General features: G+C 51.0%; 1 protein-coding gene and 1 pseudogene across 2 annotated transcripts; one reads left to right on the top strand and one right to left on the bottom strand.

Annotated features, from left to right (window-relative positions):
* Positions 1-4,769: 4,769 nt before the first annotated feature.
* Positions 4,770-31,295, bottom strand: LOC142915646 (uncharacterized). 2 transcript variants are annotated; one of them, XM_076061370.1, is made up of 8 exons: positions 31,101-31,295; positions 29,260-29,345; positions 28,203-28,410; positions 19,176-20,619; positions 16,015-16,142; positions 11,098-11,294; positions 8,734-9,246; positions 4,770-5,833 (listed from the first exon to the last, which is right to left on the bottom strand). In XM_076061370.1, exons 2-8 carry the CDS (start codon positions 29,335-29,337, stop codon positions 5,759-5,761), a joined length of 2,643 nt encoding a protein of 880 aa, XP_075917485.1. In that variant the 5' UTR covers positions 29,338-29,345; positions 31,101-31,295; the 3' UTR covers positions 4,770-5,758. The 2 variants fall into 2 exon arrangements, with proteins under 2 accessions (XP_075917485.1, XP_075917486.1); XM_076061371.1 differs by lacking the exon at positions 31,101-31,295 and adding an exon at positions 29,895-30,256.
* A 3,333-nt stretch (positions 31,296-34,628) lies between these two features.
* LOC142915629 (large ribosomal subunit protein eL43-like) lies at positions 34,629-44,449 on the top strand (annotated as a pseudogene).
* Positions 44,450-72,089: the final 27,640 nt, after the last annotated feature.

The following is a 72,089-nucleotide window of genomic DNA, read 5'->3' on the forward strand; positions in this document are numbered from 1 at the left end:
TCAATTTACCCTCAAACACAGCGCTGTGCTGTACTAGTAAGGAATTGTCCACGTTCTATTTACCCTCAAACACAACGGTGTGCTGTACTAGTAAGGAATTGTCCACGTTCTATTTACCCTCACACACACCGCTGTGCTGTACTAGTAAGGAATTGTCCACGTTCTATTTACACTCAAAAACAGCGGTGTGCTGTACTAGTAAGGAATTGTCCACGTTCTATTTACCCTCAAACACAGTGGTGTGCTGTACTAGTAAGGAATTGTCCACGTTCTATTTACACTCAAACACAACGGTGTGCCGTACTAGTAAGGAATTGTCCACGTTCTATTTACACTCAAACACAGCGGTGTACTGTACTAGTAAGGAATTGTCCACGTTCTATTTACCCTCAAACACAGCGGTGTGCTGTACTAGTAAGGAATTCTCCACGTTCTATCTACCCTCAAACACAGCGGTGTGCTGTACTAGTAAGGAATTGTCCACGTTCTATTTACCCTCAAACACAGCGGTGTGCTGTACTAGTAAGGAATTGTCCACGTTCTATTTACACTCAAACACAGTGGTGTACTGTACTAGTAAGGAATTGTCCACGTTCTATTTACCCTCACACACACTGCTGTGCTGTACTAGTAAGGAATTGTCCACGTTCTATTTACCCTAGAACACAGCGGTGTGCTGTACTAGTAAGGAATTGTCCACGTTCTATCTACCCTCAAACACAGCGGTGTGCTGTACTAGTAAGGAATTGTCCACGTTCTATTTACCCTCAAACACAGCGGTGTGCTGTACTAGTAAGGAATTGTCCACGTTCTATTTACCCTCAAACACAGCGGTGTGCTGTACTAGTAAGGAATTGTCCACGTTCTATTTACCCTCAAACACAGCGGTGTGCTGTACTAGTAAGGAATTGTCCACGTTCTATTTACCCTCAAACACAGTGGTGTGCTGTACTAGTAAGGAATTGTCCACGTTCTATTTACCCTCAAACACAGCGGTGTGCTGTACTAGTAAGGAAATGTCCACGTTCTATTTACACTCAAACACAGCGGTGTGTTGTACTAGTAAGGAATTGTCCACGTTATATTTACCCTCACACACACCACTGTGCTGTACTAGTAAGGAATAGTCCACGTTCTATTTACACTCAAACACAGCGGTGTGCTGTACTAGTAAGGAATTGTCCACATTCTATTTACACTCAAACACAGCGGTGTGCTGTACTAGTACGGAATTGTCCACGTTCTGTTTACCCTCAAACACAGCGGTGCGCTGTACTAGTAAGGAATTCTCCACGTTCTATTTACCCTCAAACACAGCGGTGTGCTGTACTAGTAAGGAATTGTCCACGTTCTATTTACCCTCAAACACAGCGGCGTGCTGTACTAGTAAAGAATTGTCCAGGTTCTATTTACCCTCAAACACAGCGGTGTGCTGTACTAGTAAGGAATTGTCCACGTTCTATTTACACTCAAACACAGCGGTGTGCTGTACTAGTAAGGAATTGTCCACATTCTATTTACACTCAAACACAGCGGTGTGCTGTACTAGTAAGGAATTGTCCACGTTCTATTTACCCTCAAACACAGCGGTGTGCTGTACTAGTAAGGAATTGTCCACGTTCTATTTACCCTCAAACACAGCGGTGTGCTGTACTAGTAAGGAATTGTCCACGTTCTATTTACACTGAAACATACTGCTGTGCTGTACTAGTAAGGAATTGTCCACGTTCTATTTACCCTCAAACACAGCGGTGTGCTGTACTAGTAAGGAATTGTCCACGTTCTATTTACACTGAAACATACCGCTGTGCTGTACTAGTAAGGAATTGTCCACGTTCTATTTACGTGACACCATACCAATTGGTTGGCGGGTTTAACGGCACATTTGTATTGAAGTGATCTCACCCAGAAAATAAAACCGTATGGATATATAACTGTCTTGGTACGAAGCGTACCAAATGCCACTAGGTTTTTATTTAAATTCTAGTATGCATTATCTCCACTAGGGTGCACACACACACACATATACATTGTACCCAGGTTTAATGATATCTTATCGCAAAGAGGAAACATGCTCTTTGGTTCTTTCGGTAAAGTCACGTAGGTAATCAAATAAAATAAATGACGTTTCGATTGTAACACAAGCGTCCATCATCATCATTGGGAAAACCACAGCAAGAATTGCGTGGACGCTCCCCTCCCCCTACCCCCCTCTCTTACCGACACTGTATAACCTACATTCTTAGTTTTTTCGGTAAAGTCACGTTGAAGAGAAACAACAAAATAATAAAATATATATAACAATAAAAAATTCTCACGACGTTTCGACCATAACTCAAACGGTCATCTTCAGGTGTTTATGCAAACCAACACACCTGAAGATGACCGTTTGAGTTATGGTCGAAACGTCGTGAGAATTTTTTATTGTTTTATATATATTTTATTATTTTGTTGTTTCTCTTCAACGTGACTTTACCGAAAAAACTAAGAATATGAATTACTGCAGTCATGAAAGCTTTAAATCAAAACTGTATAACCTCTTACCACAGCATCTCTCTCCCACTTCATCAAATAAATGTTCTTGCTGTGTCCTGACTGTAGTGAGTGTCAAGGCACGTGCATGCTGGGTGTGTGTTCACTGTCATCAGGAAACGTTTATTAAGAAGTCTGTTTACTCTTTAATTCAGCAGGACGTGTTTATTTAAAGTTGCGCATTTTGACGTGACGTCACATTTCTCAAACACCCCCCCCACCTCCTCACACATCGTCACAAATGTCTGACCTCTCCCCCACCCCCCCAGCTGGGTTACGTCATTTATGGACGGCCCCTTAACACATGTTTCAGCTATCATTTGTATTACCATACTCATTCTATCTACGAAATTCATTATATTACCTATCCAGACTAGGATTTAAAGTCTGAATCTTATCCTGGCTATCATTTGTATTGCCCGACTTATCACGTCTATGATAAGCACTAAACAGCCCCGCCGTGACTGAGAGGGACAATACGAATATCTTAGCACTGTGAGAATCACTGCAGAGCTTACGTTAACTAGAACCGATAACGCTCGCGATCATTCATCAATCAAGCGATACGTAAGGTCTAACTTACACACGTTACGACTAAGCAAAATGGGCCTCAATTCTGGCAGCCCAAACAAATGAACAATTTCAAACGCAGCAAAATCGTCAACAACTATTTAATACTTATTTAAAACAATTAACAAATAAGTGTACGCGCAGACACACACACAGACACACACACAGACACACACACAGACACACACACACACAGACACACACACAGACGCACACACACAGACACACACACACACAGACACACACAGACACACACACAGACACACACACACACACAGACACACACACAGACACACACAGACACACACACAGACACACACACAGACACACACAGCGATCAAACCCCTAACATCGATGCGCTAGCCATGCGGATCGTACGCCCAGAGAGAGACGAGACATCGCCCTGGAGAGAGACGCCGCCACCACCCATCATCGCGCTCCTCCGTGTTCGCGTGAATCACCTTCGCCACCTTCGCCAATTTCGCCACCTTCGCCACCTTCGCCACCGTCGTCGTCCACACCGCCGCCACGTCCGACTAAAGAGTTTCGTGGGGGGCTACGGCAACCGGGGGGGGGGGAGGATTGGGGGGGGAGGAGGAGGGGGGACAGCCCCCCAGGACCTGGGCAGCTCTCCCTCACGCCAAAAACAAAACCTTCACTCGCGACGTCGTCGCCATCGCCGCCAACGACCGGGACGTGACGAGAGTGGCACGCGGACGAGGGGGACCCACTACCAGGGTCCCTCTACTGGGGTCCCCCTACCAGGGTCCCTCTACCAGGGTCACTCTACCAGGGTCCCACTACCAGGGTCCCTCTACCGGGGACCCTCTACCAGGGTCCCTCTACCAGGGTCCCTCTACCAGGGTCCCTCTACCGGGGTCCCCCTACCAGGGTCCCTCTACCAGGGTCCCTCTACCAGGGTCCCTCTACCGGGGTCCCACTACCGGGGTCCCTCTACTGGGGTCCCACTACCAGGGTCCCTCTACCGGGGTCCCTCTACCGGGGTCCCTCTACTGGGGTCCCACTACCAGGGTCCCTCTAACAGGGTCCCTCTACTGGGGTCCCACTACCAGGGTCCCTCTACCAGGGTCCCTCTACCAGGGTCCCTCTACCGAGGTCTCTCTACCAGGGTCCCTCTACCAGGGTCCCTCTACCAGGGTCCCACTACCAGGGTCCCTCTACCAGGGTCCCTCTACCAGGGTCCCTCTACCAGGGTCCCACTACCAGGGTCCCTCTACCAGGGTCCCTCTACCAGGGTCCCTCTACCAGGGTCCCACTACCAGGGTCCCTCTACCAGGGTCCCTCTACCAGGGTCCCTCTACCAGGGTCCCTCTACCAGGGTCCCACTACCAGGGTCCCACTACCAGGCCTCTACCAGGATCCCTCTACCAGGGTCCCTCTACCGGGGTCCCTCTACCGGGGTCCTTCTACTGGGGTCCCTCTACCAGGGTCCCTCTACCAGGGTCCCTCTACCAGGGTCCCCCTACCAGGGTCCCACTACCAGGGTCCCTCTACCAGGGTCCCTCTACCGGGGTCCCTCTACCAGGGTCCCTCTACCAGGGTCCCACTACCAGGGTCCCTCTACCAGGGTCCCTCTACCAGGGTCCCTCTACCAGGGTCCCTCTACCGGGGTCCCTCTACCAGGGTCCCTCTACCAGGGTCCCTCTACCAGGGTCCCACTACCAAGGTCCCTCTACCAGGGTCCCTCTACCAGGGACCCTCTACCAGGGTCCCTCTACCAGGGTCCCTCTACCGGGGTCCCTCTACCGGGGTCCCTCTACCAGGGTCCTACTACCAGGGTCCCTCTACCAGGGTCCCTCTACCAGGGTCCCTCTACCATGGTCCCTCTACCAGGGTCCCTCTACCGGGGTCCCTCTACCGGGGTCCCACTACCAGGGTCCCTCTACCGGAGTCCCTCTACCAGGGTCCCTCTACCAGGGACCCTCTACCAGGGTCCCTCTACCAGGGTCCCTCTACCGGGGTCCCTCTACCGGGGTCCCTCTACCAGGGTCCCACTACCAGGGTCCCTCTACCAGGGTCCCTCTACCAGGGTCCCTCTACCATGGTCCCTCTACCAGGGTCCCTCTACCGGGGTCCCTCTACCGGGGTCCCACTACCAGGGTCCCTCTACCGGAGTCCCTCTACCAGGGTCCTACTACCAGGGTCCCACTACCAGGGTCCCACTACCAGGGTCCCACTACCAGGCCTCTACCAGGGTCCCCCTACCAGGGTCCCACTACCAGGGTCCCTCTACCAGGGTCCCTCTACCAGGGTCCCACTACTAGGGTCCCTCTACCAGGGTCCCTCTACCAGGGTCCCAGGGTCCATCTACCGGGGTCCCTCTACCAGGGTCCCCGCTAGTCTGAGGCGCTAGTCTGAGGCGCTAGTCTGAGGCGCAAGTCTGAGGCGCTAGTCTGAGGCGCTAGTCTGAGGTGCTAGTCTGAGGCACCAGTCTGAGGCGCTAGTCTGAGGCACTAGTCTGAGGCACTAGTCTGAGGCGCTAGTCCGAGGCGCTAGTCTGAGGCGCCAGTCTGAGGTGCTAGTCTGAGGCACCAGTCTGAGGCGCTAGTCTGAGGCGCTAGTCTGAGGCGCTAGTCTGAGGTGCTAGTCTGAGGCGCTAGTCTGAGGTACTAGTCTGCGGCGCTAGTCTGAGGTGCTAGTCTGAGGCGGTGCCCTCGTGAGGACCGCTCCTGCGGCTGCGCTTGCTGGGAATCTCCTCCTGGCTGCAGCCCTGGAAAGGGAGGGGGTGGGGAGTTACCCACACACAGAGACCCAAAGACTCACCACACATAGAGACCCATAGACTCACCACACACCGAGACCCATAGACTCACCACACACAGAGACCCATAGACTCACCACACACAGAGACCCATAGACTCACCACACACAGAGACCCATAGACTCATCACACAGAGACCCATAAACTCACCACACACAGAGACCCATAGACTCACCACACATAGAGACCCATATACTCACCACACACAGAGACCCATAGACTCACCACACACAGAGACCCATAGACTCACCACACACAGAGACCCATAAACTCACCACACACAGAGACCCACAGACTCACCACACACAGAGACCCATAGACTCACCACACACAGAGACCCATAGACTCACCACACATAGAGACCCATAGACTCACCACACAGAGACCCATAGACTCACCACACACAGAGACCCATAGACTCACCACACACAGAGACCCATAGACTCACCACATAGAGACCCATAGACTCACCACACACAGAGACCCATAGACTCACAACACACAGAGACCCATAGACTCACCACACACAAAGACCCATAGACTCACCATACACAGAGACCCACAGACTCACCACACACAGAGACCCATAGACTCACCACACACAGAGACCCATAGACTCACCACACACAGAGACCCATAGACTCACCACACACAGAGACCCACAGACTCACTACACAGAGACCCATAGACTCACCACACACAGAGACCCATAGACTCACCACACACAGAGACCCATAGACTCACCACACACAGAGACTCATAGACTCACCACACACAGAGACCCATAGACTCACCACACACAGAGACTCATAGACTCACCACACACAGAGACCCATAGACTCACCACACAGAGACCCACAGACTCACCACACACAGAGACCCATAGACTCACCACACACAGAGACCCACAGACTCACCACACAGAGACCCATAGACTCACCACACACAGAGACCCATAGACTCACCACACACAGAGACCCATAGACTCACCACACAGAGACCCATAGACTCACCACACACAGAGACCCATAGACTCACCACACACAGAGACCCATAGACTCACCACACACAGAGACCCACAGACTCATCACACACAGAGACCCATAGACTCACCACACACAGAGACCCATAGACTCACCACACACAGAGACCCATAGACTCACCACACACAGAGACTCATAGACTCACCACACACAGAGACCCATAGACTCACCACACACAGAGACCCATAGACTCACCACACACAGAGACCCATAGACTCACCACACACAGAGACCCACAGACTCATCACACACAGAGACCCATAGACTCACCACACACAGAGACCCATAGACTCACCACACACAGAGACCCATAGACTCACCACACACAGAGACTCATAGACTCACCACACACAGAGACCCATAGACTCACCACACACAGAGACCCATAGACTCACCACACACAGAGACTCATAGACTCACCACACACAGAGACCCATAGACTCACCACACACAGAGACCCATAGACTCACCACACACAGAGACTCATAGACTCACCACACACAGAGACCCATAGACTCACCACACACAGAGACCCATAGACTCACCACACACAGAGACCCATAGACTCACCACACACAGAGACCCACAGACTCACCACACACAGAGACCCATAGACTCACCACACACAGAGACCCATAGACTCATCACACAGAGACCCATAGACTCACCACACACAGAGACCCATAGACTCACCACACATAGAGACCCATATACTCACCACACACAGAGACCCATAGACTCATCACACACAGAGACCCATATACTCACCACACACAGAGACCCATAGACTCACCACACAGAGACCCACAGACTCACCACACACAGAGACCCATAGACTCACCACACACAGAGACCCATAGACTCACCACACACAGAGACCCATAGACTCACCACACACAGAGACCCATAGACTCACCACACACAGAGACCCATAGACTCACCACACACAGAGACCCATAGACTCACCACACACAGAGACCCATAGACTCACTCACACAGAGACCCATAGACTCACCACACACAGAGACCCATAGACTCACCACACACAGAGACCCATAGACTCATCACACACAGAGACCCATAGACTCACCACACACAGAGACCCAGAGACTCACCACACACAGAGACCCATAGACTCACAACACACAGAGACCCATAGACTCACCACACACAGAGACCCATAGACTCACCACACACAGAGACCCATAGACTCACTCACACAGAGACCCATAGACTCACCACACACAAAGACCCATAGACTCACCACACACAGAGTCACAGCATTACCGTCCGACACCAATGAGGTAGGGGATCGTTTCGCTGGACAGACAAACACACGCACACTTACACACAAACACACGTACACACACACGTACACATCCACACACACACACACGTACACACAAACACACACACATACACACAAACACACATACACACAAACACATACACACACAAACACATATACACACACACACACACACGTACACACACAAACACGCACACATACACACAAACACACATAAACACATATACACACACACGTACACACACAAACACGCACACATACACACAAACACACACACACGTACACACATACACACAAACACACGTACACACACGCACAAACACACGCACACACACGCACACGTACACACGTACACACACACAAACACGCACACATACACACAAACACACATACACACGCACACAAATACACATACACACAAACACACGTACACACGCACACACATACACACATACACATGTACACACACACACCACGCATCGTAACGGTGCCCTCACCAGGTCAGCCAGCAGTGGAGTGAACTTCCCACTGCTGCTGTTGCCGCTGCTGCTGTTGCTGTTGTTGTTGCTGCTGCTGCTGTTGTTGCTGGGTAGCTCCTCGGTGCCCGGCCCTCGTAGAACCTCGGTTCCACTCCTGGCCAGGGCTGACGCACGGACGGCGCCACCACCACTACCACCAGCGACCATTCCTCCTCCGCCGGCAACGAGCACGGCGCCGGCGGCGCCGTCGGCACCGAGCCGGGGCGCCGGCGACGCCGCCGACGGGCACAGCCGCGCCACCACGGCGCTCACGTTGTCGGCCTTGGTGCCGAGCCGGTGCCAGCGGGACAGCGCCTCCGCCACCAGCGCCTGCGCCAGCGTCAGGTCTACACCGCTGCTGCTGCTGCTGGCACCACCGGCACAACAACCGGCACCACCAGCAGCACAACCACCGGCACCACCACCAGCACAACCACCGGCACCACCACCGACATCACCACCACCACCACCGGCACCACCACCACCGCTGGCCTGCAGGATGAGACGTGTAAGTGCATGTAGACGTGTGTGTGTGTAGATGTGTGTGTGTGGATGTAGACGTGTGTGTGTGTATGTAGACGTGTGTGTGTGTATGTAGACGTGTGTGTGTGTATGTAGATGTGTGTGTGTATGTAGACGTATGTGCGTGTATGTAGACGTGTGTGTGTGTATGTATAGTGTGTGTGTGTAGACGTGTGTGTGTATGTAGACGTGTGTGTAGACATGTGTATGTAGACGTGTGTGTGTATGTATAGTGTGTGTGTGTAGACGTGTGTGTGTGTATGCAGACGTGTGTGTGTGTAGACGTGTGTATGTAGACGTGTGTGTGTATGTAGACGTGTGTGTGTGTGTATGTAGACGTGTGTGTGTGTAGATGTGTGTGTGTGGATGTAGACGTGTGTGTGTGTATGTAGACGTGTGTGTGTGTATGTAGACGTGTGTGTGTGTATGTAGATGTGTGTGTGTATGTAGACGTGTGTGCGTGTATGTAGACGTGTGTGTGTGTATGTATAGTGTGTGTGTGTAGACGTGTGTGTGTATGTAGACGTGTGTGTGTGTATGTAGACGTGTGTGTGTGTAGACGTGTGTGTGTATGTAGACGTGTGTGTGTGTAGACATGTGTATGTAGACGTGTGTGTGTATGTAGACGTGTGTGTGTATGTAGACGTGTGTGTATGTAGACGTGTGTGCGTATGTAGACGCGTGTGTGTGTATGTAGACGTGTGTGTGTGTAGACGTGTGTATGTAGACGTGTGTGTGTATGTAGACGTGTGTGTGTGTGTATATATAGTGTGTGTGTGTATGTAGACGTGTGTGTGTGTGTAAACGTGTGTGTGTGTATGTAGACGTGTGTAAGTGTATAGTGTGTGTGTATGTAGACGTGTGTGTGTGTGTATGTAGACGTGTGTGTGTGTATGTAGGCGTGTGTGTGTATGTAGGCGTGTGTGTGTGTGTAGACGTGTGTGTGTGTGTAGACGTGTGTGTGTGTGCATGTAGACGTGTGTGTATGTAGACGTGTGTGTGTATGTAGACGTGTGTGTGTGTATGTAGACGTGTGTGTGTGTATGTAGACGTGTGTGTGTGTATGTAGATGTGTGTGTGTGTATGTAGACGTGTGTGTGTGTATGTAGACGTTTGTGTGTATGTAGACGTGTGTGTGTGTATGTAGACGTGTGTGTGTGTATGTAGACGTGTGTGTGTGTGTATGTAGATGTGTGTGTGTATGTAGACGTGTGTGTATATGTAGACGTGTGTGCGTGTATGTAGACGTGTGTGTGTGTGTGTATGTATAGTGTGTGTGTGTAGACGTGTGTGTGTGTGTAGACGTGTGTGTATGTAGACGTGTGTGTGTGTAGACGTGTGTATGTAGACGTGTGTGTGTATGTAGACGTGTGTGTGTGTATGTAGACGTGTGTGTATGTAGACGTGTGTGTGTGTGTAAACGTGTGTGTGTGTATGTAGACGTGTGTAAGTGTATAGTGTGTGTGTATGTAGACGTGTGTGTATGTAGGCGTGTGTGTGTATGTAGACGTGTGTGTGTGTATGTAGACGTGTGTGTGTATGTAGACGTGTGTGTGTGTGCATGTAGACGTATGTGTGTATGTAGACGTGTGTGTGTATGTAGACGTGTGTGTGTGTATGTATACGTGTGTGTATATGTGTGTGTGTGTATGTAGACGTGTGTGTGTGTGTATGTAGACGTGTGTGTGTGTGTATATGTGTGTGCGTGTATGTAGACGTGTGTGAGTGTATGTAGACGTGTGTGTGTATGTATGTAGACGTGTGTGTGTGTATGTAGACGTTTGTGTCTATGTAGACGTGTGTGTGTGTATGTAGACGTGCCCGTGCTCGCTGCTGCTGCTGTGCGTCCGCACGATGACAGAGCGCCACGGCCTCTGTGGGCGTGAGGACATCCCAGACTCCGTCGGTGGCCAGCACCAGGTAGCGGTGGTGCCCTGGGTCCAGCCTGTAGGCGCTGACGTCCGGCTCGGGGGAGACCACAAACTGGGCGCTCGCAAAGTCGTAGCTCCAGAGGTCCCCTGTGGGATATCGCCAACACACACACACGTACACACACACACACGTACACACACACGTACACACACATACGTACACACACACACGTACCACACACACACACGTACACACACACGTACACACACCCACACGTACACACACACGTACACACGTACACACACACACTCACACACGTACACACTCACACACGTACACACTCACACACACGTACACACACACACACGTACACACACGCACACGTGCACACGTACACACACACACGTACACACACACACGTACACACTCACACACGTACACACACACACGTACACACACACACACGTACACACACACACGTACACACACGTACACACACACGTACACACACACATACACACACACACGTACACACACGTACACACACACTTACACACGTACACACACACGTACACACACGTACACACACACGTACACACGTACGCACACACATGGACACGTACACACACGGACACACGTACACACACACGTACACACGTACACACACACGCACACACGTACACACACACACACGTACACACACGTACACACACACGTACACACACGTACACACACACGTACACACACACACGTACACACAAACACGTACACACACGTACACACACTCGTAAACACACACGTAAACACACCTATGCGTACACACACATATACATGAACACACGTTTCACAACAACCGCCATTCGCCATTAGGTGGCGATGACATAACCAGGGCGCCTGTGCCAGGCTACGTGCACTTTTAACGCCAGATGAAGTGTCGAATGCCCGCTGGCAGGAGGTCGCCAGGAGGTGCCACGGGTGTGTATAGGTGTGTGTGTGTGTAGGTGTGTGTGTAGGTGTGTGTAGGTGTGTGTGTAGGTGTGTGTGTGTAAGTGTGTGTGTGTAGGTGTGTGTGTGTAGGTGTGTGTGTAGGTGTGTGTAGGTGTGTGTGTAGGGGTGTGTGTAGGTGTGTGTAGGTGTGTGTATAGGTGTGTGTGTAGGTGTGTGTAGGTGTGTGTGTAGGTGTGTGTGCCGGACGGGCAACTCTGTCGTGGACAGTGCTGTGGGGGGAGGTCCAATTTTGATTGGCTCCTCTACATACACACACAGGGGCTAAACGGGGGCTCTGGATGGATGCGAGGGGCTGGTAACCCCTCCACCTTCAATTAATTACCACTAAACCACGAATTAAGAATATATTACTAATAAGCTTGTGCCGGAGGCCCCGGGAGGCCAGGCGTCTATGACGTCTCCTGGCCAAACCCCAATTGGCGGAGCCAGGAGATTGAATATCTACCCTCGGGGCTCCTCCAGAAACAACGAAAAACCACTACGGGTGGCCACGTGGAATGTTCGAACACTCACTGCGGAGGAGAGGCTGCCACTCCTCTGTCGGGAGCTGGACCGGTACCGCCTGGATCTATGTGGCATTCAGGAGGTCCGGTGGACCGGCTCTGGCTCCTGCCACTATGAGGGGTGGACAGTCCTCTACTCGGGGCAGCAGACTGCCAAACAACAGGGTGTGGCTCTTCTTTTGAACAAAAGAATAAAGGGGCGTGGGAACATGGCGGTGAGGTGTGGGAAGCTGTAAGTCCCAGGCTACTTTGGGCTCGCCTTCCCATCAACTGGAGGCGAGGAATGGTGGTCGTGGTTACTTATGCCCCCACCGAAGATGAACATCCGTGGAGGGATGCAGGCAAAGCCGATGAGTCAGATGACTTCTATGACCTCCTGTCACAGGTGCTGGCTAAAGTGGCCCCTCGGGATAGAGTCATCATGTTGGGTGACTTCAATGCCCGAGTTGGTCATGATACTGGCACCTGGTCTGGAGTGATTGGAGGGCATGGGCCAGATCAGCTCAATAACAACGGTAGAAGGCTGCTAGATTTTTGTGCAGCCCATGGGCTAGTAATTACCAACACGCTGTTCCGGCATCGGCGCATCCACACAACATCATGGATGCATGCCGAGTCCAAGCAAGAACATCTGCTGGACTAGATAGTGACGGACCAGCGGATGCGAGCCCATGTCCTTGACACCAGGACCTACCGTGGAGCTGATCTGCCTTCTGACCATCCGACTAGTCATCTGTAAGATGTGCCTGCTATTCTTCAACTCCGGTGGTGGGTGTACACCCAGGACCCCATTCCAACCTAAAGTGGCCTGGTCTCAGTTATCTGATGAAAGTTGCAAGCGAGAATTTCATCATCGCTTGCGGCTGGGATTGGCATCGTCCCCGACTCCTCCTGATGTCGAGGGTAAATGGGCGAGGTTTAGGACTGTGACTCATGCAGCTGCAATGGCTGCTTTGGGTACGCGGTCCAGACCTCCCCAGAGACCCTGGCTGACAGAGGAGGTGTTCAGGATGGTTGAGAAAAAACGACAGGCCCACTGTCATCAGTTACAGAATCCCATGTCAGAGAATGAGGAGGCTTACCGCAGCCTTCGCTCGGAGGTTCGGAGAGCCATGAGGTGCTGCAAGGATGGGTGGTGGTCGCGGGTTGCTGAGGAGATGGAGTCTGCCTCAGTGGCCCGTGATCACAAATCTCTATTTAACTCCATCAAAAAAGTAATCTGCAGCGCCACACCTATTACCATCATTAGGAAAAAAAACGGTGACCCAATCTTCGACCCCCAGGAACAGGTTTGCAGATTTGCTGAGCATTTCTGTGAGGTCCTGGGGGAGGGAAAATCCCTCAATCGGGAAAACATCGTGGCACAAAGTGAGGATGACCCTGCTGAGGCTACGGTGCCTCAAATATTGGAAGAAGTCACCCCCTGTGAGTGGCTGGCTAAGGTGCCATCTGTTGAGGAAGTACTGAAGGCGATCTGGAGTCTGAGACCAGGAAAGGCAGCGGGCAGAGATGATCTCCCAAGCGAAATGCTGAGGGAGGGCGGCGTTTGTGCACAGACTGCCCTATATGACATCATAACAACAGTCTGGACCACTGGACGGGGTCCGCAGGATTGGAAGGATGCCCTGGTGGTCCCCCTTTTTAAGAAGTGGGACCGCACAGACTGTAACAACTACAGTGTGCCGGGAAAGGTCCTGGCAAGGATTATTCAACATCGCCTTGCCAGGCACGCTGAGGAGAGGCTTGCGGAGCCCCAATGCGGTTTCAGGAAAGGGCGGTCCTGCAAAGATGCCATATTTTCTGTCCGTCTGCTACAGCAGAGGTGTAGGGAATTCCAAAAAGACCTACATATCTGCTTTCTTGACCTGGTCAAGGCCTATGATACCATCAGTAGACCTGGGCTCTGGGTTGTTCTTCATGCTTTTGGAGTACCTGACCCTCTGCTCACGATCATTAAGGACCTTCATGATGGTGAGCGGGCCCGGGTAAAACTACGTGGCCGGGAGTCAGAGCCATTCCCTGTACACCTTGGGGTGCGACAGGGATGTCCTCTGGCTCCCACATTATTTAACATCTATTTTGACCATGTAGTTCGTGAAGCCTTCAATAGCTGTACCGGGGGAATCTCCATATGGTACATATATAATGGTAGGCTGATCGATGCCCGGGTGCGGTCAAGGGATGGCTCCTTATTGCTCAACCACGTCATGTATGCTGATGATTTGGTAATAGCTGCTCATTCAGAGGAGGAGTTGGAGACGCTGCTGCTGAGACTGGAGCGTGCCACTAAGAGGTGAGGCTTTACCATCAGCCCCACCAAAACTAAGCACCTGCCTGGGTATTTTGTACCAGCGGACACTCCACCCCCACAACTCCCAATCGGTGATGGGGCAGTTGTGGAGAGAGTGGAGAGTTTCCCATACCTGGGCAGTGTGCTTATGACCGGCTCCAGTTTAACAGCAGAGGTCTCACTCCGAATCAGTCGAGCGGCAATATCTTTTCATCGGTTGCGTAACGCTGTGTGGAAGCTACCTAGTCTGTCGCTCCGCACTAAGCGTCAAGTCTTCTCGGCCACAGTCATTCCCTCCCTTCTCTACGCTTGCGAAACGTGGACCCCCCTAATGGAACATCTTCGCCGGTTAGAAACATTTAGGCTGGCCTGCCTACGATCCATCCTGGGTTTAACCAGACTGGATTGTGTGAGGAGCTCACAAATCCTTGAAAGATCTGGGCAAGGCACCATCGGTGAGCTCCTCCGGCGGGCAAGGCTGCGATGGCTGGGTCATGTAGCCCGCATGCCCAGCCACCGCATGCCGAAACAGCTTTTGTTTGGCCGGATTGAGGGGGCTAAACGAGCGCGGCACGGGCTAGAGAAGAGATGGAGTGATGTGGTACAGGAGGAGGTGGAGCTGAGTGGACTTGCCGATGACTGGTACCAGCGGTGTCAAGATCGGCCTCTGTGGAGGAGGCTCGTGAAGGATGCTACTGGGCAGTTGGAGGTAGTCGCTCTCCAACAACAATGGAGGGCGGAGGAGCGACGCTCACAACAGCGAGCGGAGCGCCGGGTGGCTAAAGCACAGCAGGTTGGCACAGTAGGGGGCACAGGTGGTGCATCAGCCAGTCATCTCAGTCAGTCGACCCGTGGCACCTGGGTCTGCCCCGTGACCTCCTGCCAGCGGGCGTTCGACACTTCACGTGGCCTCAGGGTGCACATAGCCTGGCACAAGCATCGTGGTGACGTCACCGCCACTTAGTGGCGAATGGCGGTTGTTGTTGTTGTTGTGTAGGTGTGTGTATAGGTGTGTGTGTAGCTGTGTGTGTGTGTAGGTGTGTGTGTAGGTGTGTGTGTGTGTACCGAGGGAGCGTGACACGGCCAGGAAGGGGATGTCCTCCGTGGCTGAGCTTTGCTGCCCAGGGCCGCAGTGAGCCACAAGGGGCCTCCTCCAGGCCACACGGCAAGGCCCCCCTGGCTTCCTCATCACCCTGGTGGGCAGACACACAAAGACAAAGATCCCCCGTGTAGCCTTAACAGACTGTACGGGCAAGTGCTGTTAGCGAGCACACACAAAGACAAAGATCCCCCGTGTAGCCTGTAACAGACTGTAGGGGCAAGTGCTGTTAGCGAGCACACACAAAGATCCCCCGTGTAGCCTGTAACAGACTGTAGGGGCAAGTGCTGTTAGCGAGCAGCACCTACGGAGGCCGGAACGGTACACGAGGGGGTGGGTGCCCAGCACCACGCCCGGCCGCCTTTGTCTCCCTAGTGGCGATGTTTACACACCGTACCAGGTATTCATTTGAGGCTTAGTCGACCTAGGGGAGGCCCTGGACCGGTTCAGATAATCGTGACTGGTGTTGGCTGTGAGCGGGAATCGAACCCGGGTCATCAGGTTCGTAGCACAGCGCGCTAACCACTACACTACTCCTCCCCATACACCCATACACACATACACACACACATACACACACACATACACACACATATATACACACACACAACAACAACCGCCATTCGCCACTAAGTGGCGATGACGTCACCACAACGCTTGTGCCAGGCTATGTGCACCCTGAGGCCACGTGAAGTGTCGAACGCCCGCGGGCAGGAGGTCACGGGGCAGACCCAGGTGCCACGGGTCGACTGATTGAGACGACTGGCTGATGCACCACCTGTGCCCCCTACTGTGGCAACCTGCTGTGCTTTAGCCACCCGGCGTTCCGCTCGTTGTTGTGAGCGTCGCTCCTCCGCCCTCCGTTGTTGTTGGAGGGCGACTGCCTCCAACTGCCCAGAAGCGTCCTTCACAAGCCTCCTCCACAGAGGCCGATCTTGACACCGCTGGCACCAGTCATCGGCAAGTCCACTCAGCTCCACGTCCTCCTGTACCACATCACTCCATCTCTTCTCTAGCCCGTGCCGAGCTCGTTTAGCCCCCTCAATCCGGCCGAACAAAAGCTGTTTCGGCATGCGGTGGCTGGTCATGCGGGCTACATGACCCAGCCATCGCAGCCTTGCCTGCCGGAGGAGCTCACCGATGGTGCCTTGCCCAGATCTTTCAAGGATTTGTGAGCTCCTCACTACAATCCAGCCTGGTTAAACCCAGGATGGATCGTAGGCAGGCCAGCCTAAATGTTTCACACCGGCGAAGATGTTCCATTAGGGGGGTCCACGTTTCGCAAGCGTAGAGAAGGGAGGGAATGACCGTGGCCGAGAAGACCTGAAGCTTACTGTGGAGCGACAGACCAGGTAGCTTCCACACAGCGTTACACAACCGATGAAAATATATTGTCGCTGGACTGATTCGGAGTGAGACCTCTGCTGTTAAACTAGAGCCGGTCATAAGCACACTGCCCAGGTATGGGAAACTCTCCACTCTCTCCACAACTGCCCCATCACCGATTGGGAGTTGTGGGGGTGGAGTGTCCGATGGTACAAAATACCCAGGCAGGTGCCTGGGTATTATACACATACACACACACAGACACACATACACACACACATACACACACACACACACAGACACACACATACACACACAGACACACACACATACACACACATACACACACACATACACACACACACATACACAAGAACAACAACCGCCATTTGCCACTAAGTGGCGGTGACGTCACCACGACGCTTGTGCCAGGCTATGTGCACCCTGAGGCCACGTGAAGTGTCGAACGCCCGCTGGCAGGAGGTCACGGGGCAGACCCAGGTGCCACGGGTCGACTGACTGAGATGACTGGCTGATGCAGCACCTGTGCCCCCTACTGTGCCAACCTGCTGTGCTTTAGCCACCCGGCGCTCCGCTCGTTGTTGTGAGCGTCGCTCCTCTGCCCTCCGTTGTTGTTGGTGGGCGACTGCCTCCAACTGCCCAGTAGCGTCCTTCACGAGCCTCCTCCACAGAGGCCGATCTTGACACCGCTGGTACCAGTCATCGGCAAGTCCACTCAGCTCCACGTCCTCTTGTACCACATCACTCCATCTCTTCTCTAGCCCGTGCCGCGCCCGCTTAGCCCCCTCAATCTGGCCGAACAAAAGCTGTTTCGGTATGAGGTGGCTGGGCATGCGGGCTACATGACCCAGCCATCGCAGCCTTGCCCGCCGGAGGAGCTCACCGATGGGACCTTGTCCAGATCTTTCAAGGATTTGTGAGCTCCTCACACAATCCAGTCTGGTTAAACCCAGGATGGATCGTAGGCAGGCCAGCCTAAATGTTTCACACCGGCGAAGATGTTCCATTAGGGGGGTCCATGTTTCGCAAGCGTATAGAAGGGAGGGAATGACCGTGGCCGAGAAGACCTGAAGCTTAGTGCGGAGCGACAAACCAGGTAGCTTCCACACAGCGTTACGCAACCGATGAAAAGATATTGCTGCTCGACTGATTCGGAGTGAGACCTCTGCTGTTAAACTGGAGCCAGTCATAAGCACACTGCCCAGGTATGGGAAACTCTCCACACTCTCCACAACTGCCCCATCCCTGATAGGGAGTTGTGGGGGTGGAGTGTCCGATGGTACAAAATACCCAGGCAGGTGCTTAGTTTTGGTGGGGCTGATGGTAAGGCCCCACCTCTTAGTGGCACGCTCCAGTCTCAGCAGCAGCGTCTCCAACTCCTCCTCTGAATGAGCAGCTATTACCAAATCAGCAGACATAACGTGGTTGAGCAATAGGGAGCCATCCCTTGACCGCACCCGGGCATCGATCAGCCTCCCATTATATCTGTACCATATGGAGATTCCCCCGGTACAGCTATTGAAGGCTTCACGAACTACGCGGTCAAAATAGATGTTAAATAATGTGGGAGCCAGAGGACATCCCTGTCGCACCCCAAGGTGTACAGGGAATGGCTCTGACTCCCGGCCACGTAGTTTTACCCGGGCCCGCTCACCATCATGAAGGTCCTTAATGATCGTGAGCAGAGGGTCAGGTACTCCAAAAGCACGAAGAACGACCCAGAGCCCAGGCCTACTGATGGTATCATAGGCACACACACACATACACACGAATGTCTTACCGCCCGCCCAGCCTCTCGATGCGTTCCCTCTCCACTGGATCCTCCGGCTTGTGGTCGCGCGTCAACGCCACGGCAAGTAGCGGCACCACCTCGTCCACCACCTCCTCCACCTCGTCCACCTCCTCATCCACCACCTCGTCCACCTCCTCCACCACCTCGTCCACCTCCACCACCTTATCCACCTCCTTGTCCACCACCACCTCCTTGTCCACCTCCTCCTCTTCCACCTCGTCCACCACCTCCTCCTTGTCCACCTCCTGCCGGGGCGGTGGTGGTGGTGGTTGTGACAGTGGTGGCCGTGGTGGTGGCGGTGGTTGTGACAGTGGTGGTGGTGGTTGTGACAGTGGTGGTGGTGGTTGTGACAGTGGTGGTGGTGGTTGTGACAGTGGTGGCCGTGGTGGTGGCGGTGGTTGTAGTGGTGGTGGTTGTGACAGTGGTGGTGGTGGCGGTGGTGATGGTGGTTGTGACAGTGGTGGTGGTTGTGACAGTGGTGGTGGTGGTTGTGACAGAGGTGGTGGCCGTGGTGGTGGTGATGGTGGTTGTGACAGTGGTGGTGGCCGTGGTGGTGGTGGTGATTGTGACAGTGGTGGTGGTTGTGACAGTGGTGGCCGTGGTGGTGGTGGTGGTGGTTGTGACAGTGGTGGTGGTTGTGACAGTGGTGGTGGCCGTGGTGGTGGTGGTTGTGACAGTGGTGGTGGTGGTGGTTGTGACAGTGGTGGCCGTGGTGGTGGTGGTGGTTGTGACAGTGGTGGTGGTGGTGGTTGTGACAGTGGTGGTGGTGGTTGTGACAGTGGTGGTGGTGGCGGTGGTGGTGGTTGTGGTGGTTGTGACAGTGGTGGTTGTGGTTGTGGTTGTAGTTGTGGTGGTTGTGACAGTGGCGGTGGTTGTGACAGTGGTGGTGGTTGTGGTTGTGGTGGTTGTGACAGTGGTGGTGGTTGTGACAGTGGTGGTGGTGGTTGTGACAGTGGTGGTTGTGGTTGTGGTGGTTGTGACAGTGGTGGTTGTGGTTGTAGTTGTGGTGGTTGTGACAGTGGCGGTGGTTGCGGTGTTGCCACGGCTTGGCCGATGGCCGCTATGAAGTCCGCCACGACTTGGCCATGCGTAGGTGGGGTTCCGTCCCAGGCTAGGTGGGCCTTCACAGAAGGGGGGCCCATGTCCGAAGGGGGGTCCGCTGAATAAATGGGGCGCAAGGAAGAAGGGGGGCCCGCTGAATAAATGGGTCGCAGTGAGGAAGGGGGGGCCAATGAATAGACGGGGTGCGTTGAAGGGGGGGGGGGTCCGTCTGTGGGGGTGCCCCCCCCCCGGGGGTGGCGCTGGGCGATGACGGCTCGCGAGTCTCCCACGTGGGCGACGTAGAGCTCGTCACCGCCCCTGATGAGGCAGCAGCAAGCCGTGGTGCCTGTCGTGCTGGGATGGCCCTGCCGTGTGCGCGACCAGCTGCCTCCTGTAGGGGGGGGGGGGGAGTTAGACAGGGGTGTGGGTGAGTGACTGTGTGGGTGGGTGGGTGAGTGAGTGATTGAGTGGGTGGGTGAGTGAGTGGGTGGGTGGGTGAGTGATTGAGTGGGTGGGTGAGTAACTGAGTGGGTGAGTGACTGAGTGGGTGGGTGATTGAGTGGGTGGGTGAGTTACTGACTGGGTGAGTGACTGTGTGAGTGGGTGGGTGGGTGATTGAGTGGGTGGGTGAGTGACTGAGTGGGTGAGTGACTGTGTGGGTGGGTGGGTGGGTGACTGAGTGGGTGGGTGGGTGAGTGACTGACTGGGTGAGTGACTGTGTGAGTGGGTGGGTGGGTGATTGAGTGGGTGGGTGAGTGACTGAGAGGGTGAGTGACTGTGTGAGTGGGTGGGTGGGTGAGTGATTGAGTGGGTGGGTGAGTGACTGAGTGGGAAGTGACTCTGTCAGTGGGTGAGTGATTGAGTGGGTGGGTGGGTGAGTGACTGTGTGAGTGGGTGGGTGAGTGATTGAGTGGGTGGGTGGGTGAGTGACTGTGTGGGTGAGTGACTGAGTGGGTGAGTGACTGTGTGGGTGGGTGGGTGAGTGATTGAGTGGGTGAGTGAGTGACTGAGTGGGTGAGTGACTGTGTGAGTGGATGGGTGAGTGATTGAGTGACTGTGTGGGTGGGTGAGTGACTGAGTGGGTGAGTGACTGTGTGAGTGGGTGGGTGGGTGAATGACTGTGTGGGTGAGTGACTGTGTGAGTGGGTGGGTGGGTGAGTGATTGAGTGGGTGGGTGAGTGTGCCAAAAAAAACCTCTGGAAGGTAAGATGGACAATTGTTGCTAGGAATTTTATGTTATTAAATTTGTTATAACAAAAATTAAATTGTAAAAGTTTTTTTTGTATTTTGAAACGTTTTACAATTTTCAATGTTATTGAACAAAAATATATCAAATATGAAAAATGTTGCGAGAATCTCTTACACATTAGCCATGGGCGAAATAAATGTATCGTGCAACATTCACTGCCATTAATGCAGTGCTACAGTGAAATGCAGCGAAGTGTTTGATGACGTTATTTCTGTCAATATTCCCTGCCATTACATTGAGACAAAATAAAATTAGACTCTGATCAATTTATTGGTAACTCTACCGCTTCTCTTTGCTCTTCGTTATTTCCTAGGTAACTTCAGACAGCATCAGCCACACTCACGTTTCTTCACTCTCCGCTATCAAGCAGCGTCCATCGGAGAAGATCAAATTCATTATGAGACCTCCTTTGCCAGTAACAATATATAGTAATAGGTTTTACCCTTTTAACTGGCAGAAAAACTGACACCTTTATTCAAAGCATCATGTTTGCAATAACCACAGCACAAGCAGTCAAAATGCAAACAAAAGAGACAACTCTGATAATAATATTGGCACTGTCCTTGAATTTGATTGGTCCACACGCGAGACGGCTTTTCTTAGAGCCTAGTCTCCACTGGTGTTGGACCAGAAGACGCCAAAAGGCGTACAACTCAAAAACAGCGTACTATCAGAGTATTGAGGGCTCGGGGTGAGCATTTACAACCTAGTAATAGTTTTTACCCTTTTTATTATCAGAGTTGTCTCTTTTGTTTGCATTTTGACTGCTTGTGTTGTGGTTATTGCAAACATGATGCCTTGAATAAAGGTGTCAGTTTTTGTGCCAGTTAAAAGGGTAAAACCTATTCCTATACTAAGATCAAATTCGTCAGTTAACAGCTTCGGGTGATTGAAAACAGCGCTAAGGTGAAGTTACGGGGGGGGGGGGGGTTGTTCAAATTGCGCAGCAGGCACAGAGAATGTTCCCCCTTCGTCTATTGTGGAAGATACAGAAGACTTCCCTGATCAACAAATTAAACCAATTTCAATGTTTATTTTGCCTCTATCAGCTACATTTGGCCCCAATCATACACGACAAAACGTTGCGCCTTTTGGCGTCATCATCACCTGGTCTAACACCGCAAGTGTGAGACGTCATCATCATCTGGTCTAACACCGCAAGTGTGAGACATCATCTGGTCTAACACCGCCTGTGTGAGACGTCATCATCACCTGGTCTAACACCGCAAGTGTGAGACATCATCATCATCTAGTCTAACACTGCGTGTGTGAGACGTCATCATCACCTGGTCTAACACCGCAAGTGTGAGACGTCATCATCACCTGGTCTAACACCGCAAGTGTGAGACGTCATCATCATCATCTGGTCTAACACCGCAAGTGTGAGACGTCATCATCATCTGGTCTAACACCGCAAGTGTGAGACGTCATCATCACCTGGTCTAACACCGCAAGTGTGAGACGTCATCATCACCTGGTCTAACACCGCAAGTGTGTGACGTCATAATCACCTGGTCTAACACCGCAAGTGTGAGACGTCATCGTCACCTGGTCTAACACCGCAAGTGTGAGACGTCATCATCACCTGGTCTAACACCGCAAGTGTGAGACGTCATCATCATCTGCTCTAACACCGCAAGTGTGAGACTTCATCATCACCTGGTCTAACACCGCAAGTGTGAGACGTCATCATCATCATCTGGTCTAACACCGCGTGTGAGACGTCATCATCATCTGGTCTAACACCGCAAGTGTGAGACGTCGTCATCACCTGGTCTCACACAGCGTGTGAGACGTCATCATCATCTGGTCTAACACCGCGTGTGTGAGACATCATCATCACCTGGTCTAACACCGCAAGTGTGAGACGTCATCATCACCTGGTCTAACACCGCAAGTGTGAGACGTCATCATCATATGGTCTAACACCGTGTGTGTGACGTCATCATCACCTGGTCTAACATCGCAAGTGTGAGACGTCATCATCACCTGGTCTAACACCGCAAGTGTGAGACGTCATCATCATCATCTGGTCTAACACCGCAAGCGTGAGACGTCATCATCACCTGGTCTAACACCGCCTGTGTGAGACGTCATCATCACCTGGTCTAACACTGCGTGTGTGAGACGTCATCATCACCTGGTCTAACACCGCAAGTGTGAGACATTATCATCATCTGGTCTAACACTGCGTGTGTGAGACGTCATCATCACCTGGTCTAACACCGCAAGTGTGTGACATCATCATCACCTGGTCTAAAACCGCAAGTGTGAGACGTCATCATCACCTGGTCTAACACCGCAAGTGTGAGACGTCATCATCATCTGCTTTAACACCGCAAGTGTGAGACGTCATCATCACCTGGTCTAACACCGCAAGTGTGAGACGTCATCATCACCTGGTCTAACACCGCAAGTGTGAGACGTCATCATCACCTGGTCTAACACCGCCTGTGTGAGACGTCATCATCACCTGGTCTAACACTGCGTGTGTGAGACGTCATCATCACCTGGTCTAACACCGCAAGTGTGAGACATTATCATCATCTGGTCTAACACTGCGTGTGTGAGACGTCATCATCACCTGGTCTAACACCGCAAGTGTGTGACATCATCATCACCTGGTCTAAAACCGCAAGTGTGAGACGTCATCATCACCTGGTCTAACACCGCAAGTGTGAGACGTCATCATCACCTGGTCTCACACAGCGTGTGAGACGTCATCATCATCTGGTCTAACACCGCGTGTGTGAGACATCATCATCACCTGGTCTAACACCGCAAGTGTGAGACGTCATCATCACCTGGTCTAACACCGCAAGTGTGAGACGTCATCATCATATGGTCTAACACCGTGTGTGTGACGTCATCATCACCTGGTCTAACACCGCAAGTGTGAGACGTCATCATCACCTGGTCTAACACCGCAAGTGTGAGACGTCATCATCATCATCTGGTCTAACACCGCAAGCGTGAGACGTCATCATCACCTGGTCTAACACCGCCTGTGTGAGACGTCATCATCACCTGGTCTAACACTGCGTGTGTGAGACGTCATCATCACCTGGTCTAACACCGCAAGTGTGAGACATTATCATCATCTGGTCTAACACTGCGTGTGTGAGACGTCATCATCACCTGGTCTAACACCGCAAGTGTGTGACATCATCATCACCTGGTCTAAAACCGCAAGTGTGAGACGTCATCATCACCTGGTCTAACACCGCAAGAGTGAGACGTCATCATCACCTGGTCTAACACCGCAAGTGTGAGACGTCATCATCACCTGGTCTAATGCCGCAAGTGTGTGACGTCATCATCATCATCTGGTCTAACGCCACAAGTGTGAGACGTCATCATCATCTGGTCTAACACCGCAAGTGTGAGACGTCATCATCATCATCTGGTCTAACACCGCAAGCGTGAGACGTCATCATCACCTGGTCTAACACCGCCTGTGTGAGACGTCATCATCACCTGGTCTAACACTGCGTGTGTGAGACGTCATCATCACCTGGTCTAACACCGCAAGTGTGAGACATTATCATCATCTGGTCTAACACTGCGTGTGTGAGACGTCATCATCACCTGGTCTAACACCGCAAGTGTGTGACATCATCATCACCTGGTCTAAAACCGCAAGTGTGAGACGTCATCATCACCTGGTCTAACACCGCAAGTGTGAGACGTCATCATCATCTGCTTTAACACCGCAAGTGTGAGACGTCATCATCACCTGGTCTAACACCGCAAGTGTGAGACGTCATCATCACCTGGTCTAACACCGCAAGTGTGAGACGTCATCATCACCTGGTCTAACACCGCCTGTGTGAGACGTCATCATCACCTGGTCTAACACTGCGTGTGTGAGACGTCATCATCACCTGGTCTAACACCGTAAGTGTGAGACATTATCATCATCTGGTCTAACACTGCGTGTGTGAGACGTCATCATCACCTGGTCTAACACCGCAAGTGTGTGACATCATCATCACCTGGTCTAAAACCGCAAGTGTGAGACGTCATCATCACCTGGTCTAACACCGCAAGTGTGAGACGTCATCATCACCTGGTCTCACACAGCGTGTGAGACGTCATCATCATCTGGTCTAACACCGCGTGTGTGAGACATCATCATCACCTGGTCTAACACCGCAAGTGTGAGACGTCATCATCACCTGGTCTAACACCGCAAGTGTGAGACGTCATCATCATATGGTCTAACACCGTGTGTGTGACGTCATCATCACCTGGTCTAACACCGCAAGTGTGAGACGTCATCATCACCTGGTCTAACACCGCAAGTGTGAGACGTCATCATCATCATCTGGTCTAACACCGCAAGCGTGAGACGTCATCATCACCTGGTCTAACACCGCCTGTGTGAGACGTCATCATCACCTGGTCTAACACTGCGTGTGTGAGACGTCATCATCACCTGGTCTAACACCGCAAGTGTGAGACATTATCATCATCTGGTCTAACACTGCGTGTGTGAGACGTCATCATCACCTGGTCTAACACCGCAAGTGTGTGACATCATCATCACCTGGTCTAAAACCGCAAGTGTGAGACGTCATCATCACCTGGTCTAACACCGCAAGAGTGAGACGTCATCATCACCTGGTCTAACACCGCAAGTGTGAGACGTCATCATCACCTGGTCTAATGCCGCAAGTGTGTGACGTCATCATCATCATCTGGTCTAACGCCACAAGTGTGAGACGTCATCATCATCTGGTCTAACACCGCAAGTGTGAGACGTCATCATCATCTGCTTTAACACCGCAAGTGTGAGACGTCATCATCACCTGGTCTAATGCCGCAAGTGTGTGACGTCATCATCATCATCTGGTCTAACGCCACAAGTGTGAGACGTCATCATCACCTGGTCTAACACCGCAAGTGTGAGACGTCATCATCACCTGGTCTAACACCGCCTGTGTGAGACGTCATCATCACCTGGTCTAACACTGCGTGTGTGAGACGTCATCATCACCTGGTCTAACACCGCAAGTGTGAGACATTATCATCATCTGGTCTAACACTGCGTGTGTGAGACGTCATCATCACCTGGTCTAACACCGCAAGTGTGTGACATCATCATCACCTGGTCTAAAACCGCAAGTGTGAGACGTCATCATCACCTGGTCTAACACCGCAAGTGTGAGACGTCATCATCACCTGGTCTAACGCCGCAAGTGTGTGACGTCATCATCATCATCTGGTCTAACGCCACAAGTGTGAGACGTCATCATCATCTGGTCTAACACCGCAAGTGTGAGACGTCATCATCATCTGCTTTAACACCGCAAGTGTGAGACGTCATCATCACCTGGTCTAACACCGCAAGTGTGAGACGTCATCATCACCTGGTCTAACACCGCAAGTGTGTGACATCATCATCACCTGGTCTAACACCGCAAGTGTGAGACGTCATCATCACCTGGTCTAACACCGCAAGTGTGAGACATCATCATCATCCGGTCTCACACCGCAAGTGTGAGACGTCATCATCATCTGGTCTACCACCGCGTGTGTGAGACGTCATCTTCACCTGGTCTAACACCGCAAGTGTGAGACGTCATCATCACCTGGTCTAACACCGCAAGTGTGAGACGTCATCATCATCTGGTCTAACACCGCGTGTGAGACGTCATCATCACCTGGTCTAACACCGCGTGTGAGACGTCATCATCACCTGGTCTAACACCGCAAGTGTGAGACGTCATCATCATCATCTGGTCTAACACCGCGTGTGAGACGTCATCATCATCACCTGGTCTAACACCGCGTGTGAGACGAGGCTCTAAGGGAAGCTGTCTCGGGTGTGGACTTATCAATTCCACCGCCAATGCATTATCAGAGCTGCGTGTTTTGTGTTTGCATTCCGACCGCAGGTATTGTGCTCAATGCACAAACAATGACTCCTTGTATACGAAAAAAATGGTGTCAGTTTTGTTGCCAGATGAAAGGGTTAAAAAAAAATAATTATCATATTGTGTTACAGGCAAACGAGGTTCCAATGGTGGAACAAAACGTTAATTTAGTGTAGTGTATAGTGTAGTGTATAGTGTAATGTAGTGTGTAGTGTAGTGTGTAGTATATAGTGTAGTGTAGTGTATAGTAGTGTATAGTGTAGTGTATAGTGTATAGTAGTGTATAGTGTATAGTGTAGTGTATAGTAGTGTAGTGTATAGTAGTGTAGTGTATAGTGTAGTGTATAGTAGTGTAGCGTATAGTAGTGTATAGTAGTGTATAGTGTAGTGTATAGTGTAGTGTATAGTAGTGTAGTGTATAGTAGTGTATAGTGTAGTGTATAGTGTAGTGTATAGTAGTGTATAGTAGTGTAGTGTATAGTGTAGTGTATAGTAATGTATAGTAGTGTATAGTGTAGTGTATAGTGTAGTATATAGTGTAGTGTATAGTAGTGTAGTGTATAGTGTAGTGTATAGTGTAGTGTATAGTAGTGTATAGTAGTGTAGTGTATAGTAGTGTAGTGTATAGTGTAGTGTATAGTGTAGTGTATAGTAGTGTATAGTGTAGTGTATAGTAATGTATAGTGTAGTGTATAGTGTAGTGTATAGTGTAGTGTATATAGTAGTGTATAGTAGTGTAGTGTATAGTATAGTAGTGTATAGTGTAGTATATCTAGTAGTGTATAGTGTAGTGTATAGTATAGTAGTGTATAGTGTAGTGTATAACGCAGCACGCGTGAGACCCACCCAGCTCCTCCCACATGGCACGCTGGCACGCCAGGAAGCCGTCACGGATGGCGTGGCAAACTCCCGCGGGGTCGGTGGCGCCCCACAGCCCGGGCTGGGCACGGATCGAGGGCCAGAGGCAGCGGCGGGCGAATCGAGCGGCCTGGGGGCCGCCGTGGCCGTCGAACACGGCCAGGAAGATGGCGTCCCCGTCGCCCTCGGTGGAGACCTGCGGGCACGGGGCGGCGAGGGGAACGTCACGTGACGCGAGCGGTGCATTGTGGGTCGGTCCTAGGCCTCGACCGGCGACCCGGCGGACAAAGATCCCCCGTGCAGCCTTGGCGGACCGTAGAGGCGAGTGCCGTTAGCGAGCGGCGCCAGCGATGGCCGCGAGGGCACACGAGGGGGTGGGTGGCCGGCACCACGCCCGGCCGCCTTTGTCTCCCCGGTGGCGATGTTCACGCACCGCACCGGGTACTCGTTTGAGGCCGAATCGACCTAGGGGGAGGCCCAGGACCGGTTCAGATAATCGCCACTGGGTGTTGGCCGTGAGCGGGAATCGAACTCGGGGTCGCCAGGTTCATAGTGCAGCGCGCTAACCGCTACACTATCGCTCCCCACACACACAGAGACACACACAGAGACACACACAGAGACACAGAGACACACACACACAGACACACACAGAGACACACAGAGACACACACACAGAGACACACAGACACACACACAGAGACACACACAGACACACACAGAGACACACACACAGAGACACACAGACACACACACAGACACACACACACACAGAGACACACACACAGAGACACAGAGACACACACAGACACACACAGAGACACACACAGACACACAGATACACACACAGAGACATACAGAGACACACACAGACACACACAGAGACACACAGAGACACACACACAGAGACACACACACACAGAGACACACACACAGACACACAGACACACACACACAGACACACACAGAGACACACACACAGACACACACACAGAGACACACACAGACACACACAGAGACACACACACACAGAGACTCCGCCCACCTCTGTGATGTCCTCCATGTAGCGCCGCCCCCCACGGTTGGAATCGGCGCTCACGATCAGCTTCAATGGGCTCGACATGGTGCAACCTTAACACACACACAGACAGACACATACAGACACACAGATACACACACACACGTACACACACACAGACACACACACAGAGACACACACAGACACACACACACACAGACACACAAACAGACACACACACACACAGACACACACACAGATACACAAACACAGATACACACAGACACACAGACACACACACACAACAACCTGTGTCTCTGTGTGTGTGTGTCTGTGTGTGTCTTTGGTGCAACCTTACCCCACACATACACACACAATAACCTGTGTGTGTCTGTGTGTGTGTCTCTGTGTGTCTCTGTGTGTGTCTCTTGTGCAACCTCACCCCACACACACAACCTGTGTGTGTGTGTCTCTGTGTGTGTCTGTGTGTGTGTCTCTTGTGCAACCTCACCCCACACACACACACAACCTGTGTGTCTGTGTGTCTGTGTGTGTCTGTGTGTGTGTCTCTTGTGCAACCTCACCCCACACACACAGACACACAACCTGTGTGTTTGTGTATGTCTGTGTGTGTAGTCGTGCTCTCAGTGCGGGCTACTCACAACACTGATGACAAATGTCGCCGTGACTACCACGTTTTTGCCGTCGTAAAATGACAGATTAATAATAAACAAAAATTAGGTTAATAATGAAAAATGACAGATTAATAATACACACAAATTAGGTTAATAATGAAAAATGACATATTAATGACAGGCTCATAATCAACAATGACAGATTAATAATGAAAACCACAGACTAATCATGGAAAATGACAGATTCATAATAAACAGAAAAGCCTTAAAGCCCTAAGCGTGTTGTGGTGGCAGCAGCAGCAGCAGCAGTGACGAGGCACACCACGTGACGTTGCTGGGGCAAGCCAGGGCAAGCCAGGGCAACACACGCCTCACACCACACACACAGCCTCACACTACACACACAGCCTCACAGTACACACCGACCCCCCTGGTTCCATCTGTGGGGGGCTAGTGCCCCCCTCCACACTCCCCATTAGGTGGGGGGGACTGATCTCCCCCTCCCCACTCCCCATTAGGTGGGGGGGGACTGATCTTCCCCTCCCCCCTCCCCCGCGAGCGGGTGGGGTGTGACGTCAGCACCCCTCCACCCCCCCCACTCGCCGCTGGCGGCTGCTCAGAGTTAATTATTTATTTATACTAAGCCGTTGTGTCAACAGCCAACGGGGGCTGGACGGCCCTCCCCCACCCACGTGACCCCCCCACCCACGCGCGCGACCACCCACGCGCGTGGGTGCGGGCAGCCGTAGTAGGGTAGTTTAATATGCACGCGCTGGGTAAGCAATTAATTAATTAATCTCTGCGCGCGCTCGGTAAGCAATTAATTAATTAATCTCTGCGCGCTCGCTTGCGGTGAAAGTCAAACGTCCCTCTGTTTAATTATTTATTTACGGGTGCCTATGCTGATTAAAGCCACCCACACACACGCACAGCGTGGTACGCCAATCGCTGTCCCACCGCTCTTCACAAAGATCCCCCATATAGCCTTAACAGACTGTAGGGGCAAGTGCTGTTAGCGAGCAGCACCTATGAAGGCCGTAACCGCTCTTCACACACACACGCACGCACACACGCGTCACAAAGTCAGTCTGCGCTAAAATTTATTTCCCGTGTATGTCTCCCTCCAGCCAGCAGCAGCCCTTCCTCCTCTCTCACCTACCCGTCTCAGAGTGCGTCCACTGCCTGAGCCCGAGCCGACCGAACTGACCTCCTTTGTCCGTGTCTGCCGCTCACCTCTGCGGCCGCTGCCGCCGCTGCCCGACGGGGCCGAGGGAGATGTTTCTCTCTCTCTCTCTCGCCTTGGGGGACTTTGTGTCGTCGATCGCTCTCAGCTCCACCCTGCAGGCGTCCCGAGCGCGGACCCTGAGGACGGCTAGCTCCTCTCTCTCTCCGCTGCCGCCGCTCCAGAAGGACTCTGCCACAAATTCTCCCTCCTGCACCACACTTATATATGTAGCAAGCCCCTTAACCCCGCCCCCCAACCCCCCCGGGTCATGTGACGTCATCCCACGCATCCAATCGAATCCTCTTTGCGGCCGTTAGGAGCGCTCTAGCCGTTGGGGATGGGGGGAGGGGGGAGTCACGTCATCCCCCTGTTGTATATATAGGTGTTATGAAAATTGATGAAAATAATGAGAATTAAATGAAATTTGCATAATTTATCCGAAATTATGTTAATTGTGTAATTATGCGCATAAATTATGCTGATTCGAGAGATAATCGTATTAATTTATGCGAGTGGGCATGGTTATGATAATTCAGGTCATTATGGATTATAAGGTCGAGCCTCGGTGACGAGGATTGTGTTATGATTTGGAATAACGCAATTAATCGTATGCAGTGACGCAGGCGTTGTGAGCGTGAATGAGAGAGAGTCGATTCCACTCTGCTCTTTAATTCCGTATTATCGATAAGGATACGATTACTCTCGATTGAACATTATGAATTATGTGTTATGGATTATGTGTGGTGATAGTGTGCTTATGATAGGTCCCCAGGATTCAGATCTCATACGCAGAACAATATTATGCAGAATTTCAGGAAGAATCACACACAAACCTGCTTTGATCAATTTTATTTTCTAGCTAACTTTAATTTTTGGATAATATGAAAACTCAATCTCGGGATGTTGGAATTTCAACACAGCGTTAACATGATACCATCACGATTGCGTTGTTTCACCTCGATAGCGGCACCTGTGGTTAATTCCCGACGCGTAACGCAATCGATCGGTTGTTGAGAGAGAGATTAAAAACAAGCGAACTATTCTATCAAAACCTTGACCTTATAATATGCAAACTCGTATTCTTGAATGATTACACAACACGGCACTCGGTCTTTGATTCGTATCCAATCCTTAACACATTCTGATATGCGAAATTATTATGCTTGAAATCGTCAGCACAGTACCACGGCGATGTTCGTTCATTGATTCATCAACGATTATGCAATTAAAGCGTTCTACTGAAATAATTATGATTGCCTCATCAACGTAACTCAATGGGTGGGGATGTTTTTCGTTATCAGCTAATAGTTGACGCAGTTATCATGAGTCTTGTATGTTTAATGGGAGTGTTGTTGATTTCTTGCGTTGAGCAAACGCCTAGGTTGATTTCCTTGCCAAAAAAAATGTTTGTTCGTTGTGTAGCGGTGGGGGAGTGAGAAGGGAGTGTGGGGGAGGGGCATACGAACGACTGCCAGTTTCTGTCCACCGCTGGCTGGATGAGTCAGCACGACGCTCGCCGTCGTCGCGCCGACGACGGTGACGCGAAGTTGCGTGCTGTAGCACGCTGGTGGCACGCTGTTGGCACGTGCTGGTGCTGATGCTGATGGCACGCTGGTGGCGCGCTGTTGGCACGCGCTGGTGCTGATGCTGGTGCTGATGGCACGCTGGTGGCGCGCGCTCCCTCTCCTTGAAGATGCGCGAACGCGCCCGTGCTGATTCGCTGACAGCAGTTTCCTCCACTGCTGGATGAGCTACGCCGGCGCGCGCTCTTTCCGCTGCTGTAGTATCTGACGCTGCGCTCGCCGGCGACAGGTCAATTTTTTCTTCTGCTGAGTGAGCCGATTCGCACGCGCTCTCTTTGTTGAGGTTGTTGGCGGCTCTCTGACAGCAGGTTTCCTCCACTGCTGTATGACTCAAGTCGCACGCGCTTGGTCACTGGTTAGCTGAAGTTGTTGGCGGCTGCCCAAGCTTTTCCGCTGCTGGTTGAGCCACGTTGCACGTGCTTTCTTTTTGGAGATGCTCGAGCGCTCTCAGCGCTGATTAGCTGATAGCAGTTTCTCTCCACTGCTGTATGACTCACTTTCGTTGATACATGGCGACTCATGCGATCCTCGCTACTCAGCGAGGCTCGGAGCCAGCCGCTCCATGCGACTGCTCGTCCTGTGGACGTCTTGACTCGCTGATCTGTCTTCACTCTTGACTGTTGACTTCTCTGACTTTTGAAAATGCGGCTGACCGTTATATTCAAAGACAATTCTCTCTGCGCAGTGGAAAAGGGGGGGAGGGGGGTGGGGTTTGTGTGTGTGAGTTCGTGTGTGTGTACAGATGGCTCTCGCGCTCTTCGGGAGAGACAAAGGTGGTCGGGGTTGCTTGGGATATTGTTTAAACTCTTTCGTAAGTTTGCCCGTTCGCCTCATTCCTTCTCGAAAACCTTTGATGTGACTGTATTTTGTCTCCAAGCTTTGTTTTAAGAGTAAAAGTATTAAAGGTGAAAATCATTTGATAGCGAATTAATTATTGGATAATAATTCACTGATGTATCTGGTGGCCTGGTCTTAATTGGAGTGAGCACGAGGACCGCTAACTTTAGCTTATTCTTGTTATTGCATTTTAAATTTTAACTGTTGTTTAAAAAAAAATGGTTTAACCCGTGGGCGTCCTCATTTCTGGCTTGCGGAGGGCTTCCCTCTGCGTGACCTCCCTTAGGGCACATCAAACTCTTGTTAATCTGGAGATCTTCGCAGATAGCTGCTAACATCCTCGCTTCGAGAGTTTTATTATTTCTTTATTTATTAATGGCCTGTTTATGACCGACATCTGGTTTTTCGTGCGCCTGGCTTACGGGTTTTATTGATTATTTTTTTCATTTGTTAAAAAAATATATGATATATATAACGGCAAATATTATTGTTAATATCAATTTTCGAAAAGGCTCATATACAACAGGTGGGGGTTGTTGTTTTTGTTACCAGGCGAGACTGAAGAGAAATTTAATTTGGTTTTTTATTTGAGTTTTGCCAAGTTGCTGCGAGATGTCGTCGGCTTAGACAGCTTGGCGCTTCTGTGTAGAGTAGTGAGCGACTGGCAGGGGAGCGAGCGGCTTGTGTGTTTGTTAAATCGTGAGAGACGCCTAATCCCCTCTCTCGGACGGCAGAAATCGCCCCGTCGTTTATACCATCTGTATATGTTTCTCGCCATTGCCTGTGGGGTCTTCAGCGGGTCCATGTTTTAGGAGAAGCGTTTGTTCGAAGCAGTCAAATGTTTCCAAAAAAAATAACCCAATTCGTCAATCCAAGACCTGCATATTAAGTTTGCGAAAACGCCGTTGCAGAGCAAATGTGTCCCACTCTCCTCTTTTCGAACTTCGGCAGCTGGGCCTTCATCTGCCTCTTGAGCGCGCCAGTTGCACCGCCTGTACAATCGCTAGCCGTGCCACTGCCATTTCCGGGACCAACGCCGTGCACACGCACGACCGTACTGACGGCGGACTGCGCTCGCGTTCCCCCGGACGCGGGACGGGTGGTTCGTGCGGGAGTATGGGCGGGGGACTGCCCGGCAGCTCGCTCAGAAACACGCCGGTGGCCGTCGCGGGGTTCGGGGCCGTGGCGGGTCTGGCCGCGTTGGGCGTTCGCAAGATCATAAAGTATTAAAGCTTTCGTGACTGCATAAAATTACTCATTGGTTGAACACGAAATGTAACACTCTTCTGAAATTCGTGGTCCGCCAGGAAGTGTCTAGCTGTGTTGTTGGCCTGACTGGATGTGCTTCACGTAATATTTTTCAGGTTTGTTGAATTCTCGTCTCTCATCTTTTTGCTGTATTTACCGCCGTGATTTGTTCTTGACACCTTATGAAGATCGCTTGCGTTGTGATCGAAACGTCGTGATTGTTTTTTGTTTCAATATAATCTTATTGTATTTCTACATACATTTGCAAGATCCTCGGCGGATTCTGCTGAACCTTCCAAGCGGGACTAGGCCCCAATCGTGTCCGGCTCCCGTGCACGGCGTGCCCCACGGCGTCGTCGCCTCCGGCCGAGCTAAACGGAGCACCGCTACCGCGACCGCGGGGAAAAACATCGAGACTCTGAACGGACGCGGCACTCGTCCCCCCCCTCCCCTGCAAAGTTAAATTGTGGTGCTCAACGTTACCGTGGCGGTGGAGTCTTTGCAAAGATGCAGCTTGCAAATGCAGCTTTTTTGTTCTTTGGTTCTTTCGGTAAAGTCACGTAGAATGAGAATAAAATAATAAATTGATAAAATAAAATAACACAATAATATTCTCATTCTACGTGACTTTACCGAAAGAACCAAAGAAGATGAATCCTTGCAGTCACGAAAGCTTTCAATTAAAATGCAGCTTTTTTGTTTTGCGTGCCGATCTTCGCTGTCCCGTTAAGTTTCCGTTTCGTTAAAACCTGCCGCACGGGAGCGACGGGCCGCCGGGGTGCGTGGTGCCAAACCGTCGGTCGCGTTCTGTGGGGCCTGTCGGTGCTTTGTTAATGTTTTGAACCTCTCTGTGCGAGCGAGGCGTTTGCGTCTTTCCCAGCGAGAAAAACCCGACGGTCGAATGGAAATTGCTCCTGTTGGACGGCAACTGTTTTACTTTAATGGAGTCGTTAAATTCACGTTAGTCTGGCCTCAATGAGGCAGCATTGTAAGCGTTGGTAAAATTGAGCATTTCGGAAGCACTTATGTAAATTTTATTATTATTTTATTTAAATACAATTTCAGGACAGGGTGAAAGATTACAAACGTGTTAACGCGTGCGTTACATAGTTGCTACCGCGAACACGGCGAGGAATTGAATGACGCTTGCCATCACGGCAGCGTTTTGGCCATAAACAGAGCAATCAGTTCTCGTTGTTTTGGTCTTCATGCAACTCGAGCAAGCGGGAGTTGAATTTGGCAGCGGGCAGCAACAGCCGCTGCAGCGCCTTGCGTGAAAGTTGCAGGGTAGCAAAGCCTCAACTTGCAAACATATACGTTCTAGACTGTTCATATACGTTCTAGGCTGTTCATATACGTTCTAGACTGTTCATATACGTTCTAGACTGTTCATATACGTTCTAGACTGTTCATATACGTTCTAGACTGTTCATATACGTTCTAGACTGTTCATATACGTTCTAGACTGTTCATATACATTCTAGACTGTTCATATACGTTCTAGACTGTTCATATACGTTCTAGACTGTTCATATACGTTCTAGACTGTTTATATACGTCCTAGACTGTTCATATACGTTATGCGGGTGTTTAACCCACACAGTACCCCGGCGTTGCTACGACGACGCGCCACAGTAGCCACCATACACCCCCTGCACGCGCGCCACTCTAACGACTCGGAAGACCCTGGCCACTCCGAGGACAACCAGGATCTGGCCTGGCAGGTTGGCCCAACCCCCCGGGCCGAGATTGCTCCCCTGCATGATGCGTTACATGTGCCTTGGGCAGATTTACCTAAGGGGGAGGCCGATCAGCTGTGTGGGTTGTTACGGGAGTACACCGACGTGTTCAGCGAGCACGATTCAGATGTAGGCCGAACAGACCTTGTTAAGCACCAAATTGACACAGGTGCAGCCCGACCGATCAAACTCCCCGCATACCGGGTGGGCGTGCCCGAACGGACCCAGATCAAGGAGGCAGTCGTGGACATGCTACGTGATAACATAATTCACCCCTCGACGAGCCCCTGGTCTGCCCCGGTGGTGCTAGTGACGAAACAAGCAGTCACCCTCGGCGACGCCTTCCCCATACCGCGCATCGACGACACCTTTGACAGCCTCGCAGGAGCACGGTATTTTTCCACCCTCGATCTGGCGTCCGGGTACTGGCAGGTGGAGATGGCGGAGGAGGATCGGCCGAAAACCGCGTTTACCACCCCGATGGGGCTGTTCGAGTTTCGAGTGCTTCCGTTCGGACTCACTAACGCGCCCGCGACGTTCCAGCGGTTGATGGAGTTGGTAATGCGGGGCTTACAGTGGGAACAGTGCCTGATTTACCTGGATGACGTGATAGTGTTCAGCAGATCTCTGTCCGAGCACTGGTCCAGGTTGCGAGAGGTGTTCCAGCGACTACGAGCAGCCCATCTCAAGCTCAAGCCGCGTAAGTGCTACATTGCGCAGTGCGAGGTAGGGTACCTCGGACACCGAGTCAGCGAGGCGGGGGTGCGCACCGATCCGGAAAAGGTGCGCGCCGTAGTGGAATGGCCACGGCCCAGGAATCTGACGGAGATCAGGTCATTCTTGGGACTCGCCACCTATTATCGTCGATTTGTAAAGGGATTCAGCGAGATTGCACTTCCCCTCACCCAACTCACCTCCCCTAAGAACCCCTATCGATGGACGGAGGCCTGCCAGACGGCCTTCACCGCCCTCAAAGACCACCTCACCCACACCCCCACCCTAGCTTTCCCAGATTTCACCACGGACTTTATCTTGGACACCGACGCCTGCAGCAGTGGGCTGGCCGCGGTGCTGTCACAGGTGCAGGGTGGGGGGGGCAGATGGCGCAATGGCTGGCGCAGTTGCAGGAGTACAACCTGCAAATAGAGTACCGAGCTGGGCGTACGCACGCAAACGCGGACGCCTTGTCGAGGCGGCCCGCGGTGTGCGCCGAGACAAGGTTGGAGGAAGTCTGCCCGTGCTTCACGGGGGGGCGTTGCCGGCAGGTGGCAGGCCCCCAGGAGCGCACCGAGACTAACCCTCCCCCGGTGAGAGGCAGTGCAGTATGTGCCACAGACACCCCGGTAGGAGGAACCAGGGACCTGGCGGACCACTCGGCGGGCACGGGGCCCACACCCCGGGGCCCGACGGGTCGCGCAACCCCACCCGATCGGATCCAGGAGGACGTCGGCTGCGCCTTTCCGGGCCTGGACGACGTGCAGCTGAGACGGACCCAGCTGCGGGATCCGGATCTGGCGGCGGTGGAAGCGGCCCTACGGGAGAAGAAGGACGCCCTACCAGGACCCTGGAGTGGTTTGTATGCCCGGTTGTGCATGCAGAACGGGGTAGTACGAGAGCTGACTGAAGCCGGCCAGCCTGGGTGCATCTGTGTTCCCGCCCAGGTGCGACCCCAGCTGCTAAGACTGGTGCACGACCACCCGCTCGGGGGCCATGATGGGGAATGGCGCACTCGGGAAACCCTGCGTCGCCAGTATCTCTGGCCCAAGTTAGCACAAGACGTGCCCGCCTGGGTACAGGGCTGCCGCGCGTGCCAGCAATGCGGGCCGAAACCAGCGCGATACCAGGTACCCCTGAGACCGTTCCGCATCAGTCGAACGAATCAGCTGGTTGGGATCGACCTGCAAGGGCCATTCCCGCGATCCCACCGGGGCAACCGATATATTCTCGTAGCGGTGGAGTACTTCACACGCTATCCCGTAGCGGTGGCCATCCCCGATAAGACAGCCCTCGTAGTGGCCCGAGCGTTCGTGGAACACTACGTACTGAAGCACGGGATCCCCGAACGAGTCATTACCGACCAGGGTAGTGAGTTCGAGGCAGAGCTATTCCAGGCGCTGTGCCGGGAGTTCGGGATCCAGAAGGACCAACTACGGCGTACCACCCCCAGGCAAATGGGATGGTAAAGAGGATGAACCAGACTCTAGCCGGGAAGCTTAAACGCATGGCGGCCCCGAATCAACGGGACTGGGACGAACACCTCCCCTATGCTCTGTTCGCCTACACCACCACGGTACACACATCTACGGGACAGACCCCGTTCCTAATGATGTTTGGTCGTGAGTCTCGCCTACCCACAGATCTGCTGTTCGGTGTCCCTCCGCCGCAATGGGAGGAAGGGAGCCGCCCCGTGGAGCATCTGATGGAGACCCTACGAGGAGCGAGGGGCCGGGCCTACCCGCAAGGCGAGGCCGCACACCAGAGGCAGGAGCAGGGGACCCGACCCCGAATGGAGCCCTCCTTCTACTCGGCGGGCTCTAAGGTATGGCTGCACACCCCTCGCGTCAGGGCCGGGCAGGCGGGGAAGCTAACCACCTACTGGCGGGGACCCTGGACCGTGGGACGACAGATCTCCCCCTGGACGGTACTGATTCAAGGGGGGGAGAGAGGCCGGGAGATGGTGGTCAACGTCCGGCGACTAAAACCATGAATCGACTCCCTTTCATTCATGCTCACAACACCTACAGAACTGCATACGATCAATTGCGTTATTCCAATTCATAACCAAACCTCGTCACCGAGGCTCGACCACATAATCCATAACGACCTGCATTATCATACCCACGCCCACTCGCATAAATTAATACGATTATCTCTCGAATCTGCATAATTTATGTGCATAATTACACTGATTAACATAATTTCGGATAAATTAGGCACATTTCAAATTTCATTTAATTTTCATTATTTTCATCAATTTTCATAACACCTATATATACAACAGTAGGGTTAGCGGTTAGGGGTTAGGGTTCATTTGGATTCGGGGTTGGGAAAGGGTTAGGGGTTAGGGTTAATTTTTAGGGTTAGAGGGTTATGCTTAGGAGTTAGCGTTCGGGGTTATGGTTAGGGGATAAGGTTAGCTGTTAACGTTAGCTGTTAGGGTTATGGGTAGGGTTAGAGGTTAGGGTTAGGGGTTAAGGTCGGCGGTTAGGGTTTAAGGTTAGGGGTTAGGCACATCTGCCAAAAAACATTGCCAAGCTGCAGTGTGTACAAAATTATTTGGCAGGCGTCATGACGGGAACTGCAAAATCCGACCATGTTTGTCCAGTGCTCACTGAACTGCATTGGCTTCCTGTTCCCGAACTCATTCATTATAAGGTTGCACCCATTACATACAAAGCGCTTGCCACAAATGAACCACAATACCTTGCTGGTATCATCAAAAAGCATAAACGCTCATGCAAACTCTGGTCATCCTCGCACCAGCTTTTGGCTAGTCGTCGAATAAAGACGGTCGCTGCATTGCACGTTTTCAGATGCACTTCTGCAGCCATCTGGAATGTTCTTCCGATATTAGGAAGTTACTGGAGCTACGCATTTTTAAAATCTCGATCGAAAATAAATTTTCTTGAGAACTGCTTTTGTGCTTAGTTTGTTGTCCTTCCCCCGCACCTCCGATGATCATGGATGGCTATGTACGGTGTGATAGAAGTTCAACATACACACCAACATGGACACTCGCTAAATAACCTAAACAACATGGACACTCGCTAGATAACCGAACGAACATGGACAGTCGCAAAATAACCTCACCATCATGGACACTCGCTAAATAACCTAACCATCATGAAACACTCGCTAAATTAACTAACCATCATGGACACTCGCTAAAATAACCTAACCATCATGGACACTGCTAAATAACCTCACCATCATGGACACTCGCTAAATAACCTAACCATCATGGACACTCGCTAAACAACCTAACCATCATGGACACTCGCTAAATTAACTAACCATCATGGACACTCGCTAAATAACCTAACCATCATGGACACTGCTAAATAACTTAACCATCTTGGACACTCGCTAAATAACTTAACCATCTTGGACAATCGCTAAATAACATAACCATCATGGACACTCGCTAAAATAACCTAACCATCATGGACACTGCTAAATAACCTCACCATCATGGACACTCGCTAAATAACCTAACCATCATGGACACTCGCTAAATAACCTAACCATTATGGACACTCGCTAAATAACCTAACCATCATGGATACTCGATAAATAACTTAACCAACATGGACACTCGATAAGTAACCTAACCATCAGGGACAACTTGCTAAATAACCTAACCATCATGGACACTCACTAAATAACCTAACCAACATGGACACTTGCAAAATGACCTAACCAACATGGACACTCGCTAAATAACCTAACCATCATGGACACTCGCTAAATAACCTAACCATCATGGACACTTGCAAAATAACCTAACCATCATGTACACTCGCTAAATAACCTAACCAACATGGACACTCGCTAAATAACCTAACCATCATGGACACTCGCTAAATAACCTAACCATCATGGACACTTGCAAAATAACCTAACCATCATGTACACTCGCTAAATAACCTAACCAACATGGACACTCGCTAAATAACATAACCATCATGGACACTCACAAAATAACCTCACCATCAGGGACACTCGCTAAATAACCTAACCATCATGGACACTCAATAAATAACCTAACTATCATGGACACTCACTAACTAACCTAACCAACATGGACACTCGCTAAATAACCTCACCATCATGGACACTCGCTAAATAACCTAACCATCATGGACACTCAATAAATAACCTAACCATCATGGACACTCAATATATAACCTAACCATCATGGACACTCGCTAAATAACCTAACCATCATGGACACTCGCTAAATAACCTAACCAACATGGACACTCACTAAATAACCTAACCAACATGGACACTAGAAAAATGACCTAACCAACATGGACACTCGCTAGGGATATTAGGGCCAGGGATATTAGGGCCAGGGATATTAAGGCCAGGGATATTAGGCCCAGGGATATTAGGGCCAGGGATATTAGGTCCAGCGATGTTAGGGCCAGGGATATTAGGGCCAGGGATATTAGGGCCAGGGATATTAGGGCCGATTACGTTCCGCGCTGCTTTATTCATTGGTGCGAGTTTTATATGTGCGTTGTTTTTGCCGTGGTCTATCCACTGTTAGATGAAAGCAGTCCGCCTCTTTTTAACGACCTTGCGACTCGCCTGTTTGTGTTGCGCGGCGAAACGATTGATGGTGACAGACGCCTTCGCTGGGTTGCGAGTGTGGCTTAGACGGCCACGGTGTCGATCTATTTCATCGGTTGGACGAGCATGTATTCAACCCGCCACCGAGCTCGCGCAAGTAGCCGGTTTGGCTGCAGGTTGCACCGCAAGTGATGGCGTCTTAAGAAACCGCGTGTCCAGCAGCTGTGGACAGAAAACGCCATAAGCATCATATAGGCCGCGGGACTCGGTTGGGGATCGGTGCAGTAGTACTACCCTTATACGGTGCTTGTGATGCCTCGACACCTTCCAACTTGGTGTGGGAGAGTAGCAGCAGCACGAGACGTGCGTGTTGGCGCGGTCATTCTCTGATCCAGCAGTGTATTGACCTGATGACTGTTGGCGTCCCAAACCTGCTTGGAGAGTTGCCGCAGGTTTCCCTTCAAAAATATTCCTCGCTGGGTTCTTGATTGGTTTTATGTGCACATGGCTCAACACACGAGACCAGGCATCTGAATAATATATTTAACGTTTTTGTGCGGATTTAAATAATTTCCCGAGTGTTGACAATGTTTAATCTCCGTACAGGTCTTCTTGGATTAGATCGCGTAAATATGCAAATGTATCGTTAAACCTGCCACCGGCCGATTAGTAAGGTTTGTCACGTAATCAGAACATGCCAATTCGTTACTAGTACGGCACAAATCTGGTTGTCACCTGATGAAGCTAGGTGTAATTACTGGCAAAACGTCGTACTCAGATTGTAAATGTTGTGGCTTGGCTCTCCAACACTGATGTGCTGTACTAGTATACTACACAATACACTACACTATACAATACACTAGTGCTGTACTAGTAACGAATTGGCATGTTCAGTTTACGTGACAACCCTTACTAGTTGGCTGTCGGGTGGTGGCGGGTTTTATCGACACTTTTATATATTTACGCCATCTAACCCAAAACACTCTACTATGGATGATAGTGGTCGCGAAAGCCTACGTGTTAAACTTAATGTTTAATCTGCAATGCAGTAAATTGCCGATGTGTAGGGTATTCCACGCCACCAGACCTTAATGTTTACTGTTGTACGTAAACCGTTCTGGTGGTGTGGTTCGTTAAACTATCCTTTAGCCTTTGTCTACTGCGACCTATTCGATTTTGCCCAACCTCTTCGTGCTGAAAGCGTGCCATAGGTAATTGTAGACTTATGGGTGGCAATTGTTCTTATAAGGGCGAGTAAAATATAAACTTGAATATTGTTTTGTTTGGGAAGTCTGTCGTAATGTGACCTTGGTGCGAAGCATCTGAGCGGATATAAAACGCTGCGTGTCCAGGAAAATGACGTTTTGTGTGGTCTTTGCTTTCGGCTCTCTTTCTCCGTTAGGCAAAGCGCACGAAGAAGGTTGGCATTGTGGGCAAGTATGGCACGCGGTACGGCGCGTCCCTGCGTAAGATGGTGAAGAAAATCTAGATCAGCCAGCACGCCAAGTACACGTGCTCCTTCTGCGGCAAGGTGAGGGGCGCCAACCCACGTGGCAATAGGGGCACGTCTGGGCGTTATCCGGTGGCTCGCGCTGGTTGGGTCAAGTTGTGAGTGCCAGCCTGCAAAGGTCAAGATTGCAATTGGGTGGTGGTCGTCACCGGCAATGGTTGCCTCAATAGGTTTTTTTGCGAATAAAATTGGGCCTGCACTACTGTCCTTGGAGTTGCAGGGCAGAAAAAGCAGTCTCAGGTACGACTGCCTCGACCCTTAAACCGACTACAATAACAGGTCATCGGCTAATAAAGCAAGACTTTAAAGGACCGATAAAAAGTTAAACGTCGTTACCCCAAGGAGTGGCAGTGGCTGTTTCTGTCTGGGTAAATGGGATATGGCTTCTTTCAATTTTAATTTCAGACGTTACACGTGACTAACCCAGGGTTTTGTCGCCTGTGTACACCGATCACTGTTCATTAAACACTCTTCTAGACATTCTCATTTGCTAGACACAACTCCCATCGCTTCCTCTGCCCTACCAATTTGCCGTGGTTGCTCATGATAAATGCACTACCAGTGAAGATTTCCATCCACAATTCCCATAAATTGCCCTCGTGTTGTCCTTAACAAATTGGGGTCCTCGTGTTTTAGTACACGCACACGTGTTGTGCTCACGCTTGTTAACTGTGTGCCTTGACCGGTGATTTCCGCTCAGTGTACCTGTGGTGCTCGTGTTGTCCTTGTGAAAGCCAGACCAAGATGAAGAGGAGGGTGGTGGGCATCTGGCACTGCGGCTCGTGCACGAAGACCGTGGCAGGAGGTGCATGGACCTACAAGTACGTCTTGCACGCTATGTTGAGCCAAAGCCTAAGATGCTTTTACCGTTCCTTATCGTTTTCTGTAATATTTTCAAAGGTAATTATTTTGAAAATGACCAAGGTGTGTATTATTAGGATGAAGGTTTAGAAGTGTTTATTACGATGTCACCCAATGTGTGTAACCGCCCGTTCCTCCTTCAGCACGACCTCGGCTGTCACAGTGAGGTCTGCCATCCGCCGCCTGCGTGAGCTGAAGGACCAGCGAGGGACCCTTCCCACACTGCTCACACCACCGTCCTAGCACACCAGGGAGATCACAATAAAGTGTATATGAACCAGCATCAGTGCCTGTGCGTTTTTTGTTCTGTGCAGTGTGCTCTTCATTTCTGCATCATTGCTCGCGAATTGGGAAATGACAAAGCACCATTGCTGCCACCCCCCCCCTCACATCGCTAATGCCCACTTAGTGACCAGTGATGCTGCGTTCATTCACATGGTGCCACTTGGGTGAGCTGGTGCAAGGCATCTCAAGTTGTACTGCAGAGTTGTATTAAGTGTTGAGGACATTGGTAATGAACAAGTATTTGAAACATCACAAACCAACACGTTTAGATTTTGTAATCAGGCGAGGGCAGGAGGCAAGGCCCCGCGTGGCTAGGCCCCGCGCTGTAAAGTTCCAACCTGGACATCGATTCCCATGCTCGCTGCTACTCAACTGACATCCCTACGAGAGAGAGCTAGGCTCTACCTTGGTAAACAACAACAACCACCACAACCACCACCACCACAACGATGAGAATTTCTCACCTCGGATTTCAGTGCAAGCGCGCACACGGCAGCTTCCTGTTGCCTCGCGACAGCAGTAAGTAGTATGACGTCACTTCCCTCCCACGAGCGGCTCTCGAAGTGAATAAATTATGTTAATGAGACCAGACCATACGTCGAGGGATGGGGGCGTGGGCGCTGAACCCGTCGCAATAAATTCGCGACGGCTTTAACGAACACATTATGTTAATGAGCCGCCAGTCACTGGGCGTAGCTTTGCCCAAATAAGGATTGCCACTGGACCGATATCGGCAGTGACCCAGGCGGAGGTGACGTCACGCTCAAGAGCTCGGTGGACGGAGGAGGGGTGAATACCTTGGTGACATGACGTCACTAGCAAGGTACACCTCCCCCTTGCGTTTCACGCCGATGAGGTATGGCAGAGTGGTGACGTCACAGAGTTGGAGTTTAAGTTGATTTAGATTCATTTTCTACTGCTCCCTCCCTTGGGTGTGTGAGCTCAGCAACAACAACGTGGACATTATTGTGTATACACTGTGTGTGTACACTGTGTGTGTGTACACTGTGTCACTGTTTGTGTGTACACTGTGTGTGTACACTGTGTGTGTGTACACTGTGTGTGTATACTGTGTGTGTGTATACAGTGTGTGTCCGCATTGAACCGAACCCCCGGCAAGGCCATCTACTTAATGACGAGAGAAAATTCACACGAAATGAAGTCTTCCAGATGTAAATTGATACAAGCTTTTAATGAAGAAATAAAATCATCTAACTCAAAACACAACACAATTCAAAGATGTTTCATTCTAAAACTTCAAAACGGAGCATGGGGTACTTGCGTGAATGCGTCCTTCGTGTGCAAATGTTGAATGCGTCCTTCGTGTGCAAATGTTGTGACTTTCCTGGCCTGAAGGCCGTCAACGTGTTGGACCTTTATTGGTGCACAGCGTCTCAACAACAGCAGTGGGGTTTGCTTCAACCGATGGTTACGAACATCCAGACGTGAATCAGCAAGGACCATATCTAGTCCCAGTTAGACAAAATCAACGTCAACACGTAAGACAAAACTACAATTTGTGTTGTAGAGAATGTACCTCCTCCTATACGTGTAACCTTCAAGTGGTATGCCTTGTAACTGATGAATGATCCGAGCGTGCTCCCTATTTCAAGGAAAATGAGTTGCTCCAGAGGCAAACGCTTCGTGAAACACAAAAGTACCCTTTGACCTGTATCACAAGAACAACGGGTCTCACCTGACTTCTCTGTACAGGTTACTTCCAAAACACACACACACACTTTGTCCTAACATCACTTATTCAATGTGTGACCTCAGACAAAATGATACATGTACGCGCACAATCAGACAAGTATTCATTCTAAATCATTGACGGGCATATTAACAACATTGAATTACTGCAGCGAAATTGACTGCATCACGTTACATCGTATTAACAAGAAGTAATTTTACAAATACGCACCGTCTGCTTAACAGTGTATGTACAACAAACTATTGTTGCGTCATTCAAAACGAGAAGGCCGTTGCATGCTGGCGTCTGGGTCAAAATGTAGCAAATTCTAAACATTACGCTACAAATAATAGATCACGGCGTTTCGAATGGCAACACAAGCAATCATCATCAGGTGGGACAAGCACAGCAGCAATAAGAAACTGCTGGAGTAGGCGCCTACTACTTCAGCAGTTTCTCTTGCTGTGGTTGTCCCACCTGATAACGATTGCTTGTGTTGTGATCTAAACGCCGTGATCTGTTATGTTTCTACCCACGTGGTGACTTTACCGAAAGAACTCAAGAGTGTGGATTCCTGCAGTCACGAAAGCGTCGAATCAAGATTGCCTATAAACAACACAACTGAGATGACGCATCAATCATCGCCCCCTACTGACAGGCTCTTGTTCACATGCAGGCCGGTGCAGGGCCACCACCTTGTGCCACACAGGGGCAGCTGCTACTTGGGGATGCTCTTCGAGTGCTTCAGACGAGGTACAAAACTCCCGAGTTGCTGAGGCAGTTAAGCAAGCACCGTGTAAATGCAATTATTATGATAACATAGTGAATGCTTGGGGGCTTATTGTCTCTCGCTCCTGGTGAGAGATTGACCCAACCCACAGGTCCACAAAGACTGGCCGCTCTTACTAGGAGCAGAGTGTTCAACTTCACGTTCTTGTCATTAAAGGCCTGTGACAAAGGTGCATCTATTGTAGCGACATTGTCTCTGGCTTACACATCTACCGGGTCTCCACTTGACTTTGTATTGTCTAGGAAGTCCACCCACACCTCCACTTCCACAAACTGCTGGGAGTTGCCTCGCTCTGCCTCACAGTCAGAATTCTCCTCCTGCTTCACGTTGCCTCCATCGATGTGAAGGTCCCATTTTAGAGTTTCATCTTCTTCACATTTCACCTTCACTTCTTCACTCTTCACCATCACCTCTTCCCTCTTCACCATCACTTCTTCCCTCTTCACCTTCACTTCTTCCCTCTTCACCATCACCTCTTCATATTTCACCTCGATACCTTTAAAAGTGTCCAAGCTGGGATTTTCTTCCGGGTCTTGTTTCAAGAGGGATGGGCTTATTGTGGCACTTTGACTTTCACAAGCTGATTTCAGACTCAACTCCTTGTGGATCATCTGATGCTTCTGTGTTTTCCGGTGTTCTATAAGATGTGGTTGCTGTGCAAACGCCTTCCCGCACGGAGTGCACCTGAAGGGTTTCTCTCCCGTGTGTGTTCTCTGGTGTATTACAAGAGAGGATGAAAGTGTAAACGCCTTCCCACACAGAGTACACTTGAAGGGTTTCTCTCCCGTGTGTGTTCTCTGGTGTGTTACAAGATTACATGACTGTGTAAACGCCATCGCGCATATCGTGCACCTGAAGGGTTTCTCTCCCGTGTGTGTTCTCTGGTGTTTTACAAGATCAGATGACTGTGCAAACGCCTTCACGCACATCGTGCACCTGAAGGGTTTCTCTCCCGTGTGTGTTCTCTGGTGGTTCTGAAAAACTGATGGCCATGCAAATGCCTTGTTACACACAGTACATTTGAAGGGTTTCTCTCCTGTGCGAGTTCTCTGGTGCCGTGTCAAATTTCCAGTCCGGTCCGTGCTGTATGCACGCCGGTCGCATTGTTGACTTGTCGTACCGAGCTGCGCTGAGTGCCTTTGCTTCATCAGACCAAATCTGCAGAGGAAGCGTCAGCCGCAGACAGAAAAAAATAATATCCACACCATCTACACGTCAGGCACAGAGGAATGCACACGTGACTTACACGTCTATACTTATTAATATATTCATGATGTAGTGAAAAGTTTCCCAAATTCATCAGATTTGATGAACGTGCAAACGCCTTCCCGCACAGAGTGCACCTGAAGGGTTTCTCTCCACGGGCTGTTATGTCACACAATGAGAGGGAAAATGTCATTAATATGCCTGGAAGCCTTCATATCTTCAAGATGAATGTTAACTCAAAACTCTAAGCACACAATTTCGGCTGTCTGGCTACAAAAGGAATATTTATGAAAGCTAAATTCAGCTGACATAGCAAAGGGTGTTGAAAACAATACTTTTTGATTTAAAGCTTTCGTGAGTGCAGTAATTCATATTCTTAGCTCTTTCGGTAAAGTCACGTTGAGGGGAAACAGTAAAATAATACAATATATATAAAACAAAAAAAATTATCATGACGTTTCTACCATAACACAAACGGTCGTCATCAGGTGTGAAAAAACCAATGGCAAGAAACATTAGAAAGAAGTGTCGGTTTGCATTAATTTATTAATTCTTAAAAAGGTGTATTTACTTATTAAAAAACCATCAGCGCCATGCGCAGCGATTTGGCAGTTTATTTAGAAGGACTAGTCCATCTATGTTCTGAAAAGAGGAGGGGGGAGACGAAAAATTAATGTATGCTGTCTGAAAGCCACCGTAAGCGTGAACAATCAATTAAGACCTGAAATGGTTTATCAAATCCTTCCAATGATTGCTAAGCCAGAATCCATCTTCTCGGTTGAAATTGTCTCTGTGCTTGTATATGTGGATAGCCTCATGAACGAATCTCTCATGGTAGCCAGATGGCTTACAAAGAACCTCTGTCTTGGAAAAGTCAATGTCATGTGAGCCTACTGAATTATAACAATGATCTGCCACGGCCGAGGTGTTGGTCCTACCGTGTTTAAGGTCTGCTTTGTGTTCACGAATGCGGTCCGAGACATGGCGTTTGGTTTCTCCAATGTAACTACTACCACAGAGGCAACTTAGTTTGTAGACCCCAGGGTACTGTATGCCCGGAATCACATCTTTTACAGACGGAACCAGATCACGGATTTTATGTAATGTGTTGAAACGGACCTGGATCTTGTGTTTATTCAAGAATTTGGAGATCTTTTTTGTGATCCCCGCAATGTAGGGTAAAGTGACTGCCTATGTGTTCCTGGTCGGATATGCATTGGGCTCTAAGCACGTACACCAAGCTCTTAAGGCTAATGGTTACTCCGCCTATACAATCCGCAAAGCTATCACTCAAATCATGAAGAAGGACCCTCTTGAGGAGCATTTCAAAACCATCACTTTACTCTACATTGCGGGGCTCACAAAAAGATCTCCAAAATCTTGAATAAACACAAGATCCAGGTCCGTTTCAACACATTACATAAAATACGTGATCTGGTTCCGTCTGTAAAAGATGTGATTCCGGACATACAGTACCCTGGTGTCTACAAACTAAGTTGCCTCTGTGGTAGTAGTTACATTGGAGAAACCAAACGCCATGTCTCGGACCGCATTCGTGAACACAAAGCAGACCTTAACCACGGTAGGACCAACACCTCGGCCGTGGCAGATCATTGTTATAATTCAGTAGGCTCACATGACATTGACTTTTCCAAGACAGGGGTTCTTTGTAAGCCATCTGGCTACCATGAGAGATTCGTTCATGAGGCTATCCACATATACAAGCACAGAGACAATTTCAACCTAGAAGATGGATTCTGGCTTAGCAATTATTGAAAGGATTTGATAAACGATTTCAGGTCCTAATTTATTGTTCACGCTTACGGTGCCTTTCAGACAGCATACATTAATTTTTCGTCTCCCCCCTCCTCTTTTCAGAACATAGATGGACTCGTCCTTCTAAATAAACTGCCAAATCGCTGCGCATGGCGCTGACGTTTTTATAAATAAAAACACCGTTTTAAAAATAAACTGCCACACCTGATGACGACCTTTTGTGTTATGGTCAAAACGTCATGATAATTTTTATAGTTTTATATATATTTTATTATTTTATTGTTTTCCTTCAACGTGACTTTACCGAAAGAGCTAAGAATATGAAAACAATACTATTTGTGTTATGCAGAAATTAATGTTCAATCACAACTTAGAGGTGTGAATCCAGGCTCAGATGTCCTTGAATGCTGGGATGAACAGATCCGACATCAGCTGAATGTGTGTGCTATGTTCACCTCCTGTTTCCATTCTAATAAGAGTTCCAGAGGAAAACGAAAAATAAACTATTGTTTTGATATAACCTCCGTGTTTAACAGAGTTAATAGACTTTACTGCAAACACAAACGTGACACTGTCACACACTGCCATGAGTAAACAGGTGGTGGTGTGACCAGAACCATGCCTGGCCACCTTCATCTGCTCAGCATTAATTCTTCCTCACTCCACCAAGTAATGAATCGAGGATCAATCAACATAGCCGAGGCTATCCGTGTCTCTGTCTCTCTCTCCCCTTGGTGAAGGTGTTCCCTTCCACACATTCAGAGTCAACAGCGGCACGCGCTTAGCGTCTTTGACCGATAGATACATTGACGCACGTATTGTTGGTTCTTTCAGTAAAGTCACGTAGATAGAAAATAAAAATAACAGATTAAATTCAATAAGATAAAGACCACTTGTGTTGCGATCGAAACGTCGTGGGTTTTTTGCTTTATTTTAATTTTTTATTTTATTTTTTATTTTATTTCCTATCTACGTGACTTTACCGAAAGAACCAAGAATATTAATTCCTGCAGTCACCAAAGTTTTAAGTCAAAACATTCACACACGTTGACAAAGCCTCACCTTGTGTTGTTGTGGGCAGGTCGCTTCTGATAACAAGAGCGGTATAGCAGCTCAAGCGGGCTTGGCCTGCTAACAAAAGAAAATAAAAAACTCCGTGAATATTTACAATAAAACAAAGTTACAAAGTGGCAAGCCGGGTGAAGACAAATTAAACTTAAGAGAGATAATTAAAGTGAATGCAATCAGGCGAGGGCAGGAGGCAAGGCCCCGCGTGGCTAGGCCCCGCGTTGTAAAGTTCCAACCTGGACATCGATTCCCATGCTCGCTGCTACTCAACTGACATCCCTACGAGAGAGAGAGGCTCTACTTTGGTAAACAACAACAACCACCACCACAACCACCACCACAACGATGAGAATTTCTCACCTCAGATTTCAGTGCAAGCGCGCACACGGAAGCTTCCTGTTACCTCGCGACAGCAGGAAGTAGTATAACGTCACTTCTCTCCCAAGAGCGGCTCTGTAACTGAATAAATTATGTTAATGAGGCCGGCACATATGTCGAGGGCTGGGTGCGTGGTCGCTCAACCTGTCGCAATAAACTCGCGACGGCTTTAACGGATACATTATGTTAATGAGCCGCCAGTCACTGGGCGTTGCTTTGCCCTAATAAGGATTGCCACTGGAACGATATCGGCAGTGACACAAGCGGAGGTGACGTCACGCTCAAGAGCGCAGTGACGTCACTAGCGAGGTACACCTCCCCCTGGCGTTTCACGCCGATGAGGGAATGCAGAGTGGTGACGTCACAGAGTTGAAGTCTAAGTTGATTTAGATTCATTTTACATTGCTCCCTCCCTTGGGTGTGTGAGCTCAGCAACAACGTGGACATTATTGTGTATACACTGTGTGTGTGGACACTGTGTATGTACACTATGTGTGTCACTGTGTGTATACACTGTGTGTGTGTACACACAGTGTGGACACTGCGTGTGTGTGTACACTGTTTGTGTCACTGTGTCACTGTGTGTGTGTGTCACTGTGCCTGGCACAAACGTCGTGGTGACGTCACCGCCACTTAGTGGCGAATGGCGTTTGTTGTTGTGTCACTGTGTACCCTGTGTGTACACTGTGTATCTACACTGTGTGTGTACACTGTGTGTACACTGTGTGTGTGTCACTGTCACTGTGTGTACACTGTGTGTGTGTCCACTGTGTACCCTGTGTGTACACTACGTGTGTACACTGTATGTGTGTACAGTGTGTACACTATGTGTACACTTCTTCCCTCTTCACCTTCACTTCTTCCCTCTTCACCATCACCTCTTCATATTTCACCTCGATACCTTTAAAAGTGTCCAAGCTGGGATTTTCTTCCGGGTCTTGTTTCAAGAGGGATGGGCTTATTGTGGCACTTTAATATCCCTGGCCCTAATATCCCTGGCCCTAATATCCCTGGCCCTGATATCCCTGGTCCTGATATCCCTGGCCCTAATATCCCTGGCCCTAATATCCCTGGCCCTAATATCCCTGGCCCTAATATCCCTGGCCATAATATCCCTGGCTCTAATATCCCTGGCCCTAATATCCCTGGCCCTAATATCCCTTGCCCTAAAATCCCTGGCCCTAATATCCCTGGCCCTAATATCCCTGGCCCTAATATCCCTGGCCCTAATATCCCTGGCTCTAATATCCCTGGCCCTAATATCCCTGGCCCTAATATCCCTGGCCCTAATATCGCTGGCCCTAATATCCCTGGCCATAATATCCCTGGCCCTAATATCCCTGGCCCTAATATCCCTGGCCCTATTATCCCTGGCCCTGATATCCCTGGCCCTAATATCCCTGGCCCTAATATCCCTGGCCCTAATATCCCTGGCCCTAATATCCCTGGCCCTAATATCCCTGGCTCTAATATCCCTGGCCCTAATATCCCTGGGCCCTAATATCCCTTGCCCTAAAATCCCTGGCCCTAATATCCCTGGCCCTAATATCCCTGGCCCTAATATCCCTGGCCGTAATATCCCTGGCCCTAATATCCCTCGCCCTAATATCCCTGGCCCTAATATCCCTGGCCCTAATAACCCTGGCCCTAATATCCCTGGCCCTAATATCCCTGGTGCTAATATCCCTGGCCCTAACATCCCTGGCCCTAATATCCCTGGCCCTAATATCCCTGGACCTAATATCCCTGCCCTAATATCCCTGGCCCTAATATCCCTGGCCCTAATATCCCTGGCCCTAATATCCCTGGCCCTAACATCGCTGGACCTAATATCCCTGGCCCTAATATCCCTGGGCCTAATATCCCTGGCCTTAATATCCCTGGCCCTAATATCCCTGGCCCTAATATCCCTGGCCCTAATATCCCTGGGCATAATATGCCTGGCCCTAATAGTCCTGGCCCTTATATCCCTGGCCCTAATATACCTGGCCCTAATATCCCTGTCCTAATATCCCTGGCCCTAATATCCCTGGCCCTATTATCCTTGGCCTTAATATCCCTGGCCTTAATATCCCTGGCCCTAATATCCCTGGCCCTAATATCCCTGCCCCTAATATCCCTGGCCCTAATATCCCTGGCCCTAATACACCTGGCCCTAAAATCCCTGGCCCTAATATCCCTGGCCCTAATATCCCTGGCCCTAATATCCCTGGCCCTAATATCCCTGGCTCTAATATCCCTGGCCCTAATATCCCTGGGCCCTAATATCCCTTGCCCTAAAATCCCTGGCCCTAATATCCCTGGCCCTAATATCCCTGGCCCTAATATCCCTGGCCGTAATATCCCTGGCCCTAATATCCCTGGCCTTAATATCCCTGGCCCTAATATCCCTGGCCCTAGTATCCCTGGCCCTAATATCCCTGGGCATAATATGCCTGGCCCTAATAGTCCTGGCCCTTATATCCCTGGCCCTAATATACCTGGCCCTAATATCCCTGTCCTAATATCCCTGGCCCTAATATCCCTGGCCCTAATATCCCTGGCCCTAGTATCCCTGGCCCTAATATCCCTGGGCATAATATGCCTGGCCCTAATAGTCCTGGCCCTTATATCCCTGGCCCTAATATACCTGGCCCTAATATCCCTGTCCTAATATCCCTGGCCCTAATATCCCTGGCCCTATTATCCTTGGCCTTAATATCCCTGGCCTTAATATCCCTGGCCCTAATATCCCTGGCCCTAATATCCCTGCCCCTAATATCCCTGGCCCTAATATCCCTGGCCCTAATACACCTGGCCCTAATATCCCTGGCCCTAATATCCCTGGCCCTAATATCCCTGGCCTTAATATCCCTGGCACTAATATCCCTGGCCCTAATAACCCTGGACCTAATATCCCTGGTCCTAACATCCCTGGCCCTAATATCCCTGGCCCTAATATCCCTGGCCCTAAAATCCCTGGCCCTAATATCCCTGGCCCTAACATCCCTCGCCCTAATATCCCTGCCCTAATATCCTTGGTCCTAATATCCCTGGCCCTAAAATCCCTGGCCCTAATATCCCTGAACCTAATATCCCTGGCCCTAATATCCCAGGCCCTAATATCCCTGGCCCTAATATCCCTGGCCCTAATATCCCTGGCCCTAATATCCCTGCCCCTAATATCCCTGGTCCTAATATCCCTGGCCCTAATATCCCTGGCCCTAATATCTCTGGACCTAATATCCCTGGCCCTAATATCCGGGGCCCTAATATCCCTGGCCCCAATATCCCTGGCCCTAATATCCCTGGCCCTAAAATCCCTGGCCCTAATATCCCTGGCCCTAATATCCCTGGCCCTAATATCCCTGGCCCTAATATCCGTGGCCCTAATATCCGTGGCCCTAATATCCCTGGCCCTAATATCCCTGGCCCTAATATCCCTGGCCCTAATATCCCTGGCCCTAATATCCCTGGCCCTAATATCCCTGGCCATAATATCCCTGGCCCTAATATCCCTGGCCCTAATAATGCTGGCCCTAATCTCCCTGGCCCTAATATCCCTGGCCCTAATATCCCTGGCCCTAATATCCCTGGCCCTGATATCCCTGGCACTGATATCCCTGGCCCTAATATCCCTGGCCCTAATATCCCTGGCCCTAATATCCTTGGCCCTAATATCCCTGGCCCTAATATCCCTGGCTCTAATATCGCTGGCCCTAATATCCCTGGCCCTAATATCCATTGCCCTAAAATCCCTGGCCCTAATATCCCTGGCCCTAATATCCCTGGCCCTAATATCCCTGGCACTAATATCCCTGGCTCTAATATCCCTGGCCCTAATATCCCTGGCCCTAATATCCCTGGCCCTAATATCGCTGGCCCTAATATCCCTGGCCATAATATCCCTGGCCCTAATATCCCTGGCCCTAATATCCCTGGCCCTAATATCCCTGGCCCTGATATCCCTGGCCCTAATATCCCTGGCCCTAATATCCCTGGCCCTAATATCCCTGGCCCTAATATCCCTGGCCCTAATATCCCTGGCTCTAATATCCCTGGCCCTAATATCCCTGGGCCCTAATATCCCTTGCCCTAAAATCCCTGGCCCTAATATCCCTGGCCCTAATATCCCTGGCCCTAATATCCCTGGCCCTAATATCCCTGGCCCTAATATCCCTGGCCCTAATATCCCTCGCCCTAATATCCCTCGCCCTAATATCCCTGGCCGTAATATCCCTGGCCCTAATAACCCTGGCCCTAATATCCCTGGCCCTAATATCCCTGGCGCTAATATCCCTGGCCCTAACATCCCTGGCCCTAATATCCCTGGCCCTAATATCCCTGGACCTAATATCCCTGCCCTAATATCCCTGGCCCTAATATCCCTGGTCCTAATATCCCTGGCCCTAATATCCCTGGCCCTAACATCGCTGGACCTAACATCCCTGGCCCTAATATCCCTGGGCCTAATATCCCTGGCCTTAATATCCCTGGCCCTAATATCCCTGGCCCTAATATCCCTGGCCCTAATATCCCTGGGCATAATATGCCTGACCCTAATATTCCTGGCCCTTATATCCCTGGCCCTAATATCCATGGCCCAATATCCCTGGCCCTAATATCCCTGCCCCTAATATCCCTGGCCCTAAAATCCCTGGCCCTAATATCCCTGGCCCTAATATCCCTGGCCCTAATATCCCTGGCCCTAATATCCCTGGCCCTAATATCCCAGGCCCTAATATCCCTGGCCCTAATATCCCTGGCCATAATATGCCTGGCCCTAATATCCCTGGCCCTTATATCCCTGGCCCTAATATCCCTGGCCCTAATATCCCTGGCGCTAATATCCCTGGCCCTAATATCCCTGGCCCTAATATCCCTGGCCCTAATATCCGTGGCCCTAATATCCCTGGCCCTAATATCCCTGGCACTAATATCCCTGGCCCTAATATCCCTGGCCCTAATATCCCTGGCCCTAATTTCCCTGGCCATAATATCCCTGGCCCTAATATCCCTGGCCCTAATAACGCTGGCCCTAATCTCCCTGGCCCTAATATCCCTGGCCCTAATATCCCTGGCCCTAATATCCTTGGCCCTAATATCCCTGGCCCTAATATCCCTGGCCCTAATATCCCTGGCCCTCATATCCCTGGCCCTGATATCCCTGGCCCTGATATCCCTGGCCCTAATATCCCTGGCCCTAATATCCCTGGCCCTAATATCCCTGGCCTTAATATCCCTGGCCCTAATATCCCTGGCTCTAATATCCCTGGCCCTAATATCCCTGGCCCTAATATCCCTTGCCCTAAAATCCCTGGCCCTAATATCCCTGGCCCTAATATCCCTGGCCCTAATATCCCTGGCCCTAATATCCCTGGCCCTAATATCCCTGGCCCTAATATCCCTAGCCCTAATATCCCTGGCCCTAATATCCCTGGCACTAATATCCCTGCCCTAATATCCCTGGCCCTAATATCCCTGGCCCTAATATCCCTGGCCCTAATATCCCTGGCCCTAACATCGCTGGCCCTAATATCCCTGGCCCTAATATCCCTGGGCCTAATATCCCCGGCCTTAATATCCCTGGCCCTAATATCCCTGGCCCTAATATCCCTGGCCCTAATATCCCTGGGCATAATATGCCTGGCCCTAATATCCCTGGCCCTTATATCCCTGGCCCTAATATCCCTGGCCCTAATATCCCTGGCCCTAATATCCCTGCCCCTAATATCCCTGGCCCTAAAATCCCTGGCCCTAATATCCCTGGCCCTAATATCCCTGGCCCTAATATCCCTGGCCCTAATATCCCTGGCCCTAATATCCCAGGCCCTAATATCCCTGGCCCTAATATCCCTGGCCCTAATATCCCTGGCCCTAATATCCCTGGCCCTAATATGCCTGGCTCTAATATCCCTGGCCCTAATATCCCTGGCCCTAATATCCCTGGCCCTAATATCGCTGGCCCTAATATCCCTGGCACTAATATCCCTGGCCCTAATATCCCTGGCCCTAATATCCCTTGCCCTAATATCCCTGGCCCTAATATCCCTGGCCATAATATGCCTGGCCCTAATATCCCTGGCCCTTATATCCCTGGCCCTAATATCCCTGGCCTAATATCCCTGGCCCTAATATCCCTGGCCCTAATATCCCTGGCCCTAATATCCCTGGCCCTAATATCTGTGGCCCTAATATCCCTGGCCCTAATATCCCTGGCCCTAATATCCCTGGCCCTAATATATCTGGCCCTAATATCCCTGGCCCTAATATCCCTGGCCCTAATATCCCTGGCCCTAATATCCCTGGCCATAATATCCCTGGCCCTAATATCCCTGGCCCTAATAATGCTGGCCGTAATCTCCCTGGCCCTAATATCCCTGGCCCTAATATCCCTGGCCCTAATATCCCTGGCCCTAATATCCCTGGCCCTAATATCCCTGGCCTTAATATCCCTGGCCCTGATATCCCTGGCCCTGATATCCCTGGCCCTAATATCCCTGGCCCTAATATCCCTGGCCCTAATATCCCTGGCCCTAATATCCCTGGCTCTAATATCCCTGGCCCTAATATCCCTGGGCCTAATATCCCTTGCCCTAAAATCCCTGGCCCTAATATCCCTGGCCCTAATATCCCTGGCCCTAATATCCCTGGCCCTAATATCCCTGGACTTAATATCCCTGGCCCTAATATCCCTGGCCCTAATATCCCTGGCCCTAATATCCCTTGCCCTAATATCCCTGGCCCTAATATCCCTGGCCATAATATGCCTGGCCCTAATATCCCTGGCCCTAATATCCCTGGCCCTAATATCCCTGGCCCTAATATCCCTGGCCCTAATATCCCTGGCCCTAATATCCCTGGCCCTAATATCCCTGGCCCTAATATCCGTGGCCCTAATATCCCTGGCCCTAATATCCCTGGCCCTAATATCCCTGGCCCTAATATCCCTGGCCCTAATATCCCTGGCCCTAATATCCCTGGCCCTAATATCCCTGGCCCTAATATCCCTGGCCATAATATCCCTGGCCCTAATATCCCTGGCCCTAATAACGCTGGCCCTAATCTCCCTGGCCCTAATATCCCTGGCCCTAATATCCCTGGCCGTAATATCCTTGGCCCTAATATCCCTGGCCCTAATATCCCTGGCCCTGATATCCCTGGCCCTGATATCCCTGGCCCTAATATCCCTGGCCCTAATATCCCTGGCCCTAATATCCCTGGCCCTAATATCCCTGGCCCTAATATCCCTGGCCCTAATATCCCTGGCCCTAATATCCCTGGCCCTAATATCCCTGGCCCTAATATCCCTGGCCATAATATCCCTGGCCCTAATATCCCTGGCCCTAACAACGCTGGCCCTAATCTCCCTGGCCCTAATATCCCTGGCCCTAATATCCCTGGCCCTAATATCCCTGGCCCTAATATCCCTGGCCCTAATATCCCTGGCCCTAATATCCCTGGCCCTGATATCCCTGGCCCTGATATCCCTGGCCCTAATATCCCTGGCCCTAATATCCCTGGCCCTAATATCCCTGGCCCTAATATCCCTGGCTCTAATATCCCTGGCCCTAATATCCCTGGCCCTAATATCCCTTGCCCTAAAATCCCTGGCCCTAATATCCCTGGCCCTAATATCCCTGGCCCTAATATCCCTGGCCCTAATATCCCTGGCTCTAATATCCCTGGCCCTAATATCCCTGGCCCTAATATCCCTGGCCCTAATATCGCTGGCCCTAATATCCCTGGCCATAATATCCCTGGCCCTAATATCCCTGGCCCTAATATCCCTGGCCCTAATATCCCTGGCCCTGATATCCCTGGTCCTAATATCCCTGGCCCTAATATCCCTGGCCCTAATATCCCTGGCCCTAATATCCCTGGCTCTAATATCCCTGGCCCTAATATCCCTGGGCCCTAATATCCCTTGCCCTAAAATCCCTGGCCTTAATATCCCTGGCCCTAATATCCCTGGCCCTAATATCCCTGGCCCTAATATCCCTGGCCCTAATATCCCTCACCCTAATATCCCTGGCCCTAATATCCCTGGCCCTAATAACCCTGGCCCTAATATCCCTGGCCATAATATCCCTGGCCCTAATATCCCTGGCCCTAATAATGCTGGCCCTAATCTCCCTGGCCCTAATATCCCTGGCCCTAATATCCCTGGCCCTAATATCCCTGGCCCTAATATCCCTGGCCCTAATATCCCTGGCCCTAATATCCCTGGCCCTGATATCCCTGGCCCTGATATCCCTGGCCCTAATATCCCTGGCCCTAATATCCCTGGCCCTAATATCCCTGGCCCTAATATCCCTGGCTCTAATATCCCTGGCCCTAATATTCCTGGCCCTAATATCCCTTGCCCTAAAATCCCTGGCCCTAATATCCCTGGCCCTCATATCCCTGGCCCTAATATCCCTGGCCCTAATATCCCTGGCTCTAATATCCCTGGCCCTAATATCCCTGGCTCTAATATCACTGGCCCTAATATCGCTGGCCCTAATATCCCTGGCCATAATATCCCTGGCCCTAATATCCCTGGCCCTAATATCCCTGGCCCTAATATCCCTGGCCCTGATATCCCTGGCCCTAACATCCCTGGCCCTAATATCCCTGGCCCTAATATCCCTGGACCTAATATCCCTGCCCTAATATCCCTGGCCCTAATATCCCTGGCCCTAATATCCCTGGCCCTAATATCCCTGGCCCTAACATCGCTGGACCTAATATCCCTGGCCCTAATATCCCTGGGCCTAATATCCCTGGCCTTAATATCCCTGGCCCTAATATCCCTGGCCCTAATATCCCTGGCCCTAATATCCCTGGGCATAATATGCCTGACCCTAATATTCCTGGCCCTTATATCCCTGGCCCTAATATCCCTGGCCCAATATCCCTGGCCCTAATATCCCTGCCCCTAATATCCCTGGCCCTAAAATCCCTGGCCCTAATATCCCTGGCCCTAATATCCCTGGCCCTAATATCCCTGGCCCTAATATCCCTGGCCCTAATATCCCAGGCCCTAATATCCCTGGCCCTAATATCCCTGGCCATAATATGCCTGGCCCTAATATCCCTGGCCCTTATATCCCTGGCCCTAATATCCCTGGCCCTAATATCCCTGGCGCTAATATCCCTGGCCCTAATATCCCTGGCCCTAATATCCCTGGCCCTAATATCCGTGGCCCTAATATCCCTGGCCCTAATATCCCTGGCCCTAATATCCGTGGCCCTAATATCCCTGGCCCTAATATCCCTGGCCCTAATTTCCCTGGCCATAATATCCCTGGCCCTAATATCCCTGGCCCTAATAACGCTGGCCCTAATCTCCCTGGCCCTAATATCCCTGGCCCTAATATCCCTGGCCCTAATATCCTTGGCCCTAATATCCCTAGCCCTAATATCCCTGGCCCTAATATCCCTGGCCCTCATATACCTGGCCCTGATATCCCTGGCCCTGATATCCCTGGCCCTAATATCCCTGGCCCTAATATCCCTGGCCCTAATATCCCTGGCCTTAATATCCCTGGCCCTAATATCCCTGGCTCTAATATCCCTGGCCCTAATATCCCTGGCCCTAATATCCCTTGCCCTAAAATCCCTGGCCCTAATATCCCTGGCCCTAATATCCCTGGCCCTAATATCCCTGGCCCTAATATCCCTGGCCCTAATATCCCTGGCCCTAATATCCCTAGCCCTAATATCCCTGGCCCTAATATCCCTGGCACTAATATCCCTGCCCTAATATCCCTGGCCCTAATATCCCTGGCCCTAATATCCCTGGCCCTAATATCCCTGGCCCTAACATCGCTGGCCCTAATATCCCTGGCCCTAATATCCCTGGGCCTAATATCCCCGGCCTTAATATCCCTGGCCCTAATATCCCTGGCCCTAATATCCCTGGCCCTAATATCCCTGGGCATAATATGCCTGGCCCTAATATCCCTGGCCCTTATATCCCTGGCCCTAATATCCCTGGCCCTAATATCCCTGGCCCTAATATCCCTGCCCCTAATATCCCTGGCCCTAAAATCCCTGGCCCTAATATCCCTGGCCCTAATATCCCTGGTCCTAATATCCCTGGCCCTAATATCCCTGGCCCTAATATCCCAGGCCCTAATATCCCTGGCCCTAATATCCCTGGCCCTAATATCGCTGGCCCTAATATCCCTGGCCCTAATATCCCTGGCCCTAATATCCCTGGCCCTAATATCCCAGGCCCTAATATCCCTGGCCCTAATATCCCTGGCCCTAATATCCCTGGCCCTAATATCCCTGGCCCTAATATGCCTGGCTCTAATATCCCTGGCCCTAATATCCCTGGCCCTAATATCCCTGGCCCTAATATCGCTGGCCCTAATATCCCTGGCACTAATATCCCTGGCCCTAATATCCCTGGCCCTAATATCCCTTGCCCTAATATCCCTGGCCCTAATATCCCTGGCCATAATATGCCTGGCCCTAATATCCCTGGCCCTTATATCCCTGGCCCTAATATCCCTGGCCTAATTTCCCTGGCCCTAATATCCCTGGCCCTAATATCCCTGGCCCTAATATCCCTGACCCTAATATCCCTGGCCCTAATATCCCTGGCCCTAATATCCCTGGCCCTAATATCCCTGGCCCTAATATCCCTGGCCCTAATATCCCTGGCCCTAATATCCCTGGCCCTAATATCCCTGGCCATAATATCCCTGGCCCTAATATCCCTGGCCCTAATAATGCTGGCCCTAATCTCCCTGGCCCTAATATCCCTGGCCCTAATATCCCTGGCCCTAATATCCCTGGCCCTAATATCCCTGGCCCTAATATCCCTGGCCTTAATATCCCTGGCCCTGATATACCTGGCCCTGATATCCCTGGCCCTAATATCCCTGGCCCTAATATCCCTGGCCCTAATATCCCTGGCCCTAATATCCCTGGCTCTAATATCCCTGGCCCTAATATCCGTGGGCCTAATATCCCTTGCCCTAAAATCCCTGGCCCTAATATCCCTGGCCCTAATATCCCTGGCCCTAATATCCCTGGCCCTAATATCCCTGGACCTAATATCCCTGGCCCTAATATCCCTGGCCATAATATCCCTGGCCCTAATATCCCTTGCCCTAATATCCCTGGCCCTAATATCCCTGGCCATAATATGCCTGGCCCTAATATCCCTGGCCCTAATATCCCTGGCCCTAATATCCCTGGCCCTAATATCCCTGGCCCTAATATCCCTGGCCCTAATATCCCTGGCCCTAATATCCCTGGCCCTAATATCCGTGGCCCTAATATCCCTGGCCCTAATATCCCTGGCCCTAATATCCCTGGCCCTAATATCCCTGGCCCTAATATCCCTGGCCATAATATCCCTGGCCCTAATATCCCTGGCCCTAATAACGCTGGCCCTAATCTCCCTGGCCCTAATATCCCTGGCCCTAATATCCCTGGCCGTAATATCCCTGGCCCTAATATCCCTGGCCCTAATATCCCTGGCCCTGATATCCCTGGCCCTGATATCCCTGGCCCTAATATCCCTGGCCCTAATATCCCTGGCCCTAATATCCCTGGCCCTAATATCCCTGGCCCTAATATCCCTGGCCCTAATATCCCTGGCCCTAATATCCCTGGCCCTAATATCCCTGGCCCTAATATCCCTGGCCATAATATCCCTGGCCCTAATATCCCTGGCCCTAACAACGCTGGCCCTAATCTCCCTGGCCCTAATATCCCTGGCCCTAATATCCCTGGCCCTAATATCCCTGGCCCTAATATCCCTGGCCCTAATATCCCTGGCCCTAATATCCCTGGCCCTGATATCCCTGGCCCTGATATCCCTGGCCCTAATATCCCTGGCCCTAATATCCCTGGCCCTAATATCCCTGGCCCTAATATCCCTGGCTCTAATATCTCTGGCCCTAATATCCCTGGCCCTAATATCCCTTGCCCTAAAATCCCTGGTCCTAATATCCCTGGCCCTAATATCCCTGGCCCTAATATCCCTGGCCCTAATATCCCTGGCTCTAATATCCCTGGCCCTAATATCCCTGGCCCTAATATCCCTGGCCCTAATATCGCTGGCCCTAATATCCCTGGCCATAATATCCCTGGCCCTAATATCCCTGGCCCTAATATCTCTGGCCCTAATATCCCTGGCCCTGATATCCCTGGTCCTAATATCCCTGGCCCTAATATCCCTGGCCCTAATATCCCTGGCCCTAATATCCCTGGCTCTAATATCCCTGGCCCTAATATCCCTGGGCCCTAATATCCCTTGCCCTAAAATCCCTGGCCTTAATATCCCTGGCCCTAATATCCCTGGCCCTAATATCCCTGGCCCTAATATCCCTGGCCCTAATATCCCTCGCCCTAATATCCCTGGCCCTAATATCCCTGGCCCTAATATCCCTGGCCATAATATCCCTGGCCCTAATATCCCTGGCCCTAATAATGCTGGCCCTAATCTCCCTGGCCCTAATATCCCTGGCCCTAATATCCCTGGCCCTAATATCCCTGGCCCTAATATCCCTGGCCCTAATATCCCTGGCCCTAATATCCCTGGCCCTGATATCCCTGGCCCTGATATCCCTGGCCCTAATATCCCTGGCCCTAATATCCCTGGCCCTAATATCCCTGGCCCTAATATCCCTGGCTCTAATATCCCTGGCCCTAATATCCCTGGCCCTAATATCCCTTGCCCTAAAATCCCTGGCCCTAATATCCCTGGCCCTCATATCCCTGGCCCTAATATCCCTGGCCCTAATATCCCTGGCTCTAATATCCCTGGCCCTAATATCCCTGGCTCTAATATCACTGGCCCTAATATCGCTGGCCCTAATATCCCTGGCCATAATATCCCTGGCCCTAATATCCCTGGCCCTAATATCCCTGGCCCTAATATCCCTGGCTCTGATATCCCTGGCCCTAATATCCCTGGCCCTAATATCCCAGGCCCTAATATCCCTGGCCCTTATATCCCTGGCCCTAATATCCCTGGCTCTAATATCCCTGGCCCTAATATCCCTGGGCCCTAATATCCCTTGCCCTAAAATCTCTGGCCCTAATATCCCTGGCCCTAATATCCCTGGCCCTAATATCCCTGGCCCTAATATCCCTGGCCCTAATATCCCTGGCCCTAATATCCCTCGCCCTAATATCCCTGGCCCTAATATCCCTGGCCCTAATAACCCTGGCCCTAATATCCCTGGCCCTAATATCCCTGGCGCTAATATCCCTGGCCCTAACATCCCTGGCCCTAATATCCCATGCCCTAATATCCCTGGCTCTAATATCCCTGGCCCTAATATCCCTGGCCCTAATATCCCTTGCCCTAAAATCCCTGGCCCTAATATCCCTGGCCCTAATATCCCTGGCCCTAATATCCCTGGCCCTAATATCCCTGGCTCTAATATCCCTAGCCCTAATATCCCTGGCTCTAATATCACTGGCCCTAATATCGCTGGCCCTAATATCCCTGGCCATAATATCCCTGTCCCTAATATCCCTGGCCCTAATATCCCTGGCCCTAATATCCCTGGCCCTGATATCCCTGGCCCTAATATCCCTGGCCCTAATATCCCTGGCCCTAATATCCCTGGCCCTAATATCCCTGGCCCTAATATCCCTGGCTCTAATATCCCTGGCCCTAATATCCCTGGGCCCTAATATCCCTTGCCCTAAAATCCCTGGCCCTAATATCCCTGGCCCTAATATCCCTGGCCCTAATATCCCTGGCCCTAATATCCCTGGCCCTAATATCCTTGGCCCTAATATCCCTCACCCTAATATCCCTGGCCCTAATATCCCTGGCCCTAATAACCCTGGCCCTAATATCCCTGGCCCTAATATCCCTGGCGCTAATATCCCTGGCCCCAACATCCCTGGCCCTAATATCCCTGGCCCTAATATCCCTGGACCTAATATCCCTGCCCTAATATCCCTGGCCCTAATATCCCTGGCCCTAATATCCCTGGCCCTAATATCCCTGGCCCTAACATCGCTGGACCTAATATCCCTGGCCCTAATATCCCTGGGCCTAATATCCCTGGCCCTAATAACCCTGGCCCTAATATCCCTGGCCATAATATCCCTGGCCCTAATATCCCTGGCCCTAATAATGCTGGCCCTAATCTCCCTGGCCCTAATATCCCTGGCCCTAATATCCCTGGCCCTAATATCCCTGGCCCTAATATCCCTGGCCCTAATATCCCTGGCCCTAATATCCCTGGCCCTGATATCCCTGGCCTTAATATCCCTGGCTCTAATATCCCTGGCCCTAATATCCCTGGCCCTAATATCCCTGGGCATAATATGCCTGGCCCTAATATTCCTGGCCCTTATATCCCTGGCCCTAATATCCCTGGCCCTAATATCCCTGTCCCTAATATCCCTGCCCCTAATATCCCTGGCCCTAAAATCCCTGGCCCTAATATCCCTGGCCCTAATATCCCTGGCCCTAATATCCCTGGCCCTAATATCCCTGGCCCTAATATCCCAGGCCCTAATATCCCTGGCCCTAATATCCCTGGCCATAATATGCCTGGCCCTAATATCCCTGGCCCTTATATCCCTGGCCCTAATATCCCTCGCCCTAATATCCCTGGCCCTAATATCCCTGGCCCTAATAACCCTGGCCCTAATATCCCTGGCCATAATATCCCTGGCCCTAATATCCCTGGCCCTAATAATGCTGGCCCTAATCTCCCTGGCCCTAATATCCCTGGCCCTAATATCCCTGGCCCTAATATCCCTGGCCCTAATATCCCTGGCCCTAATATCCCTGGCCCTAATATCCCTGGCCCTGATATCCCTGGCCCTGATATCCCTGGCCCTAATATCCCTGGCCCTAATATCCCTGGCCCTAATATCCCTGGCCCTAATATCCCTGGCTCTAATATCCCTGGCCCTAATATCCCTGGCCCTAATATCCCTTGCCCTAAAATCCCTGGCCCTAATATCCCTGGCCCTCATATCCCTGGCCCTAATATCCCTGGCCCTAATATCCCTGGCTCTAATATCCCTGGCCCGAATATCCCTGGCACTAATATCACTGGCCCAAATATCGCTGGCCCTAATATCCCTGGCCATAATATCCCTGGCCCTAATATCCCTGGCCCTAATATCCCTGGCCCTAATATCCCTGGCCCTGATATCCCTGGCCCTAATATCCCTGGCCCTAAAATCCCTGGCCCTAATATCCCTGGCCCTAATATCCCTGGCCCTAATATCCCTGGCTCCAATATCCCTGGCCCTAATATCCCTGGGCCCTAATATCCCTTGCCCTAAAATCCCTGGCCCTAATATCCCTGGCCCTAATATCCCTGGCCCTAATATCCCTGGCCCTAATATCCCTGGCCCTAATATCCCTGGCCCTAATATCCCTCGCCCTAATATCCCTGGCCCTAATATCCCTGGCGCTAATATCCCTGGCCCTAACATCCCTGGCCCTAATATCCCTGGCCCTAATATCCCTGGACCTAATATCCCTGCCCTAATATCCCTGGCCCTAATATCCCTGGCCCTAATATCCCTGGCCCTAATATCCCTGGCCGTAACATCGCTGGACCTAATATCCCTGGCCCTAATATCCCTGGGCCTAATATCCCTGGCCTTAATATCCCTGGCCCTAATATCCCTGGGCCTAATATCCCTGGCCTTAATATCCCTGGCCCTAAAATCCCTGGCCCTAATATCCCTGGCCCTAATAACCCTGGCCCTAATATCCCTGGCCCTAATATCCCTGGCGCTAATATCCCTGGCCCTAACATCCCTGGCCCTAATATCCCTGGCCCTAATATCCCTGGACCTAATATCCCTGCCCTAATATCCCTGGCCCTAATATCCCTGGCCCTAATATCCCTGGCCCTAATATCCCTGGCCGTAACATCGCTGGACCTAATATCCCTGGCCCTAATATCCCTGGGCCTAATATCCCTGGCCTTAATATCCCTGGCTCTAATATCCCTGGCCCTAATATCCCTGGCCCTAATATCCCTGGGCATAATATGCCTGGCCCTAATATTCCTGGCCCTTATATCCCTGGCCCTAATATCCCTGGCGCTAATATCCCTGTCCCTAATATCCCTGCCCCTAATATCCCTGGCCCTAAAATCCCTGGCCCTAATATCCCTGGCCTTAATATCCCTGGCCCTAATATCCCTGGCCCTAATATCCCTGGCCCTAATATCCCAGGCCCTAATATCCCTGGCCCTAATATCCCTGGCCATAATATGCCTGGCCCTAATATCCCTGGCCCTTATATCCCTGGCCCTAATATCCCTCGCCCTAATATCCCTGGCCCTAATATCCCTGGCCCTAATAACCCTGGCCCTAATATCCCTGGCCATAATATCCCTGGCCCTAATATCCCTGGCCCTAATAATGCTGGCCCTAATCTCCCTGGCCCTAATATCCCTGGCCCTAATATCCCTGGCCCTAATATCCCTGGCCCTAATATCCCTGGCCCTAATATCCCTGGCCCTAATATCCCTGGCCCTGATATCCCTGGCCCTGATATCCCTGGCCCTAATATCCCTGGCCCTAATATCCCTGGCCCTAATATCCCTGGCCCTAATATCCCTGGCTCTAATATCCCTGGCCCTAATATCCCTGGCCCTAATATCCCTTGCCCTAAAATCCCTGGCCCTAATATCCCTGGCCCTCATATCCCTGGCCCTAATATCCCTGGCCCTAATATCCCTGGCTCTAATATCCCTGGCCCTAATATCCCTGGCCCTAATATCCCTGGCTCTAATATCACTGGCCCTAATATCGCTGGCCCTAATATCCCTGGCCATAATATCCATGGCCCTAATATCCCTGGCCCTAATATCCCTGGCCCTAATATCCCTGGCCCTGATATCCCTGGCCCTAATATCCCTGGCCCTAATATCCCTGGCCCTAATATCCCTGGCCCTTATATCCCTGGCCCTAATATCCCTGGCTCTAATATCCCTGGCCCTAATATCCCTGGGCCCTAATATCCCTTGCCCTAAAATCCCTGGCCTTAATATCCCTGGCCCTAATATCCCTGGCCCTAATATCCCTGGCCCTAATATCCCTGGCCCTAATATCCCTCGCCCTAATATCCCTGGCCCTAATATCCCTGGCCCTAATAACCCTGGCCCTAATATCCCTGGCCATAATATCCCTGGCCCTAATATCCCTGGCCCTAATAATGCTGGCCCTAATCTCCCTGGCCCTAATATCCCTGGCCCTAATATCCCTGGCCCTAATATCCCTGGCCCTAATATCCCTGGCCCTAATATCCCTGGCCCTGATATCCCTGGCCCTGATATCCCTGGCCCTAATATCCCTGGCCCTAATATCCCTGGCCCTAATATCCCTGGCCCTAATATCCCTGGCTCTAATATCCCTGGCCCTAATATCCCTGGCCCTAATATCCCTTGCCCTAAAATCCCTGGCCCTAATATCCCTGGCCCTCATATCCCTGGCCCTAATATCCCTGGCCCTAATATCCCTGGCTCTAATATCCCTGGCCCTAATATCCCTGGCCCTAATATCCCTGGCCCTAATATCCCTGGCCCTAATATCCCTGGCCCTAATATCCCTGGCTCTAATATCCCTGGCCCTAATATCCCTGGGCCCTAATATCCCTTGCCCTAAAATCCCTGGCCTTAATATCCCTGGCCCTAATATCCCTGGCCCTAATATCCCTGGCCCTAATATCCCTGGCCCTAATATCCCTCGCCCTAATATCCCTGGCCCTAATATCCCTGGCCCTAATAACCCTGGCCCTAATATCCCTGGCCATAATATCCCTGGCCCTAATATCCCTGGCCCTAATAATGCTGGCCCTAATCTCCCTGGCCCTAATATCCCTGGCCCTAATATCCCTGGCCCTAATATCCCTGGCCCTAATATCCCTGGCCCTAATATCCCTGGCCCTGATATCCCTGGCCCTGATATCCCTGGCCCTAATATCCCTGGCCCTAATATCCCTGGCCCTAATATCCCTGGCCCTAATATCCCTGGCTCTAATATCCCTGGCCCTAATATCCCTGGCCCTAATATCCCTTGCCCTAAAATCCCTGGCCCTAATATCCCTGGCCCTCATATCCCTGGCCCTAATATCCCTGGCCCTAATATCCCTGGCTCTAATATCCCTGGCCCTAATATCCCTGGCCCTAATATCCCTGGCCCTAATATCCCTGGCCCTAATATCCCTGGCCCTAATATCCCTGGCTCTAATATCCCTGGCCCTAATATCCCTGGGCCCTAATATCCCTTGCCCTAAAATCCCTGGCCTTAATATCCCTGGCCCTAATATCCCTGGCCCTAATATCCCTGGCCCTAATATCCCTGGCCCTAATATCCCTCGCCCTAATATCCCTGGCCCTAATATCCCTGGCCCTAATAACCCTGGCCCTAATATCCCTGGCCATAATATCCCTGGCCCTAATATCCCTGGCCCTAATAATGCTGGCCCTAATCTCCCTGGCCCTAATATCCCTGGCCCTAATATCCCTGGCCCTAATATCCCTGGCCCTAATATCCCTGGCCCTAATATCCCTGGCCCTAACATCCCTGGCCCTGATATCCCTGGCCCTGATATCCCTGGCCCTAATATCCCTGGCCCTAATATCCCTGGCCCTAATATCCCTGGCCCTAATATCCCTCGCCCTAATATCCCTGGCCCTAATATCCCTGGCCCTAATAACCCTGGCCCTAATATCCCTGGCCCTAATATCCCTGGCGCTAATATCCCTGGCCCTAACATCCCTGGCCCTAATATCCCTGGCCCTAATATCCCTGGACCTAATATCCCTGCCCTAATATCCCTGGCCCTAATATCCCTGGCCCTAATATCCCTGGCCCTAATATCCCTGGCCTTAACATCGCTGGACCTAATATCCCTGGCCCTAATATCCCTGGGCCTAATATCCCTGGCCTTAATATCCCTGGCTCTAATATCCCTGGCCCTAATATCCCTGGCCCTAATATCCCTGGGCATAATATGCCTGGCCCTAATATTCCTGGCCCTTATATCCCTGGCCCTAATATCCCTGGCCCTAATATCCCTGTCCCTAATATCCCTGCCCCTAATATCCCTGGCCCTAAAATCCCTGGCCCTAATATCCCTGGCCTTAATATCCCTGGCCCTAATATCCCTGGCCCTAATATCCCTGGCCCTAATATCCCAGGCCCTAATATCCCTGGTCCTAATATCCCTGGCCATAATATGCCTGGCCCTAATATCCCTGGCCCTTATATCCCTGGCCCTAATATCCCTCGCCCTAATATCCCTGGCCCTAATATCCCTGGCCCTAATAACCCTGGCCCTAATATCCCTGGCCATAATATCCCTGGCCCTAATATCCCTGGCCCTAATAATGCTGGCCCTAATCTCCCTGGCCCTAATATCCCTGGCCCTAATATCCCTGGCCCTAATATCCCTGGCCCTAATATCCCTGGCCCTAATATCCCTGGCCCTAATATCCCTGGCCCTGATATCCCTGGCCCTGATATCCCTGGCCCTAATATCCCTGGCCCTAATATCCCTGGCCCTAATATCCCTGGCCCTAATATCCCTGGCTCTAATATCCCTGGCACTAATATCCCTGGCCCTAATATCCCTTGCCCTAAAATCCCTGGCCCTAATATCCCTGGCCCTCATATCCCTGGCCCTAATATCCCTGGCCCTAATATCCCTGGCTCTAATATCCCTGGCCCTAATATCCCTGGCTCTAATATCACTGGCCCTAATATCGCTGGCCCTAATAACCCTGGCCATAATATCCCTGGCCCTAATATCCCTGGCCCTAATATCCCTGGCCCTAATATCCCTGGCCCTGATATCCCTGGCCCTAATATCCCTGGCCCTGATATCCCTGGCCCTGATATCCCTGGCCCTAATATCCCTGGCCCTAATATCCCTGGCCCTAATATCCCTGGCCCTAATATCCCTGGCTCTAATATCCCTGGCCCTAATATCCCTGGCCCTAATATCCCTTGCCCTAAAATCCCTGGCCCTAATATCCCTGGCCCTCATATCCCTGGCCCTAATATCCCTGGCCCTAATATCCCTGGCTCTAATATCCCTGGCCCTAATATCCCTGGCCCTAATATCCCTGGCCCTAATATCCCTGGCCCTAATATCCCTGGCCCTAATATCCCTGGCTCTAATATCCCTGGCCCTAATATCCCTGGGCCCTAATATCCCTTGCCCTAAAATCCCTGGCCTTAATATCCCTGGCCCTAATATCCCTGGCCCTAATATCCCTGGCCCTAATATCCCTGGCCCTAATATCCCTCACCCTAATATCCCTGGCCCTAATATCCCTGGCCCTAATAACCCTGGCCCTAATATCCCTGGCCATAATATCCCTGGCCCTAATATCCCTGGCCCTAATAATGCTGGCCCTAATCTCCCTGGCCCTAATATCCCTGGCCCTAATATCCCTGGCCCTAATATCCCTGGCCCTAATATCCCTGGCCCTAATATCCCTGGCCCTAATATCCCTGGCCCTGATATCCCTGGCCCTGATATCCCTGGCCCTAATATCCCTGGCCCTAATATCCCTGGCCCTAATATCCCTGGCCCTAATATCCCTCGCCCTAATATCCCTGGCCCTAATATCCCTGGCCCTAATAACCCTGGCCCTAATATCCCTGGCCCTAATATCCCTGGCGCTAATATCCCTGGCCCTAACATCCCTGGCCCTAATATCCCTGGCCCTAATATCCCTGGACCTAATATCCCTGCCCTAATATCCCTGGCCCTAATATCCCTGGCCCTAATATC

This window comes from Petromyzon marinus, unplaced genomic scaffold (genome assembly GCF_048934315.1).
Source record: "Petromyzon marinus isolate PM22_M1 ecotype Great Lakes invasive population unplaced genomic scaffold, UKy_Petmar_22M1.pri1.0 PM_G_Scaffold_33, whole genome shotgun sequence".
NCBI lineage: Eukaryota > Metazoa > Chordata > Hyperoartia > Petromyzontiformes > Petromyzontidae > Petromyzon > Petromyzon marinus.

Bases quoted from the DNA above. Each gene is read 5' to 3' on its own strand.
- LOC142915646 (XM_076061370.1), bottom strand. From the start codon at position 29,337: ATGTCGAGCCCATTGAAGCTGATCGTGAGCGCCGATTCCAACCGTGGG. The intron at 28,411-29,259 runs GTGGGCGGAGTC...CCGTGCCCGCAG, and splicing joins ACATGGAGGACATCACAGAG to GTCTCCACCGAGGGCGACGG. The intron at 16,143-19,175 runs GTAAGACATTCG...TCTGCCCACCAG, and splicing joins ATCGAGAGGCTGGGCGGGCG to GGTGATGAGGAAGCCAGGGG.